General features: G+C 35.8%; 4 protein-coding genes and 1 pseudogene across 6 annotated transcripts; 2 read left to right on the forward strand and 3 right to left on the reverse strand.

The window, feature by feature from the left end:
- Positions 1 to 2920: 2920 nt before the first annotated feature.
- Positions 2921 to 5427, reverse strand: LOC120208849. Its single transcript, XM_039207997.1, has 4 exons — positions 5145 to 5427; positions 4694 to 4723; positions 4073 to 4171; positions 2921 to 3252 (listed from the first exon to the last, which is right to left on the reverse strand). Exons 1-4 carry the CDS (start codon positions 5301 to 5303, stop codon positions 3163 to 3165), a joined length of 378 nt encoding a protein of 125 aa, XP_039063928.1. The 5' UTR covers positions 5304 to 5427; the 3' UTR covers positions 2921 to 3162.
- A 14581-nt stretch (positions 5428 to 20008) lies between these two features.
- Positions 20009 to 22219, forward strand: LOC120208870 (WD repeat domain-containing protein 83-like). Of its 2 annotated transcripts, XM_039208010.1 has the most exons (8): positions 20009 to 20226; positions 20303 to 20405; positions 20696 to 20803; positions 20893 to 21002; positions 21111 to 21218; positions 21304 to 21349; positions 21597 to 21728; positions 21941 to 22219. In XM_039208010.1, the coding sequence occupies exons 1-8, from the start codon at positions 20018 to 20020 to the stop codon at positions 22022 to 22024; spliced, it is 900 nt and encodes a 299-aa protein (XP_039063941.1). In that variant the 5' UTR covers positions 20009 to 20017; the 3' UTR covers positions 22025 to 22219. The 2 variants fall into 2 exon arrangements, with proteins under 2 accessions (XP_039063941.1, XP_039063947.1); XM_039208016.1 differs by lacking the exon at positions 21941 to 22219 and having other exon boundaries at positions 21304 to 21490; positions 21597 to 21712.
- A 2896-nt stretch (positions 22220 to 25115) lies between these two features.
- On the forward strand, positions 25116 to 26177 carry LOC120208888 (72 kDa type IV collagenase-like). Its single transcript, XM_039208024.1, has one exon. The coding sequence runs from the start codon at positions 25157 to 25159 to the stop codon at positions 26003 to 26005; it is 849 nt and encodes a 282-aa protein (XP_039063955.1). The 5' UTR covers positions 25116 to 25156; the 3' UTR covers positions 26006 to 26177.
- Positions 26178 to 27238: 1061 nt separating this feature from the next.
- LOC120208909 lies at positions 27239 to 54124 on the reverse strand (annotated as a pseudogene).
- Positions 54125 to 54182: 58 nt separating this feature from the next.
- On the reverse strand, positions 54183 to 56804 carry LOC120208917 (protein S-acyltransferase 8-like). Of its 2 annotated transcripts, none has more exons than XM_039208042.1 (5): positions 56625 to 56804; positions 55764 to 55925; positions 55326 to 55628; positions 54871 to 55101; positions 54183 to 54717 (listed from the first exon to the last, which is right to left on the reverse strand). In XM_039208042.1, exons 1-5 carry the CDS (start codon positions 56661 to 56663, stop codon positions 54430 to 54432), a joined length of 1023 nt encoding a protein of 340 aa, XP_039063973.1. In that variant the 5' UTR covers positions 56664 to 56804; the 3' UTR covers positions 54183 to 54429. The 2 variants fall into 2 exon arrangements, with proteins under 2 accessions (XP_039063973.1, XP_039063971.1); XM_039208040.1 differs by having other exon boundaries at positions 54184 to 54717; positions 55740 to 55925; positions 56625 to 56803.
- Positions 56805 to 68137: the final 11333 nt, after the last annotated feature.

Genomic DNA, 68137 nt, shown 5'->3' on the forward strand with positions numbered 1-68137 from the left:
GTATAGATGTACGGGTATCGATACACCCCTGAATGTATCGATGCACTATGTAACGATTCTTCAAAATTTGGTCTTAGTGCATCGGTACCTATTCATAGTGTACCGATACACCCTGCCCAGAACAAGCAGTTTTCACCCGAAAATTACCAATACTTCACTTAATTCCATCATATATAACTCCTTTCATACCCTTAAACTTACAACAACCATTTTAACTTACTTCTATCATTCTAACAACTTATAATCTCCCAAATCTCATTTAAATTATTAAAGCTAAGAATCTTACCACATTTTCCATGTTATCCAAACTTAATTCTAACTCTTATAACTTCTTATTCTCATATATGACAAGTCAAATTCAACATCCAAATTCATTTAAACCTTCTTATTCAAATTTTCTCTTGAAAAACTCTATTTACTCAATTTCTCATAACTTGTTAATCTTTGAGTTTTAAGCCACCTAAAGCTTTCCTTAATCTTTCTTAACATCCCAAGAATAAAACTAATTCAAAACTTATAAGAATTAACCAACTGAAAGAATTCTCACCTTTAGAAATGAGCTCACAGTGTAGAAGAAGAAGAAACTGAAGAAGGCTATGGAGAAATTCTCCCTTTCCCACGTGCTTATTACCATTTATAAAGGGAAATAATTTTTTTTTCTTGAAAAATGACCATAATACCCTTATTACTTTAAAACATTATTATTAAATCTAACATCAGAATTTTCCAATTAAATCCCTAAACTTTCAATCTTTTCTAAGATTGGCCACTAAGTTTTCAAAAATTCTATTTTGATCACTGACCCGACTTTTGGGATGTTACAAGATCAGTTATCAATATTGGCTCCTCCAAAGAAAATAATTTAAACTTGGTTTTATCCTAATAAAATAATTAGCCTAGGGAGTGGAAAGACCATTTAAAATCCGTAACTCCTGCATATTAATATGAAAGTGGTTTTATCCATGAATTGTCACGATAATCCATGTTAAAGCCCATTTGATTTAGTAGTGCAATTACTGGACAATTATATGGTTTAACAGGATTTATCGCCTTTGGGTAAGACAAATTTTGAGACAAATTTTGAACCTGCTTCTCACTGGCCAGTTGCATCATTAAATAAAATGGAAATTATCTGCATTGTGATCCAATGCACAGAATCTTTCTTCACTTCAACTTAAGTATTACTATAATTCTTTATAACTTTCCAATTAACATGTTTTTATTCCACCTTGTGGTTTAAAATATCCAAAAGAATAAAAAATAGCAAAAAAGGGTATAAAGAACTTTGGTTAGCAAACACGAATCCATATGTAATGTCATAAATACAAATAAATGGTATTTCTAAGGGTGTTCACGCTCTCCAAATATTAAAAAAAATAGATAACTCAATGGAATGACTGTCACTGATTAAAAAACAAAAATACCGACAGAATTTACATAGGATAATAATTTGAACGGGAATAAATTTTTCGAAAAATTACACAACAAATTCTTATAATAACATAACCCAATATTGAATTAATAAGTAGAAATTAAAAATCTTAATTCAGATGTAAATGAAATTATTAGAGTTAGAATTGGGAACTCAACTAATAAATTGATTACTGCTACACATTCTTTATTTTTTTAGAGTGTATAGAAGTTTTTTTTGTCATTTTTCAGTAACTTCGAATTATTTTCAAAGCTTTTCAATCTACTATAATTTGTAATTTTTTTAAAAAAAATCTACTCCGATTCTTTCTACTGGAATCACATGGTCAAGAAAAGCAACTTACGACAACCAGAGTTCACATATTGATGACTTAGCATATAACTTTTTATTCTACACTTTCTAAAGTACAATGCGGAAATGTGTGTTGTGTTCCTTTTTGGCCTTAGAATAAACTAAATATTTCCACAAAATTATCCAAATAATATTGAAACACGTGATTCATCAAATCTATGAATGATGCAGAGGTATTAGTCAGTCCATATGACATCACTACATACTCATAGTGACCTTGTCAGGTTCTGAAAGCTGTTTTTGAAACATTTTTCTCTTTAATCATCAAATATATGCTCATGATAGCATATGATGAATAAATAAGATAATATAAAATAAAGTAAGGAAGAACTCCCTTTAAATTAGCTTGGAAGATCTTCAATGATGTGAGCAAGCAATGGAGAAAATTGGTGCTAGGCTAGATCACATCATCCCCATTCTTTAAGGCAATTTGTCCTCAAATCAAAGCTCCTCACCATTGAATGGTTTCTTGATATGGGAATGAATGAATCCATACTTATACCTTCAATTTGAACGCTCAAATCTTCTTGTTCATCATCAAATATCATAAATAACTTTTTTTTTTTTCATTCGAACCTATTTTCTAATTTTCTTTTCTATTTTATGTTCTTTTATTTTATATATTGTCACAACTTTCACACTTACTATTATAGCACAATGTATATGTAAGAGAAATATAAGGTACGTTAGTTTAAGGTGCGTACTAGGCACAACACGATGCCGAATCATAATTGAAAATGTGATATGATGCACTTTAGTGCAATCATAACTTGAGCACCAACGGTGCTGAACATTTGTACATGAATATACCAAAGCTGAATTGATAACTGATAAGTGATAACTGAAAAATACTCACTAAATGGCATGCTAAATGTACCTATGACTCTCAATGCAATATACAATGAGCTTATATGTATCATCATAGAATCATTTATTAATCTGTGTCCGATAACTGTAAAATATCTGATATTTGTAAATAAGATAATATAAAACAATGTAAGGGAAAACTCCCTTTGAATTAGCTTGAAATAATTTAATAAAATAATTCAGAGTGACTAAAAAGAGCAATTCGAAAGTTCAGTGAGTAAATTGAAAAGATTAAAAATACAATTAGTAAAATAGGAGAGGTAATAAAATTCAGTGATGAATGGTGTAGTTTACCCTTAAAAAGGTTAGGAAAAAGAAAAGCTAAGCCCAATGAGAAAGAAAGTCAGATTTTGATAGGAAGCCCACTGAAATAGCATGAAGCTCAGGGATCACAATTGTCTTCGTTTGATCAAGTATACCTATCAGTGGCTACTGATCTACAGGGGATCACAATTGTGGGCAATGAACCCCATATTCATTCAGATATGATACTAATACTAATATCGAATCGGTTAAAGAAACTGCTTTAAAAACTCCGTAGCCACCACCCTTCCTCGCGTACTTACCAACATTTTCAATTCAGTTATCTCTTTATCGATATCCTGCAATTTTGAAAACAAAAAAAGGTTGTCGACATGAACACGATACACACTACCTACCAGAGAAACCATAATAAGTATAGAGACATGACCCTCAAAATATAAGAGATTGACCATAGCAATGTCTGACACGTAGTCCTATCCAACTCTCCCATATGTCAAAACAATTACAATTTGGTCAACTCATAGTTCATTTGATTACAGGACACCTAAAGAGTTCTAATAATTTCAGTATAACCAAAATTAAACTTGGACAACACGATATAAATTGGATCTTTGCAACCGGATCATTGGTCCATTATTTCATAAATATTTGAAAATCTCCTTAATATATTAGAATAAGAAAATAAAATTGGAATAAAACTATAGGTGTTAAACGGGCAATTTGGTTTGGGTTTGAGTCAGGTAACTTCAGTTTGGGAAGAAAATCGAGTTCCACTCAGTTCAGGCTTAGGTCATATGGGGTTCAAATTGTTTAATTTTAAAGTAAAATCAGTTTAATGCAGGTTACGGTTTTGGTTCATTCAGGTCAGAATCATCTTTGAATCAGGCTATTTTAGGTTCAAATCATTTCAATTTTGGGTTTTTTGGTCAAATCAAGTTAGGTCAACTTCAGATTCCAGCAACTGGGCAGGTTCTACAGGTTAGGGTAAGTTTTGACAACTCTAAACAAAACCACATTAAAAAAAAGCCAACAATAAATTTTATCACATTCTAACTACACAGTAATAACTATAATATAAACAATACATCGGGGAGACTGAAGTTCAAATCTTGAATAAGATCAGGGTTCTAAATCAAACAGGAGTACAGAAATGTTTACCTGGAATGAAACCTTTGAGCAACCGCTATTGTGTAAAAGAAGTTTTAGAGATGTCTTTGTGTCAGCACGCTTTTGATGTACAGGATATCTTATGTAGTTCTGCAATAATGTTTGAAATATCAGAGAGCTTCTATCTTCTTCTTTTTTTCAAAAAAAAAAAAGAAAAAAGAAGAAGAACAAACAAAGTAGGAAAGGAAACTGCCACAAGACAACAAGAGAGTTCATAAAAAGCTACTTAGGTACTGTGAAATTAACAAATAGCAAAATCTTGAGCCATTAGAAGACGAGGTCCAGCATATGATCAACATGAATATTCAAATAAATCATGGGATTTGCTTTCCTGAGAATACTAAGTTTTTATTTGCATTAAAGATTGCTAGGAATGTTTGCCGGTACAAGTATATGATAACTGTTTCGGCAATCGAGGTTGAAGAAAATATCTAGAAATGGATGGTATAGCTGGAGCATACAGAATTGACATGGTATTTAGTCTACCAAAAGTTTTGAAACGACTACCAATCTAAAGACATCCGTAATTCCGTATATGATATACTAGGAACAAGATAATTAAAAGATGCATGCCCATAATTACACAAAATAGACGCCCCAAAAACTGCATACCTTAGTTGTTTGTTGTTTACTTCTTTCATCCTGCAAAAATAGGTTTAACTGTTAAGCTTGCTCATCAATGCAAGGCATACACAATTCATCCGACTTCCTAACAAAATATATTGCAATTGATGGTGTTCCAGAGTGTGGAAAAAGGGATAAATACTTATTCACATAGAAGATGACTTACTTAGATCAGAATCAGGAACAGACAATATGGGGAAAGAGGTTGAAAATTGCAGAAACTAACAGCATCAGTTTACATTAGCATTCAGAGAACAGGACGTTATTTTATTGAAGGAATGGCCCAAATTAAAGCTATTCAAGAACTTGAAATTTCAAAAACCCTATACAAAGCTATTTAATTAAAAATAGAAATTCAAACTCACCCACAGACAGCACCAAGCAAATGAGAATATATGTATGTATAAACCGCAGAAAAAGGAAATAAAAGTGAACTGACAAAATTCCATTTGCTCTTCCATTTTTCACATGTAACAGGCGTAGAATGAAACGAAGAAACGAGGGCAGCAGCAACTGTAGTGGTTGGTTTTGAAGGTGCCAAAGTTGGAACCAATGAATTCTTGAGTAGCAACAAGTTTCGACATATGGGTAACTGCATAATCGATGAAATCAAGACAAACCCCACTCTCTTCACCAATCAATACAAAGGGAGCTTTGGGTGGTAAAAAGAAAAGAAATTGCATCTCTGAAGAAGAAAGTTGAAAGTAAGGATTTTCGGGGTTGGATCGGATCCCTTGATTGTTCTTAGGCCATTGCAGAGTCCTATATAAGTAAACTCCCAAACCTACGACTCAAATGATGCAACCCACCCACACATAACTCATAATTGACCTAACCAATGTGGACACTAGAATGGACTTGGACCAAGATGCACAAAATTGGATATTTGGCTTGGACTCAATGGATAAAACAATTGAGTTGAAAAATGATTTGATAGGGTCTCCTCCTATACAAATATTATGATCTCAACAATGTTAGATTCGTTGGCTCTAGGTCGACCCGACACCATAAAAGTTATAAGCTTTGGTTTGGAAAAGCTACTTTGATTATATATATATATATATATATATATATATATATATATATATATATATATATATATATATATATATTTGGTACACAGCTACTTTGATTATATTGACCATGTTGTTCCTTACCTAAGTATGCATGATCCATTTTTAGTGTGTTTAATTTCCATGTTCATTTTAGGGACTTGAATTGTATAATGACTAAAGAATTGAATGTAATAAAATAGTAAACTGAACCAAATCATTCTAATGATCATTGATATAACCTAGATCTAAATTTAGTTGGAACTAATGAAATTGGTTTGAGGGGTTACAAAGACATAAATAATGGTTTTAAAAGCTTCACTCTGAAAACTTAGCGAGAGATTATTGAAGTTCGTCATACTTTTCATCATTTCATATTAATGTAGTTATTTTAATTTGATAAATTGCTTTAATAAAACAGTATTGTTCATATCAATATATGAAATGCATATTTTATATATAAGATAATTAAAATTGAATATGTTTATATATTTAAAAGTTGTAAAATAATAGTAATTTGCAGAAATATATTAAATTTTATTTATTTTACATTTTTATCCAAACAATAATACTCAAATATTTCATAATTAGCATAAAATAATAAGTTTTTATTTAATAAAATTTAATCATTATCATCAAATTTTTTTAAAAAAAAGCAATCCTTACCTAAGTCAGCCAGGGATGGCAACTACGTGGCTCACAACTACACGAAGGGATGAGGCAATCAGTTTTGAAAATTTCCATATATTGAGAGGGTGGGGATGAGAGTAAAGTTAGGGTTTGGTATTCTCTTATTTTTCCATTTCAAAATGGGGAGAAAGAACCCTAATGCCAAACCCTCAAGGAGCTCCCACCAACAATCCAATGCGTCATCAGTCTCAAAATGATGAACAAGCACAAGCAAGACAGCCGATGATACATAGAGTACCAATCTCTACTATCCTTGTTAGGCTGATGAGTTTCTTTAAATATATTAATCATCTGTTGCAGTTTAAGATATCTGTTGGAGTTATGATGAATAAATGATAGAAATGTTTTATATTTCTCTTGTTATTGTTTTTGGTACTTATGGTGTTCTATCCCTCTTTAATTTACTTTCAAATTGAATATTTATACATGTTCTTAATTCAATCGGACTGAACGAATTTGTTCCCGATCAAATCTTAATCAATACCAAACTAAAAGATCTTATAAAATTTACTACCAAATCTAAATATAATACTAAATTAGAAGAATCAAAGCTGAATAATTACAAATGATTTAAAGCTAAAGATTTTAGATCCAAACTGAAAAATCAATTTGGTAAAAAAAAAGAAATCTAAGTCGAGGATTTTTAATAATTTGACTATGATTTTTAATTTGAAAGATTCATCATCGATAATGAAGGATGAATCTGGTTTATGCAACATCTAATGCACCATGTTTGAAACTTATTAGTCTGTGAAAAGAAAAAAATGTAAAAGAAAAGAATAAAGAAACGGCGGCATACAGGAAAAAAGAAAGAACGGCAAAAAATGAGAAAATATATAAAACCCTAAAAACGTATTATATATAAAGATATTATTGTAATTATCCTAGAGCGAGTTAGTGTGGGTCCACTTTAAATTTGACTCTGTCCTAATCCTAACCACCTCTTTCACACAATCCACCCGCTCCACCTCAAATTTGATTCTTAAAAGAATTCAATCCTATAGGATTGGATCGAGCCAAAGTATGTTGATTTCATTTTTTTAACTATTCTTAAATTCGACTTGACTAGCAAAACCTCTAAACAAGATATATTCGAAGATGGTCTATATATAGACTATAATCTCCACCAAAGTAAAATAAATACGAACAATGAAAAGTAACTATAACATCACCATAGTATCGAAAGAAAATAAGTCTTTCAAATACATTTGAGATACTTTGAAAAGAAGTACAAAACAAATGATATTGAAATTAAAAAATATAACATGTGAGTATGTCTAAAGTTTAATATGACTTATGATAAACCAATTATATACTAAGTGCGTGCATAAAAAAATGTTGGTCTTTGATATCATAATAGAAGAAATGAAAATGTATAATATCCTCCAAGCAAATATACTAATTGAGAAGTTTTTCGATTCATGATCTTTCTACAAATGTCTTCTAAAGCATAAGAAGTGACGTCTCTTTGAAAGAACTAATCTATTATATGAAAATTGAGAAAACTAACCATCTTAAAGATAAGAATTTTGTCAATATAGTGAATTATCTTTTAAAGCTATCCTTGTAAAACCTTTTTGTACTCCTAAACTTAACATGCAATCTAAAGAAGCAACCAAATATTTATCTTAGAAGCCCCAATATTCCAAGAAACTAAGAAAGAGTCGAAATTTTGACAACCTAGTGAATTATTATATGTAATATCTTAAATTTTTCATGTCAAAATTCGGTTGTGTAATACCCACGGACCGATGCAAGTGACTCGATCCGATCTAAAGTGTCATATTAGGGTCACCAAAGCGACTAGGGATGGTAAACATGTACAATTTCGTGGATTCTACACCGTACCCTTTCCAATTGGGGTGGGGATGTGTATAACTTTAATGGGTAGTGGACGGGTGTATTCAAAAATTGATGTTTCAAGAATCATTTAAGAATTCGAGTGTATTAAAAAGGTACTCAGGAACCTTTACATCATAATTTTTGAAGATCTATATATAACATGATCGTTTCCATTATTCAGGAAAATAGGGATAATTCAGACATTTTAATTTCTGGTGAATTCTTAGTAGCTTAATCCAATAAGGGTGAAATGATGATTCACGTCGATTTATCAGTATGTCGAGTCATCTCAAACCTAAAAAATCTGGTATTGTGATATATGTCAAATAGTCAAATCGATGTGCTTCAAGGATCTTCACACTTTAATATTGACAACTCTTGTAGAACTTGTAACATCCCAAAATAGGACTAGTGACTAAATTGTAAATTTTGAAGACTTTGTGCTCAATTTTGAAACAAGTTAAAAGTTCACGGACTTAAGTAGAGAATTTTTATGTTGGATTGATTAGAAAAGTTAAAAAATAAGAGGGTATAATGGTCATTACCTAAGGAAGATTTTTATTTTCCTTATTAAATGGTGTAAACACGTGGAGTAAGAGGGAAAGAAAGAAAACTCTGGAGGCTTGGTCATCTTCTTCCTCCCGTGGCTTCAATAGTAAGGTGAGTTGGATTCAACTTGATTGTTTCTTTAATTTTAAGGTTTCTTTTGATTCTTAGAGTGATAAGAAAGCTTAAGGGAAGTTTTAAATGGTTTAAAACTCAAAGATGAACAAGTTATGAGAGATTAAGTAAAAGGAGTTTTTATGTGAACTACTGAAATAGAAGGAGTTAATGGATTTTGAAGTTGAAATTGACTTGTCAAGGGTTTAATTAAGAAGTTAGAAGTGATAGAAGTGAATTAAGAACATGTTGAAAATTTGGTAAGATTTTTAGTTTCAAGAATTATGATGAATTATTGAAGATAATAATGTGTTATATGGATATAAGAAGATTTGAATAAGTATAGTTAAGTTTCAAGGGTTAAAAAGAGGTTATGAAAGAAAAATTAAGTGAGTTTGGTAAGATTTTTGGGTTAAAGAAGTGTATTCTGGGCTAGGTGTATCGGTATTGTTCATTCAGTACCGATATTTCAAAGAGAAAATAAGTGATTATTAAGGTATAGGTATCGATACTAGTTGAATGAGTATCGATACCATAAGGCATAAATTTATAAATTATTCCTGGGGTATCGATACTTGGGAAGGTAGTATCGATACCAAGAGTATCGATACTATAAGGTATCGGTACCCATTTTTGAAATAAGGATTTTGAATGCAAAATGGGTATTGATACCCAGGCTTGGTATCGATACCAAATCTAGGGAAGTATCAGTACCATACCTTGGGTACCGATACTACTTCAAATGGAAAATAGAATTAAACATTTCTTTTAACTTAAGATATTAGAGATCGAATTATAATACTTGGAATGTATGATTATGTAGATATTGAGCACAAGCAAGTTCCAGAACGACCGAAAAGCTAGAATCGATCAAGAAAGAGAAATCGTCATAGAAGTAATTGGGATCAAGTGAGGCTAAGGTGAGTGCATATTAATGGCATATGATGTTTAATGAAAATAGGACATTTTGATGAGTCTATTTCCTATAGACTATGCATGAAGTCATGGACATGAGCATGTATTTGATATGAGTACATGTGTTATATGTGTTACATGATTTATGTGAATATATGTTAATGTGATGCATTTATGTGATATGATATATATGACAATAGGGATATAAGGAATTGTATGAACATGTGATATGTGACCATATATGCTAAATAATATATGAGATCATAAAAAAATGTTATATGAGCTATGTGACCATATGAGAAGTGACATGAGATTATATGCATATGTGATATAAACATGTGAATGTATGATAACATAAATAATAATACCCATGTTATGTGTTATGAGAGCTAAGGGTATAGTTGGCATGCCAAGAGTCGAGGGTTCTACGTGGTCCATCGGGACATATATGTAATCCTTTGGAACATATATACGGTATTTCGGTACACTTATTTGGTCCATTGGAATATGTATATGGTTCTTAAAGAGTGGTCCTTCGGGACATATGTGTTATAAGTAGTCCTTCGAGACATTTCTATTTGGTTCTTCAGGACAAATTCTGCGTGCCCCTAGGGGGAATTATACGAGATGTGGTGACAACATATGTGCACAACCTCTATGTACTCACATATCTTTAGTTCTCACATGTGTACATTGGATAATAAATAAATAAAATAAATAAACTTGATATGATGTTATGTGTCTTCTTGTGAAATGATAAATGTATTATATGATGTATATGTTGTTATGATAAGAAATGTATTATGTGAATCATATGATAGTTCAGAATGTTAAGTACAAGAATATGTGACTAAGAAATATGAATGAATATAACAAAGATAAGAAAATGAGGTAATGATGGAAATGACGGATTATGTATATGAATATATTTGATTAAATGAAATATTATATGATTTTGTGATATCTTTTTATGAAATGTACATGCATTGTTAGGAGTTAGAGTTTATATTATAAGTTTTTATGCCTTAATAAGTCATCGACTTAGCGTGTGAGTGTTTCACACGTAGGTTCCAGAAAGTAAGAAGAGAAGCTATGAGGAGCAAGACAGGTTAGCCTCTCCTTTCTGAAAATCGGATCAGAAAAGAGTTTTGAAACATATGTATTTTGTTATATGAAACATAGTTGGAATGTATTGTTAGATTTGAATTGTATATGCTCTTATAAGTTTTGAACCTTTATTTTGGAATAATATGAAGTTTTTTTTATATATTAATGGGAAGTCTTCATTATTTTGCATAAGTAAAAGTTTTAAAAGTTGATGTGACATCTCGGACTCGTATTTAGGTCAAATACAGGTTGGGTTGGTACATTTAATGGTATTAGAGCTAAGGTTTAGCCGATTCTAGGCTTAAACCGAAGTTAGAGGAGTTTTAAAATGTGTACATGCCAACACGAAGTGAAAATTTTCTGATCTGATAGAGTAAGAAGTGAGTTGTCTTGTTAATATAGTAGGATTAGTATGTTATATTAGAAGTATAGTAATGAAAAGTTTTGAAGTAAGCGAAAGGTGATAAACCTGATGGTGGTAGCAATTCACATGCCCTGGCCAGGCAGGATGAAGAGCGGACACCTTAGGAAGTGCCTTATGAGATCAAAGGTTGTTTTCAGAATGTTGAAAACATGTTAGAATATTGTTAATGGGTCTCTACTGTTTCGAATTGGAAAAGTTATATGAAGTAGTTTTGTTATTACGTGGATAAGATAGAATATGGTGGACAACTGTCAATATAAGAACGTTAAATGATCAAATGATGTGGTTAGAATTTGTAGAAGAGTTCAAGAATAAGTGTATCAGTGACAAGTTTATAAGATAAATGAGACCAGAGTTTATGAGTTTGAAACAAGGGAATAATGCTATCTGTCATAATCGGTTTTCGCCCTGGCACGAATTTTTCTTGGTGGAAAAGTATGTAAATGAATAAATGGTTTTTATTGAAATGTTTTGGAGTCGCCATCGACCTTTTTGGGTTATGTAGGTCGAATACCTAAATATCATCTTTTAAAAGAGTTTTGAATAAAACATCAATTAAAAAATAAACAGGTTTGCGTATAACCAAAAATTTATTCTTTTTAGTAATAAAAGGGATTTGAGGTCGGATACGTTTGGGGAAGGATTAACACCCCCACAACGCCCAAAATGGGTACCCGTCGATTATAAATTGTCTCTATTAGTAGACAATTAAGAATTTGAATATAAATTTCATTTACAATCCTGTTATTTCAGATTTAATCGGATAATTCTAAAGAAAAATATATTAAAATAATTTTTATAAAACTAAAGTAAATATTTATATACTAATGGTTTTATAAATAGGGTATTTATTTATTTAAAAATATCAGAAAATGACATTTAGTTACTTTAAGACAACCCCTTTCTTAATATTAAAAAATAAATAAATATTAATAAGAATATGAATATGAAAATTCTTCCTAAAAAATTTAAAATTATTTGAATAAAATTAAAGTAAACAATTCTTTAGGTTTTTATAAGCAGATTATTTATTTATTTTAAAAATATCATGATAGGACATTTAGTTACTTTAACACAACTCTTTCTTAATATTTAAAAATAAATAAATATCATCCTTAAATTATTAAATATATCCAATTATACTTAAAAATATAAAATTATAGGATTAAATTAAAAAGTGATAAAATTTATGGTCAAAAAAAATTATTTAAAACATTAGGGATTAAAATGTAACATATTAAAATTAAAGGCCCTAAATCAAAATATTATGAAATCTATGTACTATTAGTGTAATTTAGCCTTAATTAATAACTGGTGATTAAAATAATAATTATTAAAACCTAAGGGAGTAAATATGATATTTACCCTAAATATATATAAATATTTATAAGGACTAAAATATAATAAAATAAAGTTAAAATACCGAATCGAAATGCACATAAATTGATTTTAGTGATTAAAATGGAAGGTTACAAAACTTCGAAGGACTGAGGATGTGATTTTCCCATGAGGGAAATTACACAAGGACCCTTCCCCTAACGGCGTCAGTTTTGGTGTTTGATCATCTGTTTATTCAAAACTATGGTTGGGTAAACCTTCAATTGGCCATTAGTTACGACTTCTGGGGATCGATCGAGGTCACTCCCCGTTTTTCAACCTTCTTCTTGAGTAAACTAATATGGAATACAGGATGCAATTTTGACTATGTTGGCAACTGTAACTTGTACGCAACATGACCAATTCTCTGCCTAGCAGCAAGCTTCAAGTTTTTTCTTAAAGCAATGGATGTTTTTCTATAGGATTGGAGCTTCAGGTAGACCTCATCCCCCAATTGAAACTCTCTGTCTGTGCGATGTTTGTCGACTATCTGTTTAATGTGAATACTAGCTTTAAGTAATTGTTCACGTAGTAATGTATTTAACTGATCCGGTTGCTGCATAATGTCTTGAACTGCCTCGAATCTGGATTCTCCTGACCAAGCCAAATTAGGAGCCTTGTAGTCATATAGTGCCTCAAATGGGGTCATTCCCAAAGCACTGTGGTAATTAGTTTTATACCACCACTCGGCTTGAGCTAGACACTTCCACCATGAGGTTGGCTTTAAAAAAACACATGCATCTAAGATATTGTTCCAAGAATTGGTTGAGCTTTTCAGTTTGCCCATCTGTTTTCGGATGATAGGCAGTTCTAAAAAAATGTAGTAGTTCTAGTTGATTCAGTAATTCTTGCCAAAAGAGACTAGTAAAAGACTTATCTATATTTGAAATAGCGACCTTAGGAGGACAATATAGATTGTAAACTTAGTCTAAGTAGACCCTGGCAACTTCCACCACTGTGTAGGGGTGGGTCAATGGCATGAAATGACCATATTTAATAAATTTATCAATCACCACCAGAATACAATTGTATTTCATGGAATGTGGCAAGCCTTCAATGAAGTCCATTGTGATGACTTCCCAAGCAATGTTTGGAAATGGAATGGGTTGTAACAACCCTGGTTTAGCAACATGTTCAACCTTAGTCCTCTGACATACTTCACATTGTTGCACATGCAGTTGAATCATAGTCTTCATTTTGGGCTAGAAAAAATAAGACTTGATTCTTTGATAGGTACCTTGAATATCAGAATGACCTCCGTATGATGAGTAATGTAGAACCAGGATAATTTTCTCTCTAAGGTATCTTTTATTATCAACATAGGCCTTGTTTTTGAAATACAAAACCCCTTTAACTAATTTACAATCTTCTATCTTATATGGTTGAAGAACCAGAATATGAACTTTCTCTTGTTCAATGGCATCATCCACAGAACTTTTCTCAATGTCATATATCCAAGTAGAAGATATAATTGTCACTCCCATTTCTAGAAATTCGCCAGAATCCCCCTGTTGTCTAGAGAGTGCATCCTCCACTTTATTAGTCTTTCCCTTCCTATATTGAATTGTATAGTCATGCCCCAGCAACTTAGTAAGTCCCTTCTTTGGGATAGTTATAGTTAACTTCTGCTCGAGGAGGTGTTTTAAAGGTTCATGATCTGTCTTAATTACAAATGGACCACTCTCCAAATAGTGTCTCCAGTGAGATATTGCCATTAAAATGGTTAAATAATCATTCTCATAGATTGAAAGATCTGAATATTTTGGGCCAAGAGCCTTGCTGAGATAGGTTATAGGTCTTCCTGATTGAGAGAGAACCCCCAATGCCTTTAAAACTAGCATATGTTTCCAAAAAACATTGTGCTCAAAATTTAGAAAAGCCAAAACTGGCACATGACATTTTTCAATTCTTCAAAGGATGCCATGGCTTACGGAGACCAATGAAATCCTTCCTTTTTGAGCATATTTGTCAAAGGTTTGCTCAATTCTCCAAAACCCTTGATAAATTTCCTGTAGTATCATGTCAAACTTAAGAAACCCCTCAAGGCTTTTCAAATTCTTAGGAAAATGCCACTGGTGCATGGATTTAATCTTAGCAGGGACAGTTGCCACTCCTCGTGCTAAAATAAAATGCCCCAAATACTCCACTTGTTGCTGTAAAAAAGAAGCATTTACTTCTTTTGGCATATAATTTATTCTTCAACAGAATATTCAAAACAATCCTTAGATGTTGTTTATGTTCTGCCAAGCTAGAACTGTAAACCAAAATATCATCAAAGAACACAAGGACAAACTTCCTTTAATATGCACCAAATAAATCATTCATCAATGCTTTAAAAGTAGTTGGAGCATTAGTAAGCCCAAAGGGCATTACCTTAAATTCGTAATGTCCTTGGTGAGTCTTAAAAGCAGTCTTATGAATGTCTTCATCCTTAATCCTGATTTGTCAGTATATGGATCTTAGATAAATTTTTTAGAAGAATGAAGCCCCATTCAGTTCATCAAGTAAGTCATCTACTATGGGAATAAGAAATTTATTCTTAACTGTGGCAGAGTTAAGCTATCTGTAGTCTACACAAAATCTCCAGGTCCCATCCTTCTTCTTGATGAGTAAACATGGGGAAGCAAAAGGGCTTTTGCTCACTTGAATCATAGAATATAACTGTATTTCAGCAATCTGCTTCTCTACTTCATTCTTATGATGATGTGCAAATTTATATGGTCTAAGTTTCACAGGTTGTGCCTCCTGTTTTAGAACAATAGCATGATCATGTTTCCTTTTGGGAGGCATTCCTTTAGTCTCTTCAAAAACTCCCTAAAACTATTCTAGTAGGGGTTGAAGTTGTTTAGGAATTGTACTTTCAGCAACTTCACCACTTAACCAATAAATTTCCCTACTCAATTCAGTATCTTTCTCTGCTAACTTTTGAAACTTTTCTCCTATGACGGTTCTGACTAAGGGTAGTTTTTGAGTCCCTCTAATAACAACAGACTTTTCATCATTCTCAAATCTGATAGTCCTAGCTTTGGAGTCTATCAGAATGGGATTTAATTCCTCCATCCAATCCACCCCAAGTACCATATCACTGTCTTCTAGGGACAAGACTCTAAAATCATGCTGGAACTCATAACCTTGCATCTTCCAGCTCACCTTGTTACTCCTAGCAATATTGTAAAGATTCTATCCGTTAGCTACTTTGATTTCTTATGGTTGAGCGTGTACTAACTCCACACTTCCTTTCTACATTAACTTATTGAACTTTTCAATAATGTCTGAATAATTTTTCACAGAACCTATGACACAAATTTGCCTCGAATTCATGCCATGTTACCCTACATTTCTGCATAATGTAGCCATCAAACCAGGTCTCTGCCATTCCCACTAAATACATATCAGCTACCTCTATTTTTTGTTCTTCTGGAATTCCAAACAAGTTGAAGTACTTTTGGCAGTTCCTAATCCATCCTCTAGGATTGCTACCATAAAACATTTGTAGCTCTACCTTTGGTCAAGTTAAGACAGAACTTGTGCTTCTAAAAGGAACTTTAGATGAATTCCTATTGTCAGCATTTTCTTCACCTCCGATTTTAATCTCACTAGAACTGCCCACATTGTTATCTAATTATAACTTTTTAGGCAAAGGTGTAGAACTTTGGAGTACCACTGGTTTAGATGCTAAGATCCCTGGTTCATTAGGTTGGTAAGAATACCTCTCTTTTTCTCCTATTACAGTAACATGTATCGGTTTCTTACCTACTGATTTAGAAGTATTAGGTTCATTTACCTTGTTGTCCTTATTCTTTTCATGATCAGAACTTGCTTCTTCTTCAGAAGTTTCCTCCCCTTCCTTGTTCCTCAGGATTTTTAGGATGTTGGTAAAGTATCATTTCTGCTCTGCAAACTCAGATTCCAAGTTCTTTAACCTTTTCTCCTTCTATTCCCACTATTTTGGCACTTGAGAATCATCTTTTAGGTCTGTCATTTGATTCTGTAGCTCCTTAACGCTTTGTTGAATGATAGCCAATGTTGCATCTTTTTCCATCGCTTGAGTTTTCTTCTGTTTTTCCAGCTTTTTAATTGGTCAGGACTCATGCTCTGATTACCAATTGTCACGTTTTAGGGGTGAATGTATTAAAGGAGATAGAGATCTCATGAAAGAAAGAATTTAAGGTAAAAAGAAATATTGATTTTATTCATAAGAGATGATCAATAATATGAATTGGTACAATTTATATATGCACATGTACCCTCACAGCTGTAATATGTACTGCAAATCTAACAAATATAATGGTTGGATTGATGACTCGTGCAGGTTCCTTCCTGGTGGATTGTACAGACCAGAGCCCATTATCTTCCAGGCCCATTGTGACTCCATTAGCTGCTGTTGGGTGCTCTTGAATTACCTCAGCTCTGGCCCAATTGGGTTCCTCCTCTCCATACGCTCCAGCCCTTCCAGCTTCAAGATTCTTCTCCTTTTCAAATCCTCAATTGCTTCTGATTCACCCTCATTTCACTCTGTTGCAACCCTAATTCCACTTCCATCGTGACACAATGATCATTGGGTTAGTTTTCCAAGTTGGAGAGGCAGTCTATATCTATGCAAAATTCCGATGGACATCCAACTTTGCGCTTAATGCTATGGAGAAAAGGTATGGATTCTCAGATGTGCAAGTGTTAAATAGATGGTCGATTCTTTTTTCGGTTCTGCTATATGTTCATAGGTTGCTCTCATAATAGTGGTGGCTAGACATCAGCATGACTTACTTGATGCTTTTGGGAGCTATTTCTCTATTCTTGATATCTTGATTGCAGGGTTCAGTGGATTAACCAGGAAGCACAGAGTTTCGTGATCAAAGAAAAGAAGCAAAACTTGAGTAAAAGCCGGAAACAATTTACCAGGAACCTGCTTCACTTTGCCGATTACCAACACCAGTCAGTCTGATTTCTATCAACTAAGTTAGAACACTGCACGAGGGAGCCTGCTTTGCTCTGAAATTGCAGCAGTTGGCAAGAGAAATGCGATGGGATGTTGTTGATGAGAAATGGGAAATGATTACCAAGCTTTGGATGGAGATGGTGATGACTCCTGCCGCTAGTCGTTGTTCATGGGGGAGAGCACAAAAGTAGGCATAGATGAAGATGATGATTCTGATGCCCTCCCACCATTTCATTAATTAATCATTTTAGCTTTACAAGTATCCTTTCTTGTGTCTTGCTCGACCCTCCTTCCCTTAATACATGTTCTGCTCTATTTGAGCAATTAATGACGTAAATATCTATTGAATGCGGCATTCGTTGATCACTGTAGCAGGAGCAGAGGCAGCAGGAGCAAAGAGGCGTCACAGTAGCCTCTAAGGACGTTGCCTTCCTTAGAAGTGAAACCAAGGGAAGTAAGCATGGACGGGCCAGCAGTAATAATCTCTACAACAATCTCATATTGGTGCAAGATTTCAGCTGCACTGGACAAGGCATCCACCATCCTCCAGCCTCAACCGCAAGGTTATGGCCTGGCTTGCTGTAGCATAGCTCCATTGCTGCTGTTGCATTTGCCAAGAAACATGCAAGGAGCCAAGGACCACAACAACAAACACAGTTTTGAGAGTTATATACGATAGCAGGGAAAGATGAAAATGAGAAGTTGGGGATGTTATTTATAGTAGAATACTAGAGAGAAACCAAGAGAAGACCAAAAGTAAGATGTGAGTAATGTGATGATGAATTTGTTTAACTGGGTAACAGCTGCAACTGGTGAATAAGACCATAAGTGAGTTAGTAAAGTTGGCGTGGGTGATGATATTGGAAGTTGATTACTCAACTCCATGTTCAAGGATTACAATATGTGATCATAATCAAATAATACCAACAAATAAAATAACTTTATTGCAAACTATGATTTAATCCAATCAAATCGAATTCAAACACTTATCAAAATAATTTTAATTTAAAATTTTAAGTTTAATATTTGACTCAAATTTAATATCAAGTATCAATTTCTAAATTTGAGTTTAACTCAAGATTTAAACCAACTATTCGAACTTAAGCCCATTTAACTCGTTTTACTAATTTTTGTACTAAAGTTCAAATTCAATATCAATTAAACTCCTTTTTATTCAATAATATATGTAGTATGAATAGAAATGTAACTTAGGGTCAGTTTGTTTCACGGAAAACGTTTTCCTCATTTTCCAGTGTTTAGTTATAGGAAAACTGGTTGGTCAACGTAAAATATTTTTCTGGTCAACAGAATTTCCTTTGTGTTTTCTAGAAAAATGACTTACAGTCTTATTTTCCGTAAGTTATTTTTCGAACTTTTCACTTCAAATAAAAAATACTCAAAATAATTTTATTTTATGAATTTAGTATTAATAAAATATTTTAATATCATTTTAATCAAAATTTTAATTATTAAAATATTTAAAATATATTTATTAATATTTATAATAATATAATATTATATTTTTAATATTATAATAAAATAGTCAATTATATTATAATAATATAAGATATTATATTTTAATTTTAATTATATATATTATATTTTTATTTTAATTATATATAATAAATTATTAAAAAAATTATATTATTTATTAATTTAATAGAAATAATATTATTAAATTATTAATAATGAATAATATTATTTATATATTTAATATTAATATATTAATATAATAATATTTTAATAAAGATATTAAAATGTAGTAATTAATATTTTTAAAATATAATATAACACTATTACTTTAATAAATAATTAATTTATAATATTTTTATTTCAATAAAATATATCAATATTAATATTTTTATTAATAAAAATTATAAAAATAAAAATATTTTAATAATAAATAAATTATTTTAATATTTTAAAAATAATAATATTAAGTTTTATGATAAATAATATTATTTATTGTATTTAATGTTTGTAATAAATAAATTTTAAAAAATTATTGAACTAGTAGGAAAAGGATTTAAACAACATATTCCAAAAATCGTAAAATATTTTTCAAAAAATGTAATTCATTTTATGAAAAATATTTTTTGAAAAACGTTTTTAGTGAAACAAACAGAACTTTATAATGTAACAAATTATATTAAAATAATATTATTTTTATATTTGTATTGAGACTGGTCGAGAAAGATACAGATTTTTATCTCAAAATTCGAATATTAAATTTTAAATTGGATAAAAACTTCATAAATTTATACATTGGGCACAAGTTCAGAAAGGCCAATGCTAAACACAAAACCAGAATGAACTCGTCGGAGCTGCCAAGGAAAGAAACCAACGTGCTAAAAGGCCACGATGGTGCAGTATTAGCCGCGAGATTCAACTACGACGGCAACTATTGCCTGAGTTGCGGCAAGGATCGCACCATCCGACTTTGGAACCCTCACCGTGGCATCCACATCATAACCTACAAATCTCACTGCCGCGAAGTTCGCGACGTCCACGTCACCCCGCACTCCTCATACCTGCTCTATTCCTTTCTTTGAATTCGTTCTAAAACCTTTTAAAAAAATATTTCTTTCGTGTAGAGATAACTCCAAGTTGTGTTCTTGCGGCGGAGACCGACAGATTTTCTATTGGGATGTTTCCACCTGTCGGGTTATTTGCAAGTTTCGCGGCCATGATGGCGAGGTTTTTACTTCGAATTCTTCCATTTTTTTACACCGAGTAAAATGTTGCAAATTTGTTGCTTCTTGTATTTGATTCAAAATCATTGAATTCTTAAATTTTTTGTTTATATTTTGACATTGATGAAAGTGAAATGTTTACTGTTTAGTTCTTCAAAATTTTATTACAAGTCTAGCTTTAATTTTAATTTTGGCTTATGAAAACAAAAGCAATTAGTAAAATTAATTGCTTCGCCAAAACTAAATTTGAAATCTTTGCTGACATTTCCACTTTTATGTTAATATATTTCATAGGTGAATGCGGTGAAGTTTAATGAGAATGCATCGGTGGTAGTATCTGCAGGTTATGATAGATCATTGCGTGCTTGGTACTGCAGGTCTCACAGCACTGGACCCATACAGGTTCAAAATTTTCATCTTGTTATATAATATTAGGAATGGTTTTATTGTATATAATAGCTTATCAGTTTTAATTTTACACCGATATGCAGATAATTGACTCATTTTTGGACACGGTTATGTCTGTATGTTTAACCAAGACTGAAATTACTGGTGGAAGTGTTGATGGAACTGTTCGAACATTTGATATCCGTATCGGTCGGTGCGTAACATAAGCTATTCTGGAGTTTTCCTTTAGGTTCTAACTTGGGTTATATCAATTATCACAGTGTGAACGTCCATTAAATGATTTCCTTTCTTTTTGTTGTAGAGAAATATCGGATGACTTAAGGCAACCTGTTAACTGTATCTCAAAGTCAAACGACGGTAACTGTATATTAGCCAGTTGCTTGGATTCATGTATACGAATTTTAGACAGGTAAAGCCTTCAATGTAATTGGATTCTTGCTGCAAAATATTGTCTACCTTTGAATGCCCCTAAATCTGGATTTCTCCTACTGCAGGTCCACGGGTGAACTATTGCAAGAATATAAAGGACATGCTTGCAAGGTTAGAATGCAGGCCTTATCCTTAACTTGCAAATATTTTCATCTGCCTTTAAATTATCTAGTCTGTCCCCCTTTAAGTATTGATTATCTATTCGAAGTGTTCTGAATATAAAGGACATATTTCAGTTGTGAAAAATGTCCAGGAATTGAACTTCTTTAATTATCCATCTTTATTTCCAAGCTCTTTAGGTTTCCATTATTTTCTGTTCATGGATTGCTATAATTTGGCTTTCGTTGTTCTGCAATAGTCCTACAAAATGGATTGCTTCCTAACCAACAGTGATGCACATGTAATTGGTGGATCTGAGGATGGCTCAATCTTCTTCTGGGATCTGGTAGATGCATTTGTGGTTTCAAAATTCCGAGCTCATCCATCAGTGGTACTGTTTTCTTTTTCTTATTTATTTCCCTATTGCTTCTTCTGGCACTGCTTAATTTTCAGGATAATTAAAGGGGAATGTTATAGGCATCCCCTCAACCAAACACGGCATTGCAGGGTGGCTAGCCTTACAATACTAACATTTTTATTTTCCAGGGTTGATGACGCGGTCTTTCATTGCTGTATTTTGATTGGTTTATCTTTCTTTGGCAGGTGACAAGTGTGAGCTACCGTCCAAAAGAAAACTGTATGATAACCTCCTCTGTGGACGGCAGTGTTCGAGTTTGGAAAACATGAGCTCATGAACACAATCAAGGTTTTACACTTATTACTGCATCCGAGTCGCAAGAACTCCGGAGATCTGACATCTGACATTTAGCTGTAAATTGGTGTTTAATGATGGAACTGCATATTGTTCAAATATTGATACGGCAGTGCACATGTTTGGGTGGTGATTATTCTGGTGGCCTTGAATTCCAGACCATATCTTTGTTTAGAAGTCTTAGTATGAAGATTCCTAGACAGCGAAGAGTGTAAAAAAACCTGGTTTTCTTGTTTGGCATGATCTTGTTGAGATTTGAAGAGCGGCTGAGCAACTCTTATTCAACCACTTTGTCATTGTCATTATGACCGTACCGAGTGAATAAACTTTTATTCATATTCGTTTATTTAATTTATATATATGGGTGAAAAAAGTCATATATCACCAAAATAAAAAAAAATAGATTTTGAAAGTTGTATCTTACTCATTTTTATAAATAAATTCATTGAAGTTGGATTCGATTACACTTATTCAATTGAACAATAATTAAAGTATCTAATATTTTTATCACGTTTTCTTGCTCATCAATTTTACATAATGCGTACACATAGACCTTCGTCATTGTCTTTTAATAGGATTTTGACCTCTAATCGTCTTTTTTTTTTACTTATCGATCTTACAGAATGAATAAACATAACCATCAACGATTTTCAAGATTTTCTTGTACCATCTTCATTATAAACATGTTTTTACTAAGTTGATGATTATTATTCTCTTAATTCTACGATTTTTTTAATGAAAAATTAACTCGAATTCCCCATCAACCATCCCAAATTTTGGAATTTGTTTCATACTTTGTCAATAAAATATTAAAAGAAAAAAGAACATCATCATAAAACATCGAACTTAATTTCATTATTTACACGTCTTAATGTTCGATGAAAGAATCTGGGAGAGTTTCGCAATCCAACATCAAAATATAAACTTTAAAAAAAGTACAAACCCATAGAACAAATGTTTAACATACCCCGGTTTTATCCTTGATCAAATAGTGTGTTGATGATTACTTGATCATCACATATGGCAATGAGCTTTCCAGCACTTGATTCTTCCTCTGCGTTTTTTTTTAATATCGTGATCAATAAGAGACTTATTGACATATTTCTCACTTTTATTGACCGTGAATAAATAATGTTTTGAAAAGTGATAATTTTCCAAGTGTGAATGGCTACTTCTATTACCATTGCTCATATAGACTCCAATTTCTTATATCCCTTCAATTCCTCATATCTGCTCGATATCCATCCCATCACCACGTAAGAAACATTTCTTTTTATCTAACTCATCCTCTTGAAACTCAAGATGCATGTTATATCCCTATAGTTTTGATGTTGGATTTTGATCATTATTAATATTTAATTATTATTAAATATCGGTTATCGAATCTATTATTATATTAAGAAATAATGATAAGATTATTTAGAACTAAATCGTGAAGTTTGATCATCTCTTGTTTATTTTTTATCTGGTTGTGATCTGATGTTTTCTTCCTCCCCCCACACTAACTAAATAACTTGGTTATTTGTACAGCTTTGTGATTATCAATCGTAAAGTTTTTCCCTGTAAACGTTTTATTAATCGGTAAACTATGCATTTAGTGGATAAACTATCAGTTTTAGTCCATTTTAGTACCTACATTTTCATTTTCTTTAAAATCATATCTAACACTTAGTTTTCATTTCATTTTAGTACTCCACCGTTAAAAACTTAACATGTTTTATGCCTAAGCTATCAATTTTATCCGTTTTAGTACATATACTTTTAATATTGTCAAAAATTAACGTCAAATTTTAAACAATGTACTAAAATAAAACAAAAACTAAAACTTTTAAAGGCGAGGTACTAAAATAAAATAAAAACTAATAAAAAAAATTAAATTTTAGATATAAAAATAGACTAAAATTAATAATTTAAATACTAAACATGTAATTTACTCTTTATTAAACTACACCATTTCGTCGCTCAATTATCATTAAAACGTTTTATTTTCTTTTCTAGCCTAGGTCCAGGGTAACTTCTCAAATTTTCTTTTATTTTCGATTTATCAATCATGAATATTAATTATTACATTCTTTTATCTTTAGTTTTTTTATTAAATTAAATAATATTCTCAATCATTTAATAATAGACATTCAGTCATTCTGGCTGCAATAGTTGATGCTCGAACATTTATGATAATTTAGTTCGTGCTTTATCCTTAATTTTTTGTTAATATTTTCTGTTCTCTACTATTTTTTTTATTTAATTTTGCACTCATGAGATATTATTATGGCCATCAATTTTTTCCATATAGAATTAATTTCAATATCACTTGTTTCCTCTATATTTTTATTCTAAATTTTATGAATTGATTAATCTAGATTGAATACTTTTTAATTTATTAATTTTCTTAATATATTTTATTTATGTCAAAACTTAAAAAAAATAATATCTTATTTCACTAAATCAAATGAGTATTGATAAATTTTAATTAATATAAATAAAGAATTATCTTATAAACCAACCATTTTTATTCAAACTGACACTATTATACATGAGCAATAGAATCTAAGGACAGAAGGCTAGTTGTTATTACTCCATAAATTAAACCTAACATGCTATTCGTAATTGACATGTGATATACGACACAAATTGAACTTAAATATGGATGGGAATTTATTCAAGCATAAATTTAACACTGATTGATTTATTTTTTAGAATTTAAAATTTTTGATAAATTCAAATGGTTACAAAGATACGGTAAAAATTCATTATAAGAACAACTATCTTAACTCAGTTTACTTCATTTATAACGTCAGGTTTTGAACACTGGCCTTGCTTAAAAATCTAATGTCTCATTTCATTAACTCAATTGGTTTATAGTAAATATTAAAATTTAGTGCGGAAAACTAGAATGGAATTGAATGCACGACGGCTAGAATGAAAGTAGCCCAACATGGTACCTAACTTATATTAATAGCCTAATGAATATTCTTCTCTCAGTCTTGTATCGTCCAAGCTTCCATGCATAAGCTTTGGGTATAAATAGTAGGTAAGGCAAACACCAAAATTCACGCCCTAGAACACTAGAGCAATACTTCATCTTACAGCTTGTACCATAGCTTGCAATGGCACTTAAATTTTCTCATCAGTTTTTTGGAGCCTTTCTTGTCTTCATTGTGGTGCAACCTTTTATGGTTAAATCCATGCTTTTAAAATTAGAATCTCTTGAGGAAGCCCAGAAAGGAGACATTGTTAGGGGGATTGATAAAGTGAAGCAATTTCTGGATACCCTGGGCTACTACAATCCTCCTCATGAAAACACTACCGTGTTTGATGATAAATTTGATGAGGGTTTAGAGTCTGCACTAGAAACATTCCAGGGATTTCACAATCTAAAAGTAACTGGAAAGGTCGATCCTGATACAATCAAAGCAATGCAGACCCCTCGTTGTGGTTTCCCTGATACCATCCCTCGTAATCAAAGCATGTCTAATTATAAGTTTTTCGATGGGAAACCTAGATGGAACAGGCCCCAGCTGTCTTACAGCTTCATACCAAGTGCTTATTACAGGGCGAATTTGCAAGTAATGAGAAATGTGATGGCTCAGGCATTCAGAACATGGGAAGTTGTTTCTCCATTTAGGTTCATCGAGGCACCGCAACAAGGCAACAGAGCCGATATTAAGATTACGTTTGCTCCAATCGATGGCTTTGGCAACTTTTTGGCTTATGCTTATGCACCAGGAGATGGGAGGCTTTTCTTTGATGAAGCCGAGCATTGGACCGCTAATCCCACCTCCAGGGACCAAATGGACCTGCAATCAGTAGCCGTGCATGAGGTAGGACATAATATGGGACTTGATCATAGCCAAGATCCAAATGGAATCATGTATCCACAATATCCACCCGGAAGTATCAAAAGGAACCTTGGCCAAGATGACGTTCGGGGCTTAAGGGCTTTATACAACTACTAGCAACACCTTGCTTACCTATACAGCTTTCAATTTCCGAAGCTTAGATATGTCATCTGAAACAACTTAATTCAACCACTGGAATAAATGCATGTAGTCGTCAGCCTTTAGTAACTAGTATGGCTATATATGGTTAAATAGTTAAGAAGTAAAAAAAAACAAAGTTGTTTGACTTCGACGCCTCATTGAAATATGGTTAATTATAAATTTAAAATGTTAAATTATGAGTTGTCTCTGTACCATATTCAATTCAGGGTTTTAACCTATACACTAAAATAATTTGATCATGTTACTAATTTGATATTATTTTTAATCCGAATCAATAACAATATTAAAAATTTGTTAGTTGCTGGAATTGTTTTTTTTCTAAATAGGTGAAACCTAAAGTGATCCATATAATTTAAAAGGTGAAATTTTTTTATGCAAATATAAGTCACTAGTTTTATTAAGAAAAATAGATAGCATCCAGCGTTATAATAAAAATTGTATAATTATTAACACAAAAAACTAATCACTTAAGATCATACAGAAAAAAAGTTCAAAACTTTAATAAAAATTCGAACAGAAGATATATATAAAATATATCTGACTATATCAACAAACAAACCACAATAAATAAATTATTGAAATACCGCCGACAATCAGAAATCAAAGTCAAACTTAGTGAGAAAATTGTTTTTGAACCCAAATCTAATCCAAATGTCTAAAACAAGGAATATCAACAGGATAACAAATAAACGTCATCAAATCCAACCTTTAGAAAATTAAATGAAAAAACGACCATTAATCTACCTCTATAATTGTTGAAATGTCTCGTTGGAGACTTCCAAAATGAACGAGTAAAGCATTATTGGTCCAAGTTCTAATAATCTTCATTGGAATAAATTCAAGTACAAATCATAATTAAAAGCGTCCTCCAGGTATTGCCTCCAAAAATAAATGTATACAAATATGAATTATCTTACATTTAGGTCATATGGAATAAAAATCTAAGCTCTGTCGAAATAAAAATCCCACGCTGAAACATGTCCTCGCTCGCCACCCAATGTAACGTGGTTCAATCAAAGCTGCTGCTCTATACTCTTCAATCAACCTTTAAACCTCACATACTCATTGGTTTGCTGCATCAGTTATTCCAAAACTTAATTAACGCATAATGCACTCAACCATTACTTAAGACTCAACCTAACGCACGCACAAAGAGAAACTAGAGATCGAAGTCCATTCAAACTTCAGTCAAGGATCAAGGAGACTGTAAAAACAGAAAGTATTAGACTGGAAAACCAATGCCTGAATATTTACCATAAATAACGCTGATATTGATCGCCCCGCAAACCATCTCATATTCATTGCACGTTGAGCTTTACCCGCTGCTTCTGTGGAATCAAATCGAAGATACACACAACCAGCACTGTTTCTGTAGATTGAAGGAAAAAAATGTTATACTGCGTAACTATAACACGTGACTATCCAAAATGTGACCAACAGATTAATAGATGTAAAAAAGGTGACTATCCACTAGCATCGGAGAGTCCTAAGTTTCCAGTCTATGGAGAACATGATTGAAGGATATAAATTTCAGTATCAAATATATTTGCTAGGCTCTCCGTACATGATTTATATATATATATATATAACACGTGTATTTGGCAATATTAGGAACTCTAATGCAAAATGCTGCAGCAATGAAAAAGAAAAGTACAGATATGTCACTAAAGACTCAACTTGATAGTTCCTTCCAATGTAGCCATCCAAAATGCATCCTCAATTATCGATTTATAGGGTAACAGAGTTATCAAGTAAAACAACCAACAATAGGTTGACAAATAGGTCTTATGTTCAACATAGATAGAACATCTGCTCTATAATAAACAATAAATAACGGCTATAGAAGATGCGTATCCAGATTTGAAAAAATAAAAACAATTTCTGAAATAAATGAGTTTATCCCAAGCAATAGATAGCGCATTGCTTGCTTGTCCACATAAATATTCTTCACCCTGCCATATTTGCTGCATTCTTCTTCAACATCCTCTTTAATATCCAAGTCAAAATCTGGTTCCGTCTGGCAATAAAACTTACAGAAAAATAACTACCTTGTACAAGGAAGCAGAAAAGAACACAAGTAACAATGAAATAGCATGTTTAGAACAGGAAAATCCAAACCTCAGTTGCAGGATCAAACATATTCTTCAACAGCAAACACTCACTGGGCTGTCCAATAGGATCAAGGGCTGTAGTAGACATGATTGGTGGTAGAACTGGTGCCGGATATGCCCCCTGACCATTGACGGGTAATGTAACAGTTTGTTAAGTTGGAGCAGACCCATTAACAAGGGATAATCCAAGGGATCCTGTAATGCTGCAAAACAATTACATTGGATTATGATATGATTAAAAACTGGAAAGGACCGTCTGAAAGGGTAAACGAACCTTGTTGCAATACCAGAGCGATCCAGTTTCTGCATAAGCAATGCTCTTGATTGAGCATTCAAAGCCTGGATAAAAATCAACATTCTTTAAATTCTACTATCTATAATAATATGCATTTCTGCTTACCAAGCCACCCTCCTCGTCATCATCAAACTCTGCAGATTTTGATGTAGTATCTTGAGTAACATGATCTGTAACAAATGAAACCTATATGCAAGTTTAACCATAAAGAAGTTAATATAATAAAAAGGCAGTTTTAGTTTTTATTTCTTTTTCTTTTTGCAGTTTTCGTGACTAAAGATAAAAACAGAGATCAGACACTGGAATTAGACTAACATAATCCTCCAATTTCAGGAAATTACCCAGCCTACCTTAATGGTTCGACCAACAATCTCCAGTTTCCCATTCAAGGCACTTTGAGCTGCTTTTGCATGTTCAAGTTGAGCAAACTGCAAAAACAAAAAAAAGGCAACAACTAAATACATAATTATTACCATGCAGGAAAATGAACATAAGCCAAGTCTTCATCTATATCTAACCTGAACAAACCCAAAACCTTTGCACCACCCAGTTTCAAGGTCAAGTGGTAGTTGCACAAGCTCCACAGGTCCAAAAGGTTCAAATATCTGAGCCATTAACATAAGATACGAAAAGAGTATGTGATAAGTGCTTATTTTAGTTAATATTTTACTTTTAAATTATTCTTTAATCATTGATTTTTATGACTTATTTGTTCATTTTAATTCATTTTCTGTACAGGACGTAAGCTTTTGGAAATTGCACAAAAAGGACACAATTCTGCAGATTTTTTTATTTTCGGAATCAAAGCTGGCTGGAATTCGGATTTGGATTAAACTCTAGTTTAGGATAATATTTTAAACATTATATTTTATCTTTGTATTTTAGTTTAAATAGGTTTTAGTATTTTAATTAAGTTTTAGGATATTATTTTTATATTTTATATTTGTTTTAGGTATTTTAGTTTAAATAGGTCTTAGTATTTTAATTAGGATTTAGAATATTATATTATTTTTTAGGTATTTTAGTTTAAATAGTTTTAAGTGTTTTAATTAGGATTAAGATGTTTTAGGTTGTTTTTAGGAATTTGAAGGCTATAAACACCCTCTAAAAGTGAGCCTAGAGACATATTTCTCTCATTTGAGAATAAAATCTTCTTTTTCTCTATTTTTCGCATATTTTTCTATTATGCTAAGTATGACTTTGGTTATGATTAGTTAATTTTCTTTCAAGTCGAAGACTAAAGCGAAGGCCCAATTCCAAACGTTAGAATTGTAAGGTATTTAAATCGCTTTGGATTTTCTCTCTGTTTTATGAGTTTACTTTTTAAATCAAAACGATTTCGATATTGGTCCGGATATTGTTCTGGTTAACGTTTGAAGAAGGATTTGCTTATTGAATTATATTCAACTTCCCAATAACACACTTAGCAAAATTGTTTGCTAAGAGGAAACTGAGATCGGAACCAGCTGTTATTGAAACGACACAATCCGAGTTGGCAGCGAAGAATTGTCCTTGTAAGCTGACGTGAATCTTGAAGTAAAAATCTGTTTCAATGATCCGAGGAATTTGAGCCGATACTGAAGCTGAGGCTGCTTTCACAATAAGTTTATTTATATCTCAATATCTTTAATGTATTTATTTAATTATTTTTCTTTTTTTTTAATTCTTTTTTTTAAAAAAATAAATTTTAAAAATCTCCTTTTATATTTATTACTATTAATATTTATTATTATATTATTTTTTCTTTTTATAATTATTTATTTTATTATACCTTTTCAACTTTACCTGCAATTCTATCTTTTCCTAAAATCAAGAAACAATTTTATTAAATCATAAAAACCATAGTCCCTGTGGATCAACCCTGCTTCTTTATACAACATTTTCCTTTTTATTTATTAAGAAACCATGAATTATTTTGATAGCAAAACGACAGTTATTAAATTGGCGTCGTTGCCGGGGCCTAACGGCAAGTACTGATTTATTTTTCTAGTTTTTTTATTTATGACCAGAAGAAACCCGGGTGAATTAGGAGATCGAAGCACGAGCACAAAGAATCCACGCATAAACGCTTCGAGAAAAGAGAAAAAGACAAGAAGAACAAGAGCATAAATCAGAAACAGAATCAAATCCAGACTCTAAAGCAGACGCATACAACATTCCGATGGTGGAACAAACGATCCGAGAGCTAGCCACAACTCCTATCACTCAGACGCCATTATGCATTAATTTTTCTAGTGGCAGGACTCTGTTTCAATTAAAGACGGGACTCATTCATCTTCTTCCCACTTTCCACGGCTTTCCCACTGAAGATCCGTACAAACACTTGTTGGAATTCCACATGGTTTGCACTAGCATGAAACCACAGGGAGTTACCGAAGATCAATTAAATTGAGAGCTTTCCATTTCTCTTTAGCTGACTTGGCTAAAGATTGGTTATTTTATTTACCTCCAAATTCAGTTAATTCATGGGCTGACATGAATCAAATTTTTCTTGACAGGTTATTTTCAACGGCTAAAGCAAGCGAGTTACGAAGGAGCATTCTTTCCATTCAACAAAAGAGAGAATAAAGTCTTTATGAATATTGGGATCGATTTAAAAAGCTTTGTGCATGTTTTCCACAACACTGATTAAGCGAGCAAACATTACTTTAATACTTTTATGAAGACCTTTTGCCAATGGAAATGAAAATGGTGGATGCCGCCAGTGGAGGAGCATTAGTCAACATGACCCCATTAACAACAAGGGAATTGATTTCAATCATGGCAGCCAACTCTCAACAATTTTCAAGTGAACCCAGCCAACGGGTTCACGAGATAAGTACTTTTTCCCTTGAGAATAAGTTAGACAAATTAACTGAAAAAGTTAATTCACTTGTTGCAGGAAAATCTGGAGCAACAAGAGCATGCGGGATATGCACAAAGCTAGACCATCCGACGGATTGTTGCCCATTGATACAAGAAGGAGGCAATGTAGAAATCAATGTCATAGGGAACTTTCCAGGTCCTCTACAAAGACAATACAACCCATACATTAATGCTTACAATCCAGGATGGCGAGATCACCCAAACTTCAGCTATGTGGCAAATCAAAGACCAACTTATCAACCAAGGCCTCTTCCTCAACAACAAACTCAAAACTCATCATTGGAGGAACTAATAGGAAAGTTAGCAATTTCATAAGAAAAACTGATTGCGTCCCAGGAAAAATTCCACAACCGAACCGAAACACATCTTCAAGAGTTAGATAACTAAGTAAGTCTATTAGCTCAAACTATGGGAAAATTGGAATCACAAGGAAGGCTACCTTCTCAAACGGAGTTAAATCCGAGAGAGAATGTTAGTGTCATTACACTCAGAAGTGGAAAACTTATCTCACTCGAAGTTCCAGCAGAAAAATATGAACACTAGGAAGAACAAGAGGAAACACCACCTCTATAAATACAAGGTATGTTTGTCTCATATCCTTCTCTTTCTTCTCATGAAATCACGCCACCACCCTTCCCATCAAGGTTGATGAAGCGTGATAAAAGAGATGAATAAAAGGAGATCTTTGAGGAAATTAATGGGGCACGAAAAGGTAAATTTGGGAGAAATGTCTCTGCAATGTTTCAACGAAAACTCCTACCAAATATGAAGGATCAAGGTATGTTCGCTATACCTTGCAAAATAGGTGATTTTAAAATTAAGCAATGTGTGACTTAGGAGATTCAATCAACATTATGCCATTATCTATTTATAAAATGATTACTAACGAGTCTTTGAAGGAAACGGGAGTAACCATACAGTTAACTGATCGATCCATGATCTATCATGTGGGAATGATGGAAAATGTCTTAGTGAAGGTCGATGTATTATTTTTTCCTACAGATTTCTGTGTCATTAACATGGAACATGATAAGTCGGATACTTATTCCGAAGTACTCTTAGGCCGGCCTTTCTAAGCACCGCACATACAAAGATCGATGTTAGAAGTGGCATACTGACAATGGAATTTGATGGTGAAATCGTTGAATTTGATGTTTACAAAACAATGAAATGCCCTGATCATGTTGAAAGAATTAATTTTGTTGATGTTATAGATTCTTCAATTGATGAATATATTGAATATAATCTTTCCATGGATCCTGAACTTTACCACGAAGAAGAAGAAAGAGAGTTTGAAAATATTCATGCAATCAATTCTGATTTATTTTTACCTTCCTCTAAAACTAAAATTTTACCTTCTGTTTTTCAGGCACCTGAGATAAAACTGAAAGAAATGTCGAAAAACTTAAAAAATGTCTTTTTAGGAGAAAATGATACTTCACTGATTATTACGAATAAGCTGTCAAAGCTAAAAAAGATTCGAAGAATAACCTATGAGAATGGCAAATTCCACAAAGAGAAAATAAAAGAATTATACAATCATAGAATTTCTCATAAGGAAGTTCTTAGTTGGAAAAAGTGTATTAAGTGGAAGAAGTATTTCTCTTAGAACCTATAGTCTGAATCAGGTCATCAAGCTAACGACGTTAAACAAAAGCGTTTGATGGGAGGCAACCCATTTCGTTTTATTTTCATTTTATTTATTTCATTCCATTTATTTTATTTTTAATTTTATTTCATTTATTTTTGAACAGATTCAAATTCCGATCGAATATTTCTTACCTTCACCCGGACTCGTCTCGATATGACCATGGCTGCGGTCGCCACTAGATGGGGAGTATTCCTTTTCCCTCTCTTTAATTTTAAATTTGATATACGTTTTAGGACAAAATGGAATAAGTGAGGGGGGAAGATAAGCATGTGTCAAATTTTTCCTTGACTTGTTTAATTGTTTGAAATTCAATTATTCTGATGTTAATATGTTGGGATCGTTGGTTGCTAGTTTTGAATTTTGCTTTATACTCTTGCTTCTTTTTGGATTATGACCATGTTTTTGATCGAATTTAATTTTCATGATTGATAATTGATATAGCTAGTGAATTTTTGTTAAGTATTTATATCTCATGCTTTTGTTGATAGAGATGAACGTGGCTCAATGCATATAAACTTTTCTTATGAGATTTGAGCCTAATGAGCATACATTTTCTTTCTTGCTCATTGTTTGACTTGTGTGTGCCGTACTAATTAAGATATTCTAGATCTTGTAATCACAATGCATATCGAGACAACATGTTGAACATAATGTTTTAATGTGATAGGGGCACCTAGGATAAACCCACTTTTCCCAAAAGCCTACCCGTTTATATATCTACTAGTGAACCACGTTTGAGCCTATTTCACTTTCTTTGTTTTACACCTCATAATTAAACTCGAAGCCTTTTTTTTTTATTTTTCCTCTCTTTTCACACCCTTACCGAGACTTGAGATCTTGTATCATTGTTGTTCCACGAAAAAAAAATTGTTCACTGTTTCGAACAAAAAGAAGAAAAAGAAAAAAAATATCATTTGTTCGGAAAAAAAGGGGAAGAAAAAATCGATCGCTTCAATTGTCTTTCATCTATTCTTTTTCCTTTTTTTGTTCTTCAATGCGCTTCATGTTAATTCGTGGATTGTTCTTAATTATTTTGATCTCTTGTTTCAGTATTTTAAGCCTTTCTTTTCGGACTTTCCCTACCTTAACCTAAGCCTCATTACATCTTGTTTAAAGACCCCTTGATTATTGCATTATGTTCATTTTTCGTAGTGGAAACTTGATTAGATTCCAAGCCTATGGTAATATTTTGGTTAGTTTCGGTTTGAGTAACTTCATTTACCCCAAACACTTTGAGCGGATATGTGTGAATCTTTGTGAGGTATTGAGTCATGTTTCATTGAAGTTGGTAATTAATTGTGATATCTTGCTTATTTTAAATTTTCTTGGTTGTATCTTTGCTAGATTGTAACTTGAATTCGGCAAATGTCATGGACTTAATTCGATTATAAGTTTGAAGAATAAATTGAAATTGAAGATGACAACTTATGATTTTGATATATTAATTGAGGAATGCTTGGGGACAAGCATTGAATAAGTGAGGGGGAATTTGATAAATGTTTATTTTAGTTAATATTTTACTTTTAAATTACTCTTTAATCATTGATTTTTGTGGCTTATTTGTTCATTTTAATTCATTTTCTGTACATGACATAAGATTCTGGAAATTGCACAAAAATGACATAATTCTGTAGTGTCGCAACCGTCTTTCGGTTGTGCCCCGGAATTGGGCTTCGACTTAAAAATTGTGGATTGGAGTCGCCACCGATCATTTATTTAAGAATAAATAGGTTGATCGAATACCTTATTTCTTACCTGATCTGCGTCTTTCCAAAGATGTGTCGGGTTCGGGGGTCGGTTACAGTCAAGGAAAGATTAGCACCCTTGAACTGCCCTTTCGGTACTACGTAATTTCCAGTTGTCTTTTATTAAGAAAATTATAAGTTTAAATTAAAAGATAAAATAATGATCCAAAATTACTTACCTTTGACGGATCTACAAATATACCCTTTAAAAGTCAAAATATGGGTTAGAAGAGATGAATAAATGATAAATAAAGTAAAACAAATAAAATAAGGAGATTAAGAAAAAAATAAAGTAAATATAAAATGAATAGAATATATAAAATAAAAAATACAATAACACTAATATATACATAGCAAACAACTAAATAAAAATAAAATGATAATGCAAATAAATAAATAAAATAAGTAAAAGAATATAAAAACATAAAATATAGGATAAAGATAAAAAGAAAATAGATAAATAAATGAGTAAAATATATAAAAAAGTAAAAGCATATATATATATATATAAGTAAAATAATAATAATAAAAAGAAAGAAAATCAAAAGTAATATACGTATTTATACATGTAAAATAGGAAATATATAAATATATATATAATAACACTAAAAAAACATATATACATATATAATAAAATTAATAGAAAGTAACATGCATATATAACAAGAATAATAAAGTAGGAAAAAATGATTTAGGGGGGTGAATTAAATATTTTAAAAAAATGAACACGCTTTGGGGGTAGATCTAGGTTCGAAACTTCGAAACCCCACCCCTTTTTGGTTATATGCGCAACCCACGTTTTGGGTTATTCGAACCAAATCTCAAGAAAAATAACGTGCACATGCGAGAAATGAACGAACCAATGTAAAAAAGATGCTACCTTTTATTTCCTTTTCGAATCGTTTACAATAGCTTTGCCTTTGTATTTTCCGTGCTTTCCTCTGTGTTTTGTGTGTAAATCGTGTGTTACAATAGTGAGTTACAATGACTATTTATAATGCTTGTGAATCCTATCTTTAAGAGTTTAAATCATAGTAGAACTCTATCCTATTTTTAGGAGTTTGAATCCTAAAATTCTATCCTATTTTTAGGAGTTTAAATCCTAGTAGGACGAAAAGGTGTGTTAACAGCTGCCCCTCTTTGCCCATAGTCGTGTAACGGGGATAGGGCAAAGATTAAAAGACACACTTTTTGTTCAGTGGAGTTGAAAATTGACTATGATATTTCAATAACTCCTTGTCGAATTGAGTTACGGATGACTCCTCCATCGTGAAGTCTAGTTCATCTTGAAATGATATGAAATTGAAGCCGTAGTTCGGAATTTGAATCAGCACGTGGCTTCCCGTTGCCCTCCGGTCTTCTTCTCGGTTTAAAGACCTTGGATCGGAATCGAACTCAGAAATCTTCATTGACAGATAGTTTTTTCTTGACTTAAGCTATGCTGCTTGAAAATGGTTGCTTGTCACTAAGGCACGGCTAACCCAGGTCCTCTTCTCGACTTGAAAACCTCGACTGCAACCGGAAATTAGTGCGATTGATGTGTCATCGAGCTGAATGAAATCGAAATCGACAATTTTGATGGCAGATAACCCTTCTAGCCTTGAGTTATAATGTAAATGATGTGCCTTGGAGCTGAGCGTAGTTGAACTCGAAGGTCTTTGTTGACAGATAATCCTTCTTTGAGTTGGATATCCTTCGTCGTGAAGTTGAAATCCAATCTAAAGATGGATGATGCTTGTGTGCACGATTCCCTTCGTCGTGAAGTTGAAACCGCGGGTGGCCCATTCGTCGTGAAGTTGAGCCTGGAATTGGATATCCTTCGTCGTGAAGTTGAAATCCAAGTAAGTAGGATTGTTCCGAGTCCAATATCTTCCGTCGTGAAGTTGAAATTGGCTCTGAAATTGGGAAGTTATTTGTTGACAACCAGCGGTCCCTTCGTCATGAAGTTGAACTTGCGTTGTCTGGAGTCCAATATCATTCGCTGTGAAGTTGAAATTGGCTCTGAAATTGAGAAGTTGTTTATTGACAACCAGCGGTCCCTTCGTCGTGAAGTTGAACTTGCGTTGTCTGGAGTCCAATATCCTTCGTTGTGAAGTTGAAATTGGCTCCGAAATTGGGAAATTGTTTGTTGACAACCAGCGGTCCCTTCGTCGTGAAGTTGAACTTCCGTTGTCTGGAGTTCAATATCTTTCGTTGTGAAGTTAAAATTGGCTCTGAAATTGAGAAGTTGTTTATTGACAACCAGCGGTCCCTTCGTCGTGAAGTTGAACTTGCGTTGTCTGGAGTCCAATATCCTTCGCTGTGAAGTTGAAATTGGCTCCGAAATTGGGAAATTGTTTGTTGACAACCAGCGGTCTCTTCGTCGTGAAGTTGAACTTGCGTTGTCTGGAGTCCAATATCTTTCGTTGTGAAGTTGAAATTGGCTCTGAAATTGAGAAGTTGTTTGTTGACAACCAGCGGTCCCTTCGTCGTGAAGTTGAACTTGCGTTGTCTGGAGTCCAATATCCTTCGCTGTGAAGTTGAAATTGGCTCCGAAATTGGGAAATTATTTGTTGACAACCAGCGGTCCCTTCGTCGTGAAGTTGAACTTGCGTTGTCTGGAGTCCAATATCTTTTGCTGTGAAGTTGAAATTGGCTCTGAAATTGGGAAGTTGTTTGTTGACAACCAGCGGTCCCTTCGTCGTGAAGTTGAACTTGCGTTGTCTCGAGTCCAATATCCTTCGCTGTGAAGTTGAAATTGGCTCTGAAATTGAGAAGTTGTTTGTTGACAACCAGCGGTCCCTTCGTCGTGAAGTTGAACTTGCGTTGTCTGGAGTCCAATATCCTTCGCTGTGAAGTTGAAATTGGCTCCGAAATTGGGAAATTGTTTGTTGACAACCAGCGGTCCCTTCGTCGTGAAGTTGAACTTGCGTTGTCTGGAGTCCAATATCTTTCGCTGTGAAGTTGAAATTGGCTCTGAAATTGGGAAGTTGTTTGTTGACAACCAGCGGTCCCTTCGTCGTGAAGTTGAACTTGCGTTGTCTCGAGTCCAATATCCTTCGTTGTGAAGTTGAAATCATGGATGTGTGGGAACGATATCCTCCGTCGTGGAGTTGAAATCGTGGATGACCCCTTCATCGTGAAGTTGAGCCTTGACTTGAATATCCTTCGTCGTGAAGTTGAAATCCAAGTATTATGAAGTTTGGCTTCGAGCTAGATATCCTCCGTCACGAAGTTGAAATCTACTCTCGAGTTGATTGTGTAGCTTTGAGCTCAATATCCTTCGCTGCGAAGTTGAAATTGACTCTAGCTAAAACCTGAAAAAGTTATGCATATATGTGATGAGATGGATGCAATGCTCTTAGGTATGCCTAAAATGCATATGCAACATATGTTATTTTTGGGCTTAGGAGAGAAATCTCGATCTCCGGTTGTTTTTCTGGAATCTTAGTTCTGGAATCTTCAAGTTCTGATCCCTGATCTCGAATTCTTCAAATGTTCAAATCTGATGTGCACATTCTATTTTTTTGATTTGAGAAATGCTTTCGACCATCCCAAGTATGTGTCTGAGCTGAGTGTAACGGTTCAGATGATGCTTCAATAGAAATTTTCTCGAAAGAGACATAATTCGTTTCAAGGGAAACGATCTCAAAGATATCTGTTGTTTCATGAGAAACGGTCTCAAGGGAGACAAAATTTTGTTTTAAGAAAAACTGTCTCAAGAGAGACAAAACTTAGTTCCAAAAAAATTGTCTCACGGGGAGATGAAATTAGTTCCAAGGAAAACATATTCAATGATTTTGTTTCAAGGGAAACTGTCTCAAGAGAGACAAAATTCATTTCAAGGGAAATGTTTTCAATGTTTATGTTTCAAAGGTTTTTGTGTTTCAAGAGAAATAATTTCAAAGGTTTTTTTCCAAGGGAAACTGTCTCAAGAGAGACAAAGTTTGTTTCAAGGGAAACTGTCTCAAGAGAGACAATAGTGAGCACGATTCCCTTCGTCGTGAAATTGAAACTGTGGGTGGCCCCTTCGCCGTGAAGTTGAGCCAGGAATTGGATATCCTTCGTCGTGAAGTTGAAATCCAACTTGAAAATGCGAACTGGATCGGTTCTGAATTAGCTCTCGAACTTGTCTGAAGTTGATTCTAAGATCTGTTGATCTTTCAATATATCAAATTAGTTGAGGTGTAGCTCCTTGATACTGAGTTAAGCAACCACTATCAATTTTTACAAATTCTTTTGAATCATGTATCTTTCGTATTGAAGTTGAAACTTGACTCTAAAGCTGCAAAAATTATGTATGCTAAAAATGATAAATGTGATGCTCTCAAGTATGTCTAAGATGCATGCAATATGGATTAATGTCATTTATCTCTTGGATAGAGCCTCATTTTTGCCTGCTTGTTCCTGCCTGTGGAGGAAATGCTTTCAGAAGGTCTGATAATTCGTATTAGGATGTTGAATCCCCAAAGATGCCCTAATATCCAAAAATGCCCCAATATTTGATGTTGAATCTTCAAAGATGCCCCAAATGTTCCTCATTTCTTGCTTCAGCATTGATTCTGAGCACGAACTTTGTGTCTAAGAGTTACATGTCATTTACCAAGATCCACTCTAGAGAGACTGTCTTGTTTGAAAAAAATATTTTTCTTTCTCTTTTATTTTCAAAGTTATGAAAATATCAATTAAAAGAGTTTCGAAAAATGTTTAACCAAAAGTTTTGAAAATATTGTCACTTTCACGGTTTTACAATTGAGACGAAACATAAAACTAGAGTTCATCGGATATCAAAGAATTAATTACAATCTTAATCCTTCAATAAATTATAGCTATTTGACAAGTGTCAAGATCAAAGCTATCTTTGGGAAATGGTTAAGTAATGAACGGATAAAAAAGTCTCAGATTATCGTGTTTGGTCAAAGGTTTGGCATTTATGCTCAAAGGATTGATGGGGTAGCTTGCATGTTTCTCTGCTGGAAGTGTTCTCTGACTCCCAACCTTCGTTGTCACACTCGGATTGTGCGATGCCTTATCAAGGAATTTGTGTGATCGCCTCAATTGCACAATTTTTATATTCGAGCCGCCTTTTCAGGTTTTCAACTCGAACCCTCCTTTGGTTTCAAGACGTTATTCAGGATTTACGTCTTGACCCCCCCTTTGTCATTTTTTTCTACCATGCATTAATTACATTGTTTTTTTGCAAATTAATCCTGATGGGCGGGATGAAATCTGAAGATAGTCTCTTCTGTTTAGATATCCATGTATGATTAGAAGGGACTTTTAAGGCACGTAATATAGGCCAGGGCTCATGGTTATGAAAGAAAAGGATAAATAGGCCCAAATAAGTGTTTCAGGGTATTGAACCAAGGATCAATTCATTCTGATGCCCTCGATCTTGTCTTGCTCAAAATGTCTCTTTCTCCTGATGCTCTATGATCTTCGAGTGAAGTGATTAAGTGATTCAAGAATGATTGTGCTTGATTAATCTCATAGTTTGAAGTTTGATGTGCCATTTGTCTTTAGGGAATCTTTGCATGTGCTTTTTGTCCCTTTTCCTTTTGATTTTTGCTTCTTTTCTTTTTTGTTCTTGATTGAATCTTCGCACTTGGTATTTGGCCCACCTTTTGGTATTTCCTTTGGATTGATGTCTTCACTCATGTGAGCAAATTTCTTCCACCTTGCCCCCAGTATGGAGGGTGATCCTTGGTTAGGGTTGAATCAGAAGAAAAATACTATAGGCTCAAAAGGGGACACAAAGGATATATTTTTTCTCTTGTTGTGAGGGGATAAAGAAAGAAAGTCGTTCATCATTTCACACATGTAAGTATTCACAGAAGAGGTATCCCTAGGGGGATAGATTTTCAGGATTAACTTCATTCACATGAAAATAGTGTAGTTAATGCGTGATAGAATTATTTCGAATGAATTCTTCTTTTTTCCCCCAGATGTCTCAATGTTCAGGCTCCCCGCGAGATGCCCCAAGTTGGTTCTTTAGAAGACTGCTCATGTTAAAATGAACAACTCAATGCCTTGGGTTTTAATGGTATTAAAATGTCAATTTTGAGTCCAAAAAGACAGTGGTGTGATTTTATTGACTCAAAGAAAGGTATGGGTGTATCGAAAAGGCAATGTTCAAGAATTTGGTCTTTTTGGTAATGACCATGAGTTATTTTGGGTAAAGAATCGAGGTATTTTATTTTGGGGTTTGAGACATGATAAGAAAGGTCTAATCTTGTCACATGTCAAAAATCTGTAATTCTTGAAGAATTAAAAGAATCCTTAATTCATTTAATATTCGAAGAACTAAAGATTAAAATTTGTTCAATTTCTCCACCTTAGAAAGTAGCATAAATTCAATCCTTTAAAAGATTAAGCAAACATGAAAAATCAAAGACGTGTTCAAACAAAGCAATCCTCTAAGTGCAAATGGTATATGCCATGCCCCCTTCTTCAGAAAGCGCCTTATAATTTTTAGATGAATGTTTGGGGCTTCTTATGTGGCAACTGCAAACAACTTCAACATCGTAGTCCTTAGGATATGTGGACTCTTTTTTCAGATCATCCTGGCAGGCTTTGTCCTACAATCAGCTGATCAAGTTCTCACTGTATTGATTTCAACTTTTTCTTTAATTGTTAAAATCTTGCTTCAATGTGGTGTCATGTGGTTAAGACCACTTCATCGAATCCTCCATGACTTAATTTCATGTTAGTGAAAATGCTTAAAAATGTAGATGAAGATGCAAAAATGCAAAAATGCAAGAATGCATGAAATGTTCGAGCATGTTGTTTCTCCAGATCAGCCATATGGATTCTCAAGCATTGGTTTTGATGCTGACTTCCTGTTAAGCGCCTCTGGGCAGTCTTCATCTGTTCCTTCCAAGTTCTCTCATTCTAGTATTTAAAAGCCACTTTCAACATGGAGTTATCCTTGACTTTATCTTGATACCCCTTTCTCAAGTCTTCGAGCTCTAAACGGACTCTTTTTTGTTCTCTTTCTAGTTTGTCTGCTCGATCTTTCTAAGAATCGGCATCTAGATTCCACTGATAGCGCTCAACCTCAAGTTCCTTTATCTTCTTCCCCAGCTCATTTTTCACAGCTTCAAACTCTGTTTTGGCTATCTCAAGTCCAGAAGGGACATGCCTGAGATGCTCCTCCATGGTCCGTGTGTCCTCACAGTTTGGCACCGGGGTGTTGTCATTTTTTCGCAATCTTCGCCACTCTAAATAGTCTGGGGTAAGCATGTCTTTAGCAGCCACAATATCCATCCGTAACACTTTCTTCCATGAATCGACAATCTCTTTGATCCTCTTCTTATAACTGTCACCGTGATACTCAAACTCTGATTTAGCTAGTCCGCATATTGCTGGGACAAACTGACGTGCCCCATAATGTCTAAGTGCTAACAATTGAGCATACCCAACTGCATCCCAAAGTTCAGATAAGGTCATAGTGTCAGAGTCCCCACATTGGAAAAGAACGTCACTGAGGAACAACCAAGGGGCTCTCCAAGTAATATCTCGGTCTTGATAGATGAGTGAAGACTTTCATTCACTTCTCTTTTTAAGTTCCTTCATGCCATTTCATGGTGATGAACTCTCTCAAAGGTGAATATGTAGTGCTAAATCGGCGGTAGGCAACCCCATTATTCTTCTAGAAGTGACTGTGCATCCAGACTTGAAGGAGCTGAACACATCCAATGAATCTACCTCCGCCAGCTCTTCGGCAATGGTTGAGAGACCGAAAGGTCTCGACTAAGATGGTTGGTGCTGGGTTGACCCGTTTCGGAAGTTGCTCAAACAGTTCCACCACGGCTGCGTCAATGCATCCCAAAATCTTCGGAAAGATGATCAAGCCATATAGACCTAGTGCAAAAAAGGTTTATAGTCTTCCATTCATCATGATGGTCATTCATTAGTTTCCTTATGTGGATCCACTCAATTCCCTGCCCGTTACCTTTGTTTCGGAGTCGGTCAGTCACCCACTTTTCATCAACTCCTGCAATCTTAGTCAGTCTGTTCTTGAAAGACTGACTCTTGATGTGTTTGATGTAGGCTCGCTCCAGTTTAATGCTTTCACAGTGCAATAGTGTAGTATACTCCTCGATGGTAGGTACCATGTCCTCCTGGTTAAAAGTGAAGTAACTGTATCCCGGGTTCCAGAATCGAACCAAGGCTCTGATTAAGGGCTCATCTGTAACACCCCCAACCCGTATCCGACCCGGATACGAGTTCGAAGTGTCACATTGACTTTTCAAACATTTATTCGTATAAAATAGTGAGTAATTTAAAAACTTTGATAACATTTAACTTATTCAAAACGTTTACAAAATATATTAGAGTTCATACAATTTATATCTTTAGACTACATGCCAACTACACTCTATAACCAGTACATATATTTTCTGATCTGACATTTGGTAAGGAGAACTGACCTGTCTTGCTCCGCATTACTCTTTACTCTTCTCAAAACCTACGTGTGAAACAATCACACGCTAAGTCGAAGACTTAGTGAGGCATAACAACTTATAATGCACTTTATAACATATATCAATACATGCATGTTCTGTTCTATCATGTTATACCAATTCCATGCATTCTTCGTATCATATAAAATCATATCAGATTAATTACAGTAAATACATACATACACATAATTCATCATTAACAGTTTATCATGTAATCACATACTTTTATAGTTAACCTTTTCAATCAAACACTATACACACACAACATCATATCATTTCTATAACATTTATCATACCACTAACATATATTTGTTCATATCTCTGGATTAGCCCATGTACATATGTGAGAACTATTGATATGTGAGTCTATAGAGGTTGTGCACTAATGCTGTCACCACAGCTCGTATAATTGCACCGAAGTGTCGCGTAGAATTGCATCGTAGTGCCATATAATAATGTCCATAAGGACCACATATTATTCCTTAAGAATCATATACATATACTAGGGATCAAGTATGTGTCTTTCAAGACTTCACACATGTTCCACAGAATATATATATATCCCGAAGGACCGCGTAGAATTGCACCGTAGTGCCATATAATAATGTCCATAAGGACCACATATTATTCCTTAAGAATCATATACATATACTAGGGATCAAGTATGTATCTTTCAAGACTTCACACATGTTCCAAAGAATATACATATGTCCCGAAGGACCGCGTAGACCCTCGACTCTTGGCATGCCAACTATACCCCTAGCTCTCATGACACATAACATGGGCGTTATCATTTATTTCCTTTTAAATATTCACATAAACTTGTAATTCACTTTCACATATCACGTATCACATAGCTTCTTTTCATATTATCACATAGTCACATAGTTCACTTACACGTAGATCATTTCCATATAATTCACATGTCACATATATCATGTTTTCATATAATTTCTATCATTTCTCATCCAATCACGTTTATTCATGTAAACATACTTATCATATCTTGTTCACATAAGATCATATACTTCATATAACATATAGAAACACCTAGAACACTTTCACGTAGCTTATATCAATTTTCAGAGTCCTTTCATATTACCTGATGATATATCTCATATAGATATATAATAACTGATATCATATTATCTACCTTATGCTCCATTTCTTTGTATTCCCTTATTCATATCAGCATACATTTAAATATTCTTATATGTTCTATCAATATCCTATAAACTTACTCATATTCTCATATATCATATTTTAATATAATTTGTATAGTAATACTCTATAATTGTATCACATAATGATTTTACCCAAGTACTCCTTTATAAAGTTTATATTACATGTTCAATTAGTCTCATGCTATCTTATAAATAATTTCCATTTATTTTATATCATTTTCCTTTTCCACTCACATAAACCATCTATTTATTTAGTTCAATTTCTCATGACTTCCACAATACTCTTTAATAAAACTTTGTAGCTCTTCACTATAATACATAAACCATAGTTTACTTTAATTTATCAATCTTCCCTATATTACTTATGTATCCTTATTATGCCCTCGAATTCATACTATTCTCTTGGAGTCTCCTAACATTTCTCGTATAATCACTTATACCATATCATATAACTTATACTTGATTATCTTATTCTCTCATGTTCATTTCATTTCTTATGACTCTATCATATAACTTATCTCATGTTCTTCCATTATTACATATTAAAGTCTTACATACATCATATAGCATATACAAAGCATATCATTATCTTTAGTCATGCATACATACAATCCATGTAATACAGATAATCACATATAATCATGTCCATGACTTCATGCATATTACTCTAGGAAATAGACTCATCGCAAGTCTTATTTCCATTAAACACTACATATCACTAGTATGCACTCACCTGGCCTCACTAGTCCATTCCAATCTCTTATCTTCCCTTTTTATCGATCTTACTTATCAATGATTCCGGAACTCGTTTAGGCTCGATATCTACATAGTAATTCATTGATACTTATCAGTATACTAATTAGTATCTTCTAAACTATCATTTCTTAGGCTAAAAGAAAAGCCATTTTCATCTTTTAATAGAGGCATGCATCGATGCACTCCTGATGCATCGATGCTCTGAGGGCATTCGATGTTCATTTTATTAGAAATGCATCGATGCACTCCTTATGCATCGATGCACTGACGACATTCGATGTTTGTATTAAAATTAATGCATCGATGCACTTCATATGCATCGATGCACCTTCAACAAATTTCTGGGATTTATCATTGATGCATCGGTGCATAATGAATGTGCATCGATGCACATTACCCAAAAATGTCATTTAAGCATGAAAATCTCTTCTTACTCTACTTGACACTTTATATTTCCCCTCTTTTAATATCCCTAACTTGCATACTCTTACTTAAACTAATTATTATCCATTAAATAATTCTAAAACTTAGAAATCTAATTCTCCATGTAGAATTTAAGAATCTAACCCAAATTCCAACATGTTCTAATTTGAATTCTAACACCTCATACTTCTTAGTTAGCTTAATGACAAGTCAAATTTCACTTCTAATTCTTATTAAGAACCCTATTCCAAAATTTCACTTTTCTACTTCCTTTATTTAATTCTTCATACACTCCTCATCTTATGGTTTTAAGATAATCTAAGCTTTCCTTAAGCTTAGTTATCAACTAAAGATCAATAAGAAACCTTAAATTCATCAAGAATTTGATCACAAGAAAACTCACCTTTGCTTAGCTTCACACGTGAAGAAGAAGAAGAAAGAAATAAGAGAACTCTGAAAACCTCTAAACTTTCTTTTCCTTCCTTCCACGTGTATCTATATATACCATATATTATTATTATATTTTTCTTTTCCTTGCAAATGACCATATTATCCTTTCATTCCTCATTCTTTTCAATTTGATCTTACACCTCATTTCTCATATAAGTCTTTAAACCACTCAATTATTTTAATTTAAATTACCAAATTTTGAAACCTTACAATTTAGTCACTAACCTGGTATTGAGGATGTTACATCATCGGTCTTAACATGAAGCAAAAGTGCAATGTCACCATATCGCTGACTGAACTTCTGTTTCCAATCATTCTTCCAACTGCCCCAGATGTCCCGAAGCTCTTGCACGTCGTTCTGCTTTAGGCTAATAGAGGCGTAGCTAACCAGTTCTAACACATAGCTTCCTTGAAGACTGTCTTCCTTTTCCTTCCGAGTTTTCTCGGACCATAGTCGTACCTCGGGGTTTTTAATTTCTTGTATTACAACACCTTTATCCATTAATTCATATTATTTTATGTAATAAATACCTTTTTAGGGATAAATGGCCTCTTGTTATGATGTAAATGATGAAAACAAAATAAAAGAAGACAAAATAAAAACAATTAGTGAGGTAAATCAAAATAATAAAATGAAAAATCCTACCCCACATGATATCTACCCGAACATGCTTAGTATTCCTATTGGACATGATCTCTATCCCGCATGCTATTCAAGCAAATCCTAACCGCATATTTGTCTAGTTCGCATGCTTTGAACAAAAGGTAAAGCATGAAATAATTCTGGCATCCTAGGGTTTGAAATGAGGTTTTGAGGTAGGCTCTAATTCTTCAAAGTCTCTCGGGTTAGGTTCTAAAAAAACGGTACCCGAGTTCTCCTTGCTGGTGCCCCCTTGGGCCTGCCGGACCCTTAGTCCTAAACCCATCACAGGCTTGTGTGGACTAAGTTAAACTCGAGATGACACATTCCCTTATGTCTATGTAGAGAATAAATTCACACGAAGACATAAGGTATATGAATCTCGAAGGCTACTTGCTAGGCATATGCGGTGAATAAATTCACACGAATGCGTCGCTTTCACCCCCATTTAAAACGGGTTCGGAGCTCAGGTTTAGAGCCTTAGATGAAAAAAGACTTTAAGGGCTGAAATCATTGAGAAAACGGTTAGTACAACTATTTACTCAAAAAAATATAATCAAAAGTAAGCAATAAGGATCGAAATGTTACCTTAAAATTTAAACTTACCCTTTTCGTTTAAAAGACAACTGAAAATTACCTTAGCCTGACTTACTTGAGAGTCCCTAGCGGAGTCGCCAAGCTGTCGCAACCGTCTTTCGGTTGTGCCCCGGAATTGGGCTTCGACTTAAAAAATGTGGATTGGAGTCGCCACCGATCATTTATTTAAGAATAAATAGGTTGATTGGATACCTTATTTCTTACCTGATCTGCGTCTTTCCAAAGATGTGTCGGGTTCGGGAGTCGGCTACAATCAAGGAAAGATTAGCACCCTTGAACTGCCCTTTCGGTACTACGTAATTTCCAGTTGTCTTTGATTAAGAAAATTATAAGTTTAAATTAAAAGATAAAATAATGATCCAAAATTACTTACCTTTGACGGATTTACAAATATACCCTTTAAAAGTCAAAATATGGGTTAGAAGATATGAATAAATGATAAATAAAGTAAAACAAATAAAATAAGGAGATTAAGAAAGAAATAAAGTAAATATAAAATGAATAGAATATATAAAATAAAAAATACAATAACACTAATATATACATAGTAAACAACTAAATAAAAATAAAATGATAATGTAAATAAATAAATAAAACAAGTAAAAGAATATAAAAACATAAAATATAGGATAAAGATAAAAAGAAAATAGATAAATAAATGAGTAAAATATATAAAAAAGTAAAAGCATATATATATATAAGTAAAATAATAATAATAAAAAAAAGAAAATCAAAAGTAATATACGTATTTATACATGTAAAATAGAAAATATATAAATATATATATATAATAACACTAAAAAAAACATATATACATATATAATAAAATTAATAGAAAGTAACATGCATATATAACAAGAATAATAAAGTAGGAAAAAATGATTTAGGGGGGTGAATTAAATATTTAAAAAAAATAAACACGCCTCGGGGGTAGATCTAGGTTCGAAACTTCGAAACCCCACCCCTTTTTGGTTATATGCGCAACCCACGTTTTGGGTTATTCAAACCAAATCTCAAGAAAAATAACGTGCACATACGAGAAATGAACGAACCAATGTAAAAAAGATGCTACCTTTTATTTCCTTTTCGAATCGTTTACAATAGCTTTGCCTTTATATTTTCCGTGCTTTCCTCTGTGTTTTGTGTGTAAATCGTGTGTTACAATAGTGAGTTACAATGACTATTTATAATGCTTGTGAATCCTATCTTTAAGAGTTTAAATCATAGTAGAACTCTATCCTATTTTTAGGAGTTTGAATCCTAAAATTCTATCATATTTTTAGGAGTTTGAATCCTAGTAGGACGAAAAGGTGTGTTAACATGCATATTTTTTGTTTTCGGAATCAAAGCTGACTGGAATTCTGATTTGGATTAAGCTCAAGTTTAGGATAATATTTTAAACATTATATTTTATCTTTGTATTTTAGTTTAAATAGATTTTAGTATTTTAATTAAGTTTTAGGATAGTATTTTTATATTTTATATTTGTTTTAGGTATTTTAGTTTAAATAGTTTTAAGTGTTTTAATTAGGATTTAAGATGTTTTAGCTTGTTTTTAGGAATTTAAAGGTTATAAATATCCTCTAAGGGTGAGCCTAGAGACTTATCTATCTCATTTGAGAGAAAAATCTTCTTTTTCTCTCTAGCTTTCTCTCTATTTTTCGCATACTTTTCTATTATGCTAAGTATGACTTTGGTTATGCTCAGCTAATTTTCTTTCAAGCCGAAGACTAAAGCGAATGCTCAATTCCAAACGTGAGAATTGTAAGGTACTTAAATCGCTTCGGATTTTCTCTCTGTTTTCTGAGCTTACTTTTCAAATCAAAACGATTTCGATATTGGTCCGGATATTGTTCTGGTTAACGTTTGAAGAAGGATTTGCTTATTGAAGCATATTCAACTTCCCGAGAACACATTTAGCAAAATTGTTTACTAAGAGGAAACTAAGATCGGAATCAGTTGTTATTGAAACGACACAATCCGATTTTGCAATGAAGAATTGTCCTTGTAAGCTGACGTGAATATTGAAGTAAAAATCTGTTTCGATGTTCCAAAGAATATACATATATCCCGAAGGACCGCGTAGACCCTCGACTCTTGGCATGCCAACTATACCCCTAGCTCTCATGACACATAACATGGGCGTTATCATTTATTTCCTTTTAAATATTCACATAAACTTGTAATTCACTTTCACATATCACGTATCACATAGCTTCTTTTCATATTATCACATAGTCACATAGTTCACTTACACGTAGATCATTTCCATATAATTCACATGTCACATATATCATGTTTTCATATAATTTCTATCATTTCTCATCCAATCACATTTATTCATGTAAACATACTTATCATATCTTGTTCACATAAGATCATATACTTCATATAACATATAGAAACACCTAGAACACTTTCACGTAGCTTATATCAATTTTCAGAGTCCTTTCATATTACCTGATGATATATCTCATATAGATATATAATAACTGATATCATATTATCTACCTTATGCTCCATTTATTTGTATTCCCTTATTCATATCATCATACATTTAAATATTCTTATATGTTCTATCAATATCCTATAAACTTACTCATATTCTCATATATCATATTTTAATATAATTTGTATAGTAATACTCTATAATTGTATCACATAATGATTTTACCCAAGTACTCCTTTATAAAGTTTATATTACATGTTCAATTAGTCTCATGCTATCTTATAAATAATTTCCATTTATTTTATATCATTTTCCTTTTCCACTCACATAAACCATCTATTTATTTAGTTCAATTTCTCATGACTTCCACAATACTCTTTAATAAAACTTTGTAGCTCTTCACTATAATACATAAACCATAGTTTACTTTAATTTATCAATCTTCCCTATATTACTTATGTATCCTTATTATGCCCTCGAATTCATACTATTCTCTTGGAGTCTCCTAACATTTCTCGTATAATCACTTATACCATATCATATAACTTATACTTGATTATCTTATTCTCTCATGTTCATTTCATTTCTTATGACTCTATCATATAACTTATCTCATGTTCTTCCATTATTACATATTAAAGTCTTACATACATCATATAGCATATACAAAGCATATCATTATCTTTAGTCATGCATACATACAATCCATGTAATACAGATAATCACATATAATCATGTCCATGACTTCATGCATATTACTCTAGGAAATAGACTCATCGCAAGTCTTATTTCCATTAAAAACTACATATCACTAGTATGCACTCACCTGGCCTCACTAGTCCATTCCAATCTCTTATCTTCCCTTTTTATCGATCTTACTTATCAATGATTCCGGAACTCGTTTAGGCTCGATATCTACATAGTAATTCATTGATACTTATCAGTATACTAATTAGTATATTCTAAACTATCATTTCTTAGGCTAAAAGAAAAGCCATTTTCATCTTTTAATGGAGGCATGCATCGATGCACTCCTGATGCATCGATGCACTGAGGGAATTCGATGTTCATTTTATTAGAAATGCATCGATGCACTCCTTATGCATCGATGCACTGACGACATTCGATGTTTGTATTAAAATTAATGCATCGATGCACTTAATATGCATCGATGCACCTTCAACAAATTTCTGGGATTTATCATTGATGCATCGGTGCATAATGAATGTGCATCGATGCACATTACCCAAAAATGTCATTTAAGCACGAAAATCTCTTCTTACTCTACTTGACACTTTATATTTCCCCTCTTATAATATCCCTAACTTGCATACTCTTACTTAAACTAATTATTATCCATTAAATACTTCTAAAACTTAGAAATCTAATTCTCCATGTAGAATTTAAGAATCTAACCCAAATTCCAACATGTTCTAATTTGAATTCTAACACCTCATACTTCTTAGTTAGCTTAATGACAAGTCAAATTTCACTTCTAATTCTTATTAAGAACCCTATTCCAAAATTTCACTTTTCTACTTCCTTTATTTAATTCTTCATACACTCCTCATCTTATGGTTTTAAGATAATCTAAGCTTTCCTTAAGCTTAGTTATCAACTAAAGATCAATAAGAAACCTTAAATTCATCAAGAATTTGATCACAAGAAAACTCACCTTTGCTTGGCTTCACACGTGAAGAAGAAGAAGAAAGAAATAAGAGAACTCTGGAAACCTCTAAACTTTCTTTTCCTTCCTTCCACGTGTATCTATATATAACATATATTATTATTATATTTTTCTTTTCCTTGTAAATGACCATATTATCCTTTCATTCCTCATTCTTTTCAATTTGATCTTACACCTCATTTCTCATATAAGTCTTTAAACCACTCAATTATTTTAATTTAAATTACCAAATTTTGAAACCTTACGATTTAGTCACTAACCCGGTATTGAGGATGTTACATCATCGGTCTTAACATGAAGCAAAAGTGCAATGTCACCATATCGCTGACTGAACTTCTGTTTCCAATCATTCTTCCAACTGCCCCAGATGTCCCGAAGCTCTTGCACGTCGTTCTGCTTTAGGCTAATAGAGGCGTAGTTAACCATTTCTAACACATAGCTTCCTTGAAGACTGTCTTCCTTTTCCTTCCGAGTTTTCTCGGACCATAGTCGTACCTCGGGGTTTTTAATTTCTTGTATTACAACACGTTTATCCATTAATTCAGATTATTTTGTGTAATAAATACCTTTTAAGGGATCAATGGCCTCTTGTTATGATGTAAATGATGAAAACAAAATAAAAGAAGACAAAATAAAAACAATTAGTGAGGTAAATCAAAATAATAAAATGAAAAATCCTACCCCACATGATATCTACCCGAACATGCTTAGTATTCCTACTCGGACATGATCTCTATCCCGCATGCTATTCAAGCAAATCCTAACCGCATATTTGTTTATTCTGGTTAACGTTTGAAGAAGGATTTGCTTATTGAAGCATATTCAACTTCCCGAGAACACACTTAGCAAAATTGTTTACTAAGAGAAAACTAAGATCGGAATCAGTTGTTATTGAAACGACACAATCCGAGTTTGCAATGAAGAATTGTCCTTGTAAGCTGACGTGAATATTGAAGTAAAAATCTGTTTCGATGATCAAAGAAATTTGAGGCGAAGCTGAAGTCTGAGGCTGCTTTCACAATAAGTTTCTCTATATCTCAATATCTTTAATTTATTTGTTTAATTATTTTTCTTCTATTTAATTCTTATTTTTTATTTTAAAAATAACTTTTAAAAATCTCCTTTTATATTTATTACTATTACTATTTATTATAATTATTTATTTTATTATACATTTTCAACTTTACCTGGAATTCTATCTTTTCCTAAAATCAAGAAACATTTTATTAAATAATAAAAATCATAGTCCCTGGATCAACTCTGCTTCTCTATATTACCTTTTTCTTTTTTATTTATTAAGAAACCATGAATTATTTTGATAAAAAAATGACGGTTATCAGTATGAGATGAAAATCATGCACCCTAAAATGATTAAACACTAGAACTGGGTAATATCAACATGGAAAATGTGAAAAGAAATAACATTTCAAAAGCATCTTACTCCTTCCAATTTTTCCCCTAAACAACTACTATTAAAATGTGCTTCATCCACATTTTTTCTTTTAACAGGGAGTTAAAATCCAGTCAGTAATTTGAAAGAGGGTTTAGATAACATCAAAACATAAATGCATCCATTCATAAACCAAATAAAAGAATGGTGACTGCTATTTTGCCGATGAGCTAATAGTCGTATTACCTGTCTAAGCTGCATTTCTGTCATGTTAAAGTGCAAATTCCCTACATATAATTTTCTATCAACAGCTCCATATGTCCCGCAACACTGCCTGCGTCGGTACCAGAAGTAGTGGACTGAACAAGGTTCTTTTCAGCCTCTGAAGGTTTAACCATCACAGGTTGACAAAGAAGTAGTTGACCAGACAATGCTATTGCCATTGGCACAGACATCACGTCATAAAATTCAATATACCTGCAATTTTATCAGCACCTGTAATTAGTTTCTCTGAATTAACATACAAGAAAATTTGTGGCCACTATTTACAAAGAATATAGCAAAGAGAAGCAGGGAAAGGAAAAGAGTCGTGCAGAGAACTGTGCTGAGTATCTTTGGTTGAATCTGGTGCCTCGTGCAATAAAAGATTAGCTCAGCATAACAATATTAGAAAAGAATAATAGACTTCATACACCCAGATAATCTAACATTGATAATCAAAAGGCACAAAAGAACTTGAAAATGAGGTTAAAAGATTGGCATGTCTCGATTTCAAACGAAAGTAAAAGATGGGGAAGGTAACATCTTTAGCTTACGATTATACTCATGCAACAAAGATATAAAAATGAACCCAAAAACGACCAAAATCAAAGGTGGACAAAGAAAACATCCCAAACCACTCCAATTTATCAACCAAAAAACGAAAAAGCCTAGCAATAAGTATCGTAATATAATTTTGTAATTTTTACTTCAAGACAAGTAGTTATTTGGGGTGATATTCTCAACTTTTCTTTTTCTTTTGCTTTTGCTTGAGATTATCTGTTGGTAGTCTTATAAGAGTCTATACGCATTGTTGTGCCTTTGAATTCTGATCTTGTAGCAAGTCTTTTATTGTTATAGTGAGACTTTAAAGTGAATTCTGAAATTTCTTGACATGCATCTTTTGATTTTAAATAGATTTTTAACTTAAAATTGTGTTGTGTTGTTGGTGAAGATATGTTATACTTTTCAGAATCGCACATGGTGTTATCTGGAGATAAAAATATCGATTGTTGTTGCGTGGTATTTCAATAGGTTAAGTTTCTTTTCAACACTAAATGGGATTTCAACCTTGTATTTAGTTGGGCTGGCCGATTGAATTGTTCTTACTATTGTCGTACCAATACATTATTGCTAGGAACTTCTCTGCAATTCTGTTTATAGAAAATAAAAATAAAAAATACAAGAACACTAAATTGGGTTTGCACTGCAAGTATATGATCTGTGATGAAACAATCAGTGCTAGTGCTACTGCTAATCTATGATGCTGTACCTTTCAAAATTCTTTTGCTACCAATGCCCTTAGGATTTGTAGGCAAAGATAAGTTAGCCACCCTTTTTTGTTTTTTTATTTTGTCATATCCCAAAGGAACTGAGCTAGCCTTGGAAGGGATTTAGTTGTGCTGTTGCTGCTGCTGCTGCTTGAGGTTGCTCTTAAACATCTTCAGCTTCACGGCGTTGGGATATCTTGAGAAGGTCACCGCCTATTTCTCGGTCATCTTCTACTTTTTCTCGTCGGTTTCCCTCTAAATCACCTCCCGAGTTCATGGCCCGGCCAAACCCTGTTTCGTTTTCTTGTACATAAGCATGAAAGTTGTTTCTCGAAGGCTTTATCTTGGAGCAGAATACTTGTCGAAAGTTGTTGAAGCAGCCACGGTCGTATACTCGGGGCCTTGCCAGTCCTTGTCCTTGGTACCGAATCCGAAATGTCTCACACGTGGTCTGAAAGAAATAAAATCAGTATCAGAAACCGCTTTATTATATTCATATTTGACACAGGATGAATATTCAAACTATCATCCTTCTTCAAATATATGAATTTACTAGATAACACCACGGTTGGCTTGTAGCATTTACAGATAACAGGATGCTCACCTGGTTCGTGCCAATAAGATACAAGTGGAAGCAGGTAAGTCCTCCAACAAACCAAAGGAAAATGAAGCAATAAACCATTAGTACCAGTGAAAGCGGGGACTCTTTTATTGCTTTCCACACCGTTCCATAGTCATCGGTAAGGAATTTTATGTTCAAGGCAGACATTGCAAAGATGAAGATGCAGAGGATGGTCGATGATGAAATGAACAGAAAGAAAGAGCGGTAGTTGCGCTGCATATAGATAAAGAGTAAAAATTAAGACAAACTACTATACATAATTGAGCAAATCTTTCTTGCAATGATTGATGGTGTTTATCAACATCCAAGCACCAATTACGCTAAAGATGATACTTCAGTTTCCTGTTTCTTTGGCAACAGATTTGAAGTTGACCAACTGATTTCTGCAAGGAAATAGTCAACTACTTAAAAATGCGAGAAAAGGCTGACGCACATACCAATCCAATGCACTGGCCTACCCAAGGACAATGGTGATCAAATCGCTCCACGCAGTTATCACATACAGAGCAATGTGAGCAACGAGGTGGACGATACAACTGACATGTGATACAATACTTCACCCGAACAGGCACACCATTGACAATGACTTCTTTTGTGGGTGGCAGTCGTGGGGTTGGTGTTTGTCTCCCAATATCAATCGAAGCTGAGGAATCGTAACATATTTCTTCTGTCGGTGGATGTAAATTGCGAGGAACAATTCCAGGGTCTCTGGCCGACGTTAGAAGCAGCAATACTAATACCTATCATAATCAAAAAAGAATTACAGTTGAAAAATTGTGTTCCCAAGTCCTACTCCTACACGATCATTGGAATAAAAATGAACACACAAGGTTTTTATCAAAGGAACTAACATAGATTGTGAAAACTACTGTCACCATTAAAATGGCATAGCCAGCGATATTTCCTGACGTTTCATCAAAGAGGTTCCTTGCAACATTTGTACAGAAGATAATAACGGGAACAATGATGAGCAGTAAGGTGACAATCAGTGACTTAGCATCTGGACCAAATATCAACCTTCCCTTGAAAATAAATTTCTGCAAGATGAAGCCAAAATAATATATATATATATATATATATATATATATATATATATGCAGAGAAGTCCATAAATTAGGGTAATGCTGAAAAATATAATAACTCAGGACCGAAACACAAGGGTTTCTAGATATCGAAACATATGAACTTATAAACACGTATCTAAGTACGTATGTACATGTATCTAAGTATACAACATAGACAAATGTGCTTTCATACATTGGACCATTCTGCTGAATCAGGAGAAGAAGAGGACTAATGTGATTGAACAAACCAGAGAAATATCAATAATGTGTCTGAGTATCTGTCTATATATGTACTAGTGTGTAACTCATCATTCCGCAAGTTCAAAAATTGAAATATTAGCTTCAAGTTTACTATTCATGTATGTACAGGACAGACCATGTTCACCTCTCTCCAAAGGGATAATTTCTTTTCAAGATCAAATCATTCAAGTTTTCTTTTGAAAATTTTCCATCATAGTCTTGATATTCATAATGGTAGTATCTGATTAACACGCCAGTGAACAACCTACCTACCCTTTGTTTCTTTCAAAAAACCGAACCCATGGCAGCTGACAAGGAAAAAGAAAATGCTAGAAACTAACATGTACTGAGAAAATAAATCAAAGCATGAGTATAGACGAGCAAATCAAACACAAACGGAAAATTAAGCATGGGGAAGCAGAGAAAGCATACATTTTTGCCCTGCCAAACTTCATACTGACGCTTAGCCATTAAGGATTGTGTTGAGATGAAGGGTTACCAAGTTGGGATGACAAAAGAGAAGAATATTTGAAACTTGGTTTCGGCCAATTCTTTTTGTAAATGAGAGGAAGAGAAAAAGAGGCGGTTCTGGGGTTCAAAATGAGCTGGAAAGAATGATGTGTTTTGTGGGATCTTTAAGATTTTACTTTTGGTTCGTCACTTTACCTTTTATACGTAACCCCTTTATTTCTTTTCTGCTTTTATTTTCAAACAATTTTGCTCTAATTTGGTTTTAGTGTCTGTTGCTTTGAAAATTGATATTTAACCGCTCTACTGTAGTTCGTCATAGTTTGATCTCATTATTTAGTAGGTCAAAATTGATAACATCTTTAATTATTTTCATTAAAGTAATTACATGTTTTTTTAAATAATCTTAAATATTCAGATATTGAACATAATTGATTGAACTGTTACATGACTTTAATTGTGTGATTGAATAACCATCAATAGGGCAATGTAACGAAAACAACTAATGATGTATTAATTTAGACTTACTAGCGATATATAGTACATAAAATCTGAAATGTAATTAACGAAGATGTTTGGTTATGCCCAAGGAAAAAGGATCTACCTTGATAATGGGTAGGTTGGAATCAAGTAAGAAGATTTAGATCAAGGAATATTTATTATTTCTAGAAAAATGTCATTGGGTTTTGTTCTTGTGACTGAAATAACCCGGCTTAGAGGTTGATTTTACAAGATATGGAAGGGTAATTTGGAAAGTAAGGGTGGGATTCGTGAGTAAAATAATGGAAGGTGGTAAAGCAAAAAGCCTTTGATTTCTTGTTGGATGGACAAAGGGACAAATTGAGTTACATTGATACCAAAAGGGTTGGTCTAAGTTTTCGCACTTTCATGGCTAAGGCCAACTCATTTATTTTGTATTAAAAAGGTTAGGACTTAACCTCGAGATGAAATTTGTTTTATTCACTCACAAAAATATTTAAAACATTCCTTTGGTGAAAACCAATTAATTACGATATTGGAAATTTCTTGATGAATTCTAACAAGTGAAGATCCAGATCATACATTCACATGAACGATTTATTACACTGATGTGTTCATTAAACTTGAGAATAATTTTTGTATCATCGTATTCAAATTCATTGAATTACATTAATTTATTTATTATTTTAATCACAGTCAAGGGTCAAAATGTGTAATATGAAAAGAGTCATAGTTTCAAATTCTTTAGATTTAATTATTTCTTTTTAAATTAACTCTAGTTTTGAAGATAAACAAATTAAGTCTTCAGGATAACAACCCTTAATTTTTAAAACTAGTTTTAAATTAATTCTTTAGACGAACTATTTCTTAACCCCTAAATTTTAAAATACAAGTACTTCTTAGGTCCTCTTAATTTTGAAACTAGGTGAATTAATCTCGGTCTAAACATTTTATAAGTCTCTTTCAATTTTAAAATTAAACAAATTAAACCATCATTTATTTTCTTTTTTATTTTCAAATTGATAACTTAACAATTAAAGTCTAATTATGGAGATATAGAACATGTAAGTTGTCATGCTAGCATATCCACTATTTGAGTCTCCAACAATTATTCCAAGTGCATGTTCGATTTGACTTATAGACGAATATACAAATATAGGTTTCATGCTTGTTTGAGTAATAATAATGAGATTCCCCAAAATATCATCATGCTAATTAGAATAGCTTGGATTTCTAAAAGAAGATGCTACTCGTTTGGAAAAAGGAATATAGAAAATTTGAGTGATTGAAGCCCAACGGCTGCTGTGCTAGAATTGAAGTCGAAGAGAAGATTTCTCACTTGTTTCTTTGATTCAAAACTTGCTTGGAACTTTCATCAACCCGACTACAAAGTGATAAAAGAAAAGGTGAATGATAAAAAAGCAAACAATAATTATTATTTTAGTTAGAAAGCTCTAAAAGGAAAAAATCGTATTAAAATAAAACCTCTTCTTAAGAGGTGTGATGTGATTATATTGATTTTTACAACCAAACTTGAAGTTAGTATGAACCAACACATTAAGAGGCATACTAAAATGCTAATATCTGCACCAAACGAGGCCTTTATGTTCACTAAAACAAAATGCTAGTTGCAGACTGAAGAAGGGAGAACAATGCACAAGATTAAAGCAAACAACAAAATATACAAGGTTGACACTCTTCAGGATAACAACCATAACTAGTTTACTAGTTTTCAAGTCTTCACATATGCAATATTAAACCCCATAAACACAACAGAAAATAAATTGCAAAGTTGAAAACATACCAAACATGAAAAGAAGTAGAGCCGGAACATAAGTAGCAGCAGTGACAATGCTAAAAGATAGCACGGACAATTTATTCCATAATATTTGGGACAGCAGCAAAGAGGAAGCTTATCAGAGCCATTCAGATGTCAAATTTGCTTTCCTCCCTCTCCCTTCCTACTATTTCACTGCATACGAAAAGGCAGAAATATCATACGCAATGAAATGATGAGTCTCCTCAAGTAGAAAGACAGTTCCCTGGACTTGCCCATATGGATCATGAACTTAAATAAAGGCTGTAAATTTTTCTGTATCACTTAACCTTCGACACAATCGTTTCTATGGGAGTTCAAGACTGTTCAAAGAAAAATTTTGTCATCTCTTCGCTCCTATTCTTCATCCACGTATTTCCAGATGTTGCAATTTTAGTTTAGACTGCATAGCCAAGAATATCTGCTACTAAGACCAAGTACTTGTACCATAATTGCAGAACCATTTGACAAAGTATTTTTAATGGGCAAATAATTTGTACGAAATATTTCTTAGAGGATGATGATTCACAGCAAGCAATAACTTCCTGAAACTGTCTGATTCATACGGGAGAGAGAAGTGAAAACGATCCCTGATATTATCAATGCCATTGCTTCAGCAATTCAAGTAAGAACCACCGGAAAAAAGTAGCCAGGGGAAACCACAACATGGCAAAATTAGTCATTCCACCTCAACAGAAAAAGGATCCATTCATTCATTTCACCCTTTAGTTTGCGTAAGTTTAGTCAGTAGCGCAAAATATTTCTTAATACAATCTAATAAGTTACCAGCGTTATATCTATATAGATTCAATGTTAGAACTAACATATTATGGACTTCTATATACAAATACTAACAGTATCAGAAATATTGAGTAAGTAGTTAATAAACGAACCGGAGCATTTCAGTGAGAGTGGCCGCGGTACTCAAGTCGTCGGCTTCCCTTGCTTTGAGGGTACGAAACAAAAGAGCAAGTTTAACTTGAGTCCTCGCACTTTGCTGGATTACGAGTCTAGTTTCCCTTTTCAATTCCTCGCACTCCGATTCAATCATCTCAAAATTTTCTTTAACTTGTCTTTGCCCTTCCCTGATGCTCTTTTGCTCCTCGCTTATGTCCTCCATTTCTGATTTCAACCTTTTGAAGCTTTTCTCCGGTTTGGGGTTTGGGGTTTGGGGTTTGGGGTTTGGGGTTTGGGGTTTGGGGTTTGGGTTTGGGGTTTGGGGTTTGGGGTTTGGGGTTTGGGGTTTGGGGTTTGGGGTTTGGGTTTGGGGTTTGGGGTTTGGGGTTTGGGGTTTGGGGTTTGGGTTTGGGGTTTGGGGTTGGGTTTGGGGTTTGGGGTTTGGGGTTTGGGTTTGGGGTTTGGGGTTTGGGGTTTGGGGTTTGGGGTTTGGGTTTGGGGTTTGGGGTTTGGGGTTTGGGGTTTGGGGTTTGGGGTTTGGGTTTGGGGTTTGGGGTTTGGGGTTTGGGTTTGGGGTTTGGGGGGTTTGGGGTTTGGGGTTTGGGGTTTGGGGTTTGGGGTTTGGGGTTTGGGGTTTGGGGTTTGGGGTTTGGGTTTGGGGTTTGGGGTTTGGGGTTGGGGGGTTTGGGGTTTGGGGTTGGGGTTGGGGTTTGGGGTTTGGGTTGGGGTTTGGGTTTGGGGTTTGGGGTTTGGGGTTTGGGGTTTGGGGTTTTGGGGTTTGGGGTTTGGGGTTTGGGGTTTGGGGTTGGGGTTTGGGGTTTGGGGTTTGGGGTTGGGGTTTGGGGTTTGGGGTTTGGGGTTTGGGGTTTGGGGTTTGGGGTTTGGGGTTGGGGTTTGGGGTTTGGGTTTGGGGTTTGGGGTTTGGGGTTTGGGGTTTGGGGTTTGGGTTGGGGTTTGGGGGTTTGGGGTTTGGGGTTTGGGTTTGGGGTTTGGGGTTTGGGGTTTGGGGTTTGGGGTTTGGGGTTTGGGGTTTGGGGTTTGGGGTTTGGGGTTTGGGGTTTGGGTTTGGGGTTTGGGGTTTGGGGTTGGGGTTTGGGGTTTGGGGTTTGGGGTTTGGGGTTTGGGGTTTGGGGTTTGGGGTTGGGGTTTGGGGTTTGGGGTTTTGGGGTTTGGGGTTTGGGGGGGTTTGGGGTTTGGGGTTTGGGGGTTTGGGGTTTGGGGTTTGGGGTTTGGGGTTTGGGGTTTGGGTTTGGGGTTTGGGGTTTGGGGTTTGGGGTTTGGGGTGGGGGTTTGGGGTTTGGGGTTTGGGGTTTGGGGTTTGGGGTTGGGGGTTTGGGGTTTGGGGTTTGGGGTTTGGGGTTTGGGGTTTGGGGGTTGGGGTTTGGGGTTTGGGGTTTGGGGTTTGGGGTTTGGGGTTTGGGGTTTGGGGTTTGGGGTTTGGGGTTTGGGGTTTGGGGTTTGGGGTTTGGGGTTTGGGGTTTGGGGTTTGGGTTTGGGGTTGGGGTTTGGGGTTTGGGGTTTGGGGTTTGGGGTTTGGGGTTTGGGGTTTGGGGTTTGGGGTTTGGGGTTTGGGGTTGGGGGTTTGGGGTTTGGGGTTTGGGGGGGGTTTGGGGTTTGGGGTTTGGGGTTTGGGGTTGGGGTTTGGGGTTTGGGGTTGGGGTTTGGGGTTTGGGGTTTGGGGTTTGGGGGGTTTGGGGTTTGGGGTTTGGGGTTTGGGGTTTGGGGTTTGGGGTTTGGGGTTTGGGGGGGGTTTGGGGTTTGGGGGTTTGGGGTTTGGGGTTTGGGGTTTGGGGTTTGGGGTTTGGGGTTTGGGGTTGGGGTTTGGGTTTGGGGTTTGGGGTTTGGGGTTTGGGTTGGGGTTTGGGGTTGGGGGTTTGGGGTTTGGGGTTTGGGGTTTGGGTTGGGGTTGGGGTTTGGGGTTTGGGGTTGGGGGTTTGGGGTTTGGGGTTTGGGGTTTGGGGTTGGGGGGGGTTTGGGGTTTGGGGTTTGGGGTTGGGGTTTGGGGTTGGGGTTTGGGGTTTGGGGTTGGGGTTTGGGGTTTGGGGTTTGGGGTTTGGGGTTTGGGGTTTGGGGTTTGGGTTGGGTTTGGGTTGGGGTTTGGGGTTGGGGTTTGGGGTTTGGGGTTTGGGGTTTGGGGTTTGGGGTTGGGGTTTGGGGTTTGGGGTTTGGGGTTTGGGGTTTGGGGTTTGGGGTTTGGGTTTGGGGTTTGGGGTTTGGGGTTTGGTTTGGGGGTTGGGGTTTGGGGTTTGGGTTGGGGTTTGGGGTGGGGTTTGGGGTTTGGGGTTGGGGTTTGGGGTTTGGGGTTTGGGGGTGGGTTTGGGGTTTGGGGTTGGGGTTTGGGGTTTGGGGTTTGGGTTTGGGTTTGGGGTTGGGGTTTGGGGTTTGGGGTTTGGGGTTTGGGTTTGGGGTTTGGGGTTTGGGGTTTTGGGGTTTGGGGTTGGGGTTGGGGTTTGGGGTTTGGGGTTTGGGGTTTGGGGTTTGGGGTTTGGGTTTGGGGTTTGGGGTTTGGGGTTTGGGGTTTGGGGTTTGGGGTTTGGGGTTTGGGGTTTGGGGTTTGGGGTTTGGGGTTTGGGGTTTGGGGTTTGGGGTTGGGGTTTGGGGTTTGGGGTTTGGGGTTTGGGGTTTGGGTTTGGGGTTTGGGTTGGGGTTTGGGGTTTGGGGTTGGGGTTTGGGGTTGGGGGTTTGGGGTGTTGGGGTTTGGGGTGGGGTTTGGGGTTTGGGGTTTGGGGTTTGGGGTTTGGGGTTTGGGGTTTGGGGTTTGGGGTTTGTTTGGGGTTTGGGGTTTGGGTTTGGGGTTTGGGGTTTGGGGTTTGGGGTTTGGGGTTTGGGGTTTGGGTTTGGGGTTTGGGGTTTGGGGTTTGGGGTTTTTGGGTTTGGGGTTTGGGGTTTGGGTTTGGTTTGGGGTTTGGGGTTTGGGGTTTGGGGTTTGGGGTTTGGGGTTTGGGGTTTGGGGTTTGGGGTTTGGGGTTTGGGGTTTGGGTTTGGGTTTGGGGTGGGGGTTTGGGTTGGGGTTTGGGGTTTGGGGTTTGGGGTTTGGGTTTGGGGTTTGGGGTTTGGGGTTTGGGGTTTGGGGTTTTGGGGTTTGGGGTTTGGGGTTTGGGGTTTGGGGTTGGGGTTTGGGGTTTGGGGTTTGGGGTTTGGGGTTTGGGGTTTGGGGTTTGGGGTTTGGGTTTGGGGTTTGGGGTTGGGGTTTGGGGTTTGGGGTTTGGGGTTTGGGGTTTGGGGTTTGGGGTTTGGGTTGGGGTTGGGTTGGGTTGGGGTTTGGGGGGGTTTGGGGTTTGGGTTTGGGGTTTGGGGTTTGGGGTTTGGGGTTTGGGGTTTGGGGTTTGGGTTTTGGGGTTTGGGGTTTGGGGTTGGGGTTTGGGGTTTGGGGTTTGGGGTTTGGGTTTGGGGGTTTGGGGTTTGGGGTTTGGGTTTGGGGTTTGGGGTTGGGGTTTGGGGGGTTGGGGTTTGGGGTTTGGGGTTTGGGGTTTGGGGTTTGGGGGGGTTTGGGTTTGGGGTTTGGGGTTTGGGTTTGGGGTTTGGGGTTTGGGGTTTGGGTTGGGGTTTTGGGGTTTGGGGTTTGGGGTTTGGGGTTTGGGGTTTGGGGTTTGGGGTTTGGGGTTTTGGGGGGGGGGTTTGGGGTTTGGGGTTTGGGGTTTGGGTTTGGGGTTTGGGGGTTTGGGGTTGGGGTTTGGGGTTTGGGGTTTGGGGTTTGGGTTTGGGGTTTGGGGTTTGGGGTTTGGGGTTTGGGGTTTGGGGTTTTGGGGTTTGGGGTTTGGGGTTTGGGTTTGGGGTTTGGGGTTTGGGGTTTGGGGTTTGGGGTTTGGGGTTTGGGGTTTGGGGTTTGGGTTTGGGGTTTGGGGTTTGGGTTTGGGGTTGGGGTTTGGGGTTTGGGGTTTGGGGTTTGGGGTTTGGGGTTTGGGGTTTGGGGTTTGGGGTTTGGGGTTTGGGGGTTGGGGTTTGGGGTTTGGGGTTGGGGTTTGGGTTTGGGGTTGGGGTTTGGGGTTTGGGGTTTGGGGTTTGGGGTTTGGGGTTGGGGTTGGGGGTTGGGGTTTGGGGTTTGGGGTTTGGGGTTTGGGTTTGGGTTTTTTTGGGGTTTGGGGTTTGGGTTTGGGGTTTGGGGGTTTGGGGTTGGGGTTTGGGTTTGGGGTTTGGGGTTTGGGGTTTGGGGTTTTGGGGTTTGGGGTTTGGGGTTTGGGGTTTGGGGTTTGGGGTTTGGGGTTTGGGGTTGGGTTTGGGGTTTGGGGGTTTGGGGTTTTGGGGTTTGGGGTTGGGGTTTGGGGTTTGGGGTTGGGGTTTGGGTTTGGGGTTGGGGTTTGGGGTTTGGGGTTTGGGGTTTGGGGTTTGGGGTTTGGGTTTGGGGTTGGGGTTTGGGGGTTGGGGTTTGGGGTTTGGGGTTTGGGGTTTGGGTTTGGGGTTTGGGGTTTGGGTTTGGGTTTGGGGTGGGGGTTGGGTTGGGGTTTGGGGTTTGGGGTTTGGGGTTTGGGGTTTGGGGTTTGGGGTTTGGGGGTTTGGGTTTGGGGTTTGGGGTTTGGGGGGTTGGGGTTTGGGGTTTGGGGTTTGGGGTTTGGGGTTGGGGGTTTGGGGTTGGGGTTTGGGGTTTGGGGTTTGGGGTTTGGGGTTTTGGGGTTTGGGGGTTGGGGTTTGGGTTTGGGGTTTGGGTTTGGGGGTTGGGGTTGGGGTTTGGGGTTTGGGGTTTGGGGTTGGGGTTTGGGGTTGGGGTTTGGGGTTTGGGTTTGGGTTTGGGGTTTGGGTTTGGGGTTGGTTTGGGGGGGTTTGGGGTTTGGGGTTTGGGGTTTGGGGTTTGGGGTTTGGGTTTGGGGTTTGGGGTTTGGGTTGGGGTTTGGGGTTTGGGGTTTGGGGTTTGGGGTTGGGGTTTGGGGTTTGGGGTTTGGGTTTGGGGTTTGGGGTTTGGGGTTTGGGGTTTTGGGTTGGGGTTTGGGGTTTGGGGTTGGGGTTGGGTTGGGGTTTGGGTTTGGTTTGGGGTTTGGGGTTTGGGGTTTGGGGTTGGGGTTTGGGGGTTTGGGGTTTGGGGTTTGGGGTTTGGGGTTTGGGTTGGGGTTTGGGGTTTGGGGTTTGGGGTTTGGGGTTTGGGGTTTGGGGTTTGGGGTTTGGGGTTTGGGGTTTGGGGTTTGGGGTTGGGGTTTGGGGTTTGGGGTTTGGGGTTTGGGGTTTGGGGTTTGGGGTTTGGGGTTTGGGGTTGGGGTTTGGGGTTTGGGGTTTGGGGTTGGGTTTGGGGTTTGGGGTTTGGGGTTTGGGTTTGGGTTTGGGGTTTGGGGTTTGGGGTTTGGGGTTTGGGTTTGGGGGGTTTGGGTTTGGGGTTTGGGGGTTTGGGTTTGGGTTGGGGTTTGGGTTTGGGGGTTTGGGGTTTGGGGTTTGGGGTTTGGGGTTTGGGTTTGGGGGTTTGGGGTTTGGGGTTTGGGGTTTGGTGGTTTGGGTTTGGGGTTTGGGGTTTGGGTTTGGGGTTTGGGTTGGGTTTGGGGTTTGGGTTTGGGTTGGGGTTTGGGGTTGGGGTTGGGTTTGGGTTTGGGGTTTGGGGTTGGGGGTGGGGTTGGGTTTGGGTTTGGGGTTTGGGGTTTGGGGTTTGGGGTTTGGGGTTTGGGGTTTGGGTTTGGGGTTTGGGTTTGGGGTTTGGGGTTTGGGTTTGGGGTTTGGGGGTTTGGGGTTTGGGTTGGGGGTTTGGGGTTTGGGGTTTGGGGTTGGGGTTGGGGTTTTGGGTTTGGGTTTGGGGGTTGGGGGTTTGGGTTTGGGTTGGGGTTTGGGGTTTGGGGTTTGGGTTTGGGTTTGGGGTTTAGGGTTAGGGTTTAGGGTTGGGTTTGGGTTAGGGTTTGGGTTTGGGTTAGGGGGTTTAGGGGGTTAGGGTTAGGGTTGGGGGGTTTGGGTTTAGGGTTGGGTTTGTTTTAGGGTTTGGGGTTTAGGGGTTAGGGTTTGGGTTTAGGGTTAGGGTTTGGGGTTTTGGGTTTGGGTTTAGGGTTTAGGTTTGGGTTTGGGTTAGGGTTTGGGTTTGGGTAGGTTCAGGGTTTAGGGTTTAGGGTTTGGGTTGGGTTTAGGGTTTTGGGTTTAGGGGTTTAGGGTTAGGGTTTAGGGTTTGGGTTTAGGGTTTAGGGTTAGGGTTTAGGTTTAGGGTTTAGGGGTTAGGGTTCAGGGTTAGGGTTCAGGGTTTAGGGTTAGGGGGGGTTCAGGGTTTAGGGGTTTAGGGTTCAGGGTTCAGGGTTTAGGGTTAGGGTTTCAGGTTAGGTTCAGGGTTCAGGTTTAGGGTTCAGGGTTTAGGGTTCAGGTTAGGGTTAGGGTTTAGGGTTTAGGGTTCAGGGTTTAGGTTTAGGGTTCAGGGTTTAGGGTTAGGTTAGGGTTAGGGTTAGGGTTTAGGGTTTTAGGTTTAGGGTTTAGGGTTCAGGGTTTAGGGTTTAGGGTTTAGGGTTCAGGGTAGGTTTAGGGTTTAGGTTCGGGTTTAGGGTTCAGGGTTCAGGGTTAGGGTTTAGGGTTTAGGTTGGGTTAGGGTTCAGGGTTTAGGGTTCAGGTTAGGGTTTGGGTTTAGGGTTAGGGTTAGGTTTAGGGTTTAGGGTTTAGGGTTTAGGTTAGGGTTTTAGGTTTAGGGTTAGGGTTTAGGGTTAGGGTTTAGGGTTCAGGTTTGGGTTTAGGGTTTAGGGTTAGGGTTTAGGGTTTAGGGTTTAGGGTTTAGGGTTCGGGGGGGTTTAGGGTTTAGGGTTCAGGGTTTAGGGTTTAGGGTTCAGGGTTCAGGGTAGGGTTTAGGGTTTAGGGTTTAGGTTAGGGTTTAGGGTTTAGGGTTTAGGGTTTAGGGTTTAGGGTTAGGGTTTAGGGTTTAGGTTAGGGTTTAGGGGTTCAGGGTTTAGGGTTTAGGGTTAGGGTTTAGGGTTTAGGGTTTAGGGTTAGGTTTAGGGTTTAGGGTTCAGGTTTAGGGTTTAGGGTTCGGGTTCAGGGTTCAGGGTTTAGGGTTTAGGGTTGGTTCAGGGTTCAGGGTTCAGGGTTCAGGGTTGGGTTCGGGTTCAGGGTTTAGGGTTTAGGGTTTAGGGTTTAGGGTTTAGGGTTTAGGGTTTAGGGTTCAGGGTTTAGGGTGGTTAGGGTTTAGGGTTAGGGTTCAGGGTTAGGGTTCAGGGTTCAGGGTTCAGGGTTAGGGTTTAGGTTCAGGGTTAGGGTTCAGGGTTCAGGTTTAGGGTTTAGGGTTAGGGTTTAGGGTAGGGTTCAGGGTTCAGGGTTTTAGGGTTCAGGGTTTAGGGTTTTCAGGGTTTAGGGTCAGGGTTCAGGGTTCAGGGTTCAGGGTTCAGGGTTCAGTTCAGGGTTCAGGTTCAGGTTCAGGGTTCAGGTTCAGGTTCAGGGTTCAGGGTTCAGGGTTCAGGGTTCAGGGTTTAGGGTCAGGGTTCAGGGTTCAGGGTTTCAGGTTAGGGGTTCAGGGTTCAGGGTTAGGGTTTCAGGGTTAGGGTTCAGGGTTTAGGGTTCAGGGTTCAGAGGGTTAGGGTTCAGGTTCAGGGTTCAGGGTTCAGGGTTCAGGGTTCAGGGTTCAGGGTTCAGGGTTCAGGGTTCAGGGTTCAGGGTCAGGGTTCAGGTTCAGGTTCAGGGTTCAGGGTCAGGGTTCAGGGGGTTCAGGGTTCAGGGTTCAGGGTTTCAGGGTTCAGGGTTCAGGGTTGGGTTCAGGGTTCAGGGTTCAGGGTTCAGGGTTCAGTTCAGGGTTCAGGGTTCAGGGTTCAGGGTTCAGGGTTCAGGGTTCAGGGGGTTCAGGTTCAGGGTTCAGGGTTCAGGGTTCAGGGTTCAGGGTTCAGGTTCAGGGTTCAGGGTTTCAGGGTTCAGGGTTCAGGGTTCAGGGTTCAGGGTTCAGGGTTCAGGTTCAGGGTTCAGGGTTCAGGGTTCAGGTTCAGGGTTCAGGGTTCAGGGTTCAGGTTCAGGGTTCAGGGTTCAGGTTCAGGGTTCAGGGTTCAGGGTTCAGGGTTCAGGGTTCAGGTTCAGGGTTCAGGGTTCAGGGTTCAGGGTTCAGGGTTCAGGGTTCAGGGTTCAGGGTTTCAGGGTTCAGGGTTCAGGGTTCAGGGTTCAGGGTCAGGTTCAGGGTTCAGGTTCAGGGTTCAGGGTTCAGGGTCAGGGTTCAGGGTTCAGGGTTCAGGGTTCAGGGTTCAGGGTTCAGGGTCAGGGTTCAGGGTTCAGGGTTCAGGGGTTCAGGGTTCAGGGTTCAGGGTTCAGGGTTCAGGTTCAGGGTTCAGGGTTCAGGGTTCAGGGTTCAGGTTCAGGGTCAGGGTGGGTTCAGGGTTCAGGGTTCAGGTTCAGGGTTCAGGGGTTCAGGTTCAGGGTTCAGGGT

The sequence above is a fragment of the Hibiscus syriacus genome, unplaced genomic scaffold (genome assembly GCF_006381635.1).
Source record: "Hibiscus syriacus cultivar Baekdansim isolate YM2019G1 unplaced genomic scaffold, ASM638163v2 tig00000594_pilon, whole genome shotgun sequence".
In the NCBI taxonomy this organism is placed as follows: Eukaryota; Viridiplantae; Streptophyta; class Magnoliopsida; order Malvales; family Malvaceae; genus Hibiscus; species Hibiscus syriacus.

Excerpts from the sequence above, each read along its gene's own strand:
- LOC120208849 (XM_039207997.1), bottom strand. The coding sequence starts at position 5,303 with ATGCAGTTACCCATATGTCGAAACTTGTTGCTACTCAAGAATTCATTG. Across the intron at positions 4,724-5,144 it reads GGAAGAGCAAATGGAATTTT|GATGAAAGAAGTAAACAACA; the intron begins GTCAGTTCACTT and ends CTATTTTTGCAG. Across the intron at positions 4,172-4,693 it reads GTAAACAACAAACAACTAAG|AACTACATAAGATATCCTGT; the intron begins GTATGCAGTTTT and ends ACATTATTGCAG.
- LOC120208870 (XM_039208010.1), top strand. The coding sequence starts at position 20,018 with ATGAACTCGTCGGAGCTGCCAAGGAAAGAAACCAACGTGCTAAAAGGC. Across the intron at positions 20,227-20,302 it reads CGCGACGTCCACGTCACCCC|AGATAACTCCAAGTTGTGTT; the intron begins GCACTCCTCATA and ends TCTTTCGTGTAG. Across the intron at positions 21,219-21,303 it reads TGTATACGAATTTTAGACAG|GTCCACGGGTGAACTATTGC; the intron begins GTAAAGCCTTCA and ends CTCCTACTGCAG.
- LOC120208888 (XM_039208024.1), top strand. The coding sequence starts at position 25,157 with ATGGCACTTAAATTTTCTCATCAGTTTTTTGGAGCCTTTCTTGTCTTC.
- LOC120208917 (XM_039208040.1), bottom strand. The coding sequence starts at position 56,663 with ATGGCTAAGCGTCAGTATGAAGTTTGGCAGGGCAAAAAT. Across the intron at positions 55,629-55,739 it reads CAGTAGTTTTCACAATCTAT|GTATTAGTATTGCTGCTTCT; the intron begins GTTAGTTCCTTT and ends TGATTATGATAG. Across the intron at positions 54,718-54,870 it reads ATCTTATTGGCACGAACCAG|ACCACGTGTGAGACATTTCG; the intron begins GTGAGCATCCTG and ends TATTTCTTTCAG.